This window comes from Lactuca saligna, chromosome 9 (assembly GCF_052625555.1).
Source record: "Lactuca saligna cultivar CGN05327 chromosome 9, ASM5262555v1, whole genome shotgun sequence".
Classification (NCBI taxonomy): Eukaryota; Viridiplantae; Streptophyta; class Magnoliopsida; order Asterales; family Asteraceae; genus Lactuca; species Lactuca saligna.
The window spans coordinates 3,002,324-3,063,271 of record NC_136425.1 but is presented as its reverse complement, the minus strand read 5'-3'; the positions used below and the strand labels follow the sequence as shown (position 1 = coordinate 3,063,271).

At 34.4% G+C, this 60,948-nt stretch overlaps 5 protein-coding genes, 1 long non-coding RNA gene and 1 other non-coding gene across 9 annotated transcripts in view; 4 read left to right on the top strand and 3 right to left on the bottom strand.

Annotated features, from left to right (window-relative positions):
* The first annotated feature begins 7,664 nt into the window (after positions 1–7,664).
* Positions 7,665–8,666, top strand: LOC145014846 (uncharacterized). The gene is made up of 2 exons (XR_013665652.1): positions 7,665–8,036; positions 8,423–8,666. It is a non-coding gene; the product is annotated as an uncharacterized LOC145014846 (long non-coding RNA).
* On the bottom strand, positions 8,525–15,961 carry LOC145014845 (ABC transporter C family member 14-like). The gene is made up of 10 exons (XM_078973280.1): positions 15,854–15,961; positions 11,570–14,042; positions 10,778–11,488; positions 10,534–10,698; positions 10,147–10,441; positions 9,847–10,061; positions 9,455–9,760; positions 9,296–9,359; positions 8,960–9,199; positions 8,525–8,848 (listed from the first exon to the last, which is right to left on the bottom strand). Exons 2-10 carry the CDS (start codon positions 13,970–13,972, stop codon positions 8,748–8,750), a joined length of 4,500 nt encoding a protein of 1,499 aa, XP_078829406.1. The 5' UTR covers positions 13,973–14,042; positions 15,854–15,961; the 3' UTR covers positions 8,525–8,747.
* Positions 15,962–21,448: 5,487 nt separating this feature from the next.
* Positions 21,449–21,883, top strand: LOC145014838 (uncharacterized). Its single transcript, XM_078973270.1, has one exon. It carries the CDS (start codon positions 21,449–21,451, stop codon positions 21,881–21,883), a length of 435 nt encoding a protein of 144 aa, XP_078829396.1.
* A 20,178-nt stretch (positions 21,884–42,061) lies between these two features.
* On the top strand, positions 42,062–44,404 carry LOC145015720 (HSP20-like chaperones superfamily protein). Its single transcript, XM_078974193.1, has 6 exons — positions 42,062–42,187; positions 43,125–43,305; positions 43,381–43,534; positions 43,635–43,675; positions 43,760–43,958; positions 44,049–44,404. The coding sequence occupies exons 1-6, from the start codon at positions 42,183–42,185 to the stop codon at positions 44,129–44,131; spliced, it is 663 nt and encodes a 220-aa protein (XP_078830319.1). The 5' UTR covers positions 42,062–42,182; the 3' UTR covers positions 44,132–44,404.
* A 3,005-nt stretch (positions 44,405–47,409) lies between these two features.
* On the top strand, positions 47,410–47,483 carry TRNAV-AAC (transfer RNA valine (anticodon AAC)). The gene has a single exon. It is a non-coding gene; the product is annotated as a tRNA-Val (tRNA).
* Positions 47,484–48,343: 860 nt separating this feature from the next.
* Positions 48,344–50,454, bottom strand: TPK1 (thiamine pyrophosphokinase1). 3 transcript variants are annotated; one of them, XM_078975927.1, is made up of 6 exons: positions 49,997–50,454; positions 49,814–49,913; positions 49,288–49,360; positions 49,113–49,214; positions 48,783–49,032; positions 48,344–48,645 (listed from the first exon to the last, which is right to left on the bottom strand). In XM_078975927.1, the coding sequence occupies exons 1-6, from the start codon at positions 50,145–50,147 to the stop codon at positions 48,518–48,520; spliced, it is 804 nt and encodes a 267-aa protein (XP_078832053.1). In that variant the 5' UTR covers positions 50,148–50,454; the 3' UTR covers positions 48,344–48,517. The 3 variants fall into 3 exon arrangements, with proteins under 3 accessions (XP_078832053.1, XP_078832054.1, XP_078832055.1); XM_078975928.1 differs by having other exon boundaries at positions 49,814–49,918; positions 49,997–50,136; XM_078975929.1 differs by lacking the exons at positions 49,814–49,913; positions 49,997–50,454 and adding an exon at positions 49,579–49,787.
* Positions 50,455–55,502: 5,048 nt separating this feature from the next.
* The window catches only part of LOC145018167 (uncharacterized), a 9,970-nt gene continuing 4,524 nt past the window's right edge, over positions 55,503–60,948 (bottom strand). Inside the window, exons 10-24 of the mRNA XM_078976073.1 lie at positions 59,192–59,365; positions 59,046–59,117; positions 58,821–58,922; positions 58,654–58,743; positions 58,480–58,555; positions 58,298–58,394; positions 58,134–58,203; positions 57,493–57,672; positions 57,258–57,380; positions 57,093–57,176; positions 56,839–57,023; positions 56,585–56,723; positions 56,417–56,476; positions 56,238–56,342; positions 55,503–56,160 (exon numbers count right to left, since the gene is read on the bottom strand). Coding sequence (XP_078832199.1) covers positions 56,047–56,160; positions 56,238–56,342; positions 56,417–56,476; positions 56,585–56,723; positions 56,839–57,023; positions 57,093–57,176; positions 57,258–57,380; positions 57,493–57,672; positions 58,134–58,203; positions 58,298–58,394; positions 58,480–58,555; positions 58,654–58,743; positions 58,821–58,922; positions 59,046–59,117; positions 59,192–59,365 — 1,671 coding nt within the window. The 3' untranslated portion in view covers positions 55,503–56,046. The remainder of the gene's footprint in view (positions 56,161–56,237; positions 56,343–56,416; positions 56,477–56,584; positions 56,724–56,838; positions 57,024–57,092; positions 57,177–57,257; positions 57,381–57,492; positions 57,673–58,133; positions 58,204–58,297; positions 58,395–58,479; positions 58,556–58,653; positions 58,744–58,820; positions 58,923–59,045; positions 59,118–59,191; positions 59,366–60,948) is intronic.

The window sequence follows — 60,948 nt, the reverse complement described above, 5'->3', positions numbered from 1 at the left end:
GGTCCCGATATTCTCTGGTTGAGTCGAGAATCGGTGAGTCGAGGGATGACTCGGTGAGTTGTGTGCGAGTGGACTCAGAGTTGTTGGACTCGGCGAGTCTCGGGGTGACTCGGCGAGTTAGGTCGCAGATTGAGTGAAGTTCTGATTATGGGAACTCGACGAGTCACAGGGTTGACTCAGCGAGTAGGGTCAGTCAGGGGTTGACTTAGACTGAGGACTTTGATTTTGACCAAGGGTTGGCCGTTGACTTTTAGGGGTTGGTCAGCAATGTGGCCTTTAGGCCAAGAGAGGGGTAAAATAGTCTTTTACCCTTAAGAGGGTGTTATGAGAGGATTGATTCTAGTCTCGAGAGTTATATTCATGAGAGTATTTGCCTTACGTGTCAGGCGGTGGCGAGTTCGAGATTCAAGTGTGGGGATATCTGCTTTCTGCTTGCCAGGTGAGTCTTCTCACTATACTTTACCTTGAGTAGGTAACCAGAGTTATGTGATCAGAGTATTTGTATGCTATATGTACGTGATGTGTTGTACTGCATTACTTCTATGTGATTTATGTTGTGCATGTTTATAGAGTTGGAACCGGAAGGTTCCCAGAGTTAGAACCTGAGGGTTCACAGAGTTTGGGTGCACGGACCCATAGAGTTATAGCCTCGAGTGGCTAATATGTGTTATGTGTGGTATTTTGGGGAACTCACTAAGCTTCGTGCTTACAGTGTTTTGTGTGATGTTTTCAGGTTTCTTTCAGTATCACGAGACGACACCGGCTTGATTGTACACACCAGAGAAAGAGTCATTTTTTGGAGGATCCTGGTTTTCTATGCAAGTGAAAATGGAGTTATGTTTTGTAATTCGACTATGAATGAGATTTTAAACAAGTGCTTCTCTAGAATAAAATGATTATTTTAAATGAAAAATTTGTTTTGAAATTTACGGTGTTACAGTTGCTTTCACCAAAGCCACTGGATAGGATAATTTATGGAGAGAGAGAGAGAGAGAGGTTATTATGGTTTATTAATATATTATATGAATAATATATTAAAGGATAAATCATATAGTTTAATTAATATTACTCAATAATTAATTAAGAATTAATTGTGTGGCTAGAAGAGATTAATTAAACAAAAGGATTAAGGGGGACAAAATTTGGAGTGCAATCCCACTCTAATTTCATCCGAGGAGGCCTTATTCCAGAAGGTTCTCAAGCTGCTTAGGGCCTAAGTCATCTAATTAAGGTTTTGGCTGAAACCCTAGCAGGTCAACTATATAAGGGACCCCAGGGCTTCAGTTTTGGCTACCCTAAGAAACCCTAAGGTTACTATAGCTGAAATTGTGTCTTTCTTCTCCTCTCTCCTAGATCATCTTCTTGCTTGTGGTGTTTGTAAGTCATTAAAGGTGTTACACTTGTGACACTAACCTTCTTGAAGATTAAAGATTCTTGCAACTATTGAAAGGTATCATCTAAACTTGTTTTGTTATAGATTTCGATTTCATAGTATGCTAGATTAGGGTATTCAAGTCTTGGATGAATTGCATGTACAATAGAGAAACCTAGATCCAAGCTTTAGGGTTTTGCATATGCACATATGAATGTTCTTTTGTGTAAAACCCATCAAACTATTCACACAATATGAATAAGAAATTAAAAAAAAAGGTTCAAAGCAGATCATCACCATCATTTTTTACTACTAATTGATAAGAGTAACCAAAATAAGTATAGATTTAGGTTTGTGCTTTTAGCCATAATTAAACCGTTCACATATCTTCAACATAAATTTTTAGGTCTATTAGGATATAACACTTACCTATCTTCGTGCTATGTGATTTTTTTACAAATTATAACAACATATATACTTATCATGAAAAAAAAAAACTTTTTAATTTTAAGCTATAACTTTGTTGTTTACCGATATCAACAATATACAACACTTAATATCAACATCCTTACCTACCGTTTTCTTTAAATATTAATACATGAACCATATTAAAAGTAAGTTAAGAAGTATGAATTTGAATTATGAAATATTTTATTTCCTTGAATATCATATTTACGGTATTATAGACAAATTTTTTATTTGATTCTTAAATTTTCTATATGATCGTATTTATATGATAGAATAAATGGCATAATTACGCTCAATATTTTTTTTATTAAACTTTGTATGTATATATGCAACAACAATACTTTTTTTAAATGAACACTTTTCAAAATATTTAATTTAAATTAACAATTATAAAGTTAGAGACAAATTATCTAACTTTTTAAAAAAACTTAAATCTTATTAAATTAATTAAATTTTAAAAATATTTTTTCCGTTGTTTCCACGGGTTGTAACCTAGTGTGTGTGTGTGTGTGTGTGTGTGTGTGTATATATATATATATATATATATATATATATATATATATATAAAAGTTGAAAATCAAATATTTTTTTGCAAATATAAGGGTTTTCTTACAAATCGTAAAAAATCCTATTATTATTCTTTTATATAGAGTAAAACCGTATATTTTTACAAATGAGAACATTAATAAATGTAAAAACAAATCCCCTCTTCTAATAAAAGAATCTTAAAGTTGACACTTGTACGTGTCGTTTTTCTATACCAATCTTCTCTTAATTTCCCGCTCAAAAACTAAAATTCCAATTTACTAATTAGATTGCATTAAATCATAAACTTTCTAAACTGGCACCTATAGATCAGCAAAATGATTTTATGAAATGTATAACACTACATTGTATCTTCTTCTAAGAAGATTTATACATCGCCTCCCTTTCATAAGCCGAAGCTGCTCCCTAACCCTTGGACCTCACTGATGCCCCCTATCTCGATCCGGAAATCATTTATCATCTGATATTTCACTTGTGCCTCTTTCTCTTCTCAATACTCTATAGACGAACATCCTCTGAAATATACGTGCTTCAAACCTAAGAAGAGAGCATCAGGTTTGAACTTCTCTGATTTTTACACTTTTTTTGTTTAGATTTTGTCTCTTTCAACTTAGTTTTCTTCTATCTCAGTTCCTTCTATCAAACATTGATTTCTGGTGGTGGACAAATAATCTTTTTTATAATATTCATTCTCTTTACATATTCGATTTCCCCCTTTTCAGTTATTTTGGGATTCAAAGTTCTTTTTTGCAATTTTTCATATTCATAACATTATTATAATACTAATACCATTCATGTTTTGAACTTATACACAACATCCATGGATTAGAGAAGATGGAGAAGTGTAACGCCCGTAGATTAGTGCTAGTCAATTTAAGGACAATAAGCGTCAAAAATGACTTTTTTATGGAAGATTATTTTAAAGGAATAATCTTAACTAAGTTATAGTATATGTTATAAGGATTCCGTACATATAAATAACGTCGAAATCCGAGTTATAACGAAGAAGTTATGACCTGTCGAAATTTCGCAACAGAACCGGCACGATGCTGAATGACGTAAAAAGTGAATTTACGTTAGAGCGATATTTAGCTTTACCAGTCTAAACAAAAGTTGTAGAGTTCGTTAAACCGTGAGTGTGCATAAAAAGAACGTCCAAACCTGACTTCGTATGAGAAAATTTATTATTTTTCTAAGTTTTGACTTAGCGGTGTGCAGCCCGAATACTCGATTTGAGATCGAGAGGTTTTTAGCCGAAACAATCTAAATGAGAATCGAATATCTCGACGATAGTAGTCTAACAGTAAAAAGACAGACGAAAACGGACGTCGGATGAAGAAGTTATGAATTTATAACTGAGTTTTCCTATTCCGGCCTACTAAAAATAAATAATAAAAATAAATTTGAAATCAGCCGACGGAGTCTAAACAAAAGTTGTAGAGATGAGTCTCACCTACGCATGGATATAAAAAACATCGAAAACGGAGATCGTATGAAGAAGATATGAATTTCTAAAGTTTTTAAATAATTAAAATATATTAATTTAAATATAAAATCGGATAATATCGGAGGCATTGACGCATCGGTCCTATCCACCCGGTACGCCCCACGTACCTAAATGTACGCCCAGCGTACATGTCGATGGAGGATTACGCCCAGCGTAATTTGGGGTTACGCCCAGCGTATTTCGGGGTTTCAGCCCCTATAAATAGAACATAAGTGCTTCTGAGTTCTTTGCTTATTTTCTTCCTTTCTCTCTCGTTCTTGCATCGTTTTGCGTGCAAGAAATATCCCGAAGCCCCGGTATCATTCCCGAGACCCAAAGCGAGTCCCGAGGCCCCGAAGATCCCAGGAAGTGAAATTCTCGAGTCGAAGCTCTGCCCGCGAGAAGCCCGGTTTTTGCAAAGATCTTCCAGATCTACCGAAGAATACTACTTTTACAAGTCGTAGTGTTGTCCGAGCATCGTCTAATCAAGTGAGTGTGTGGTTACTTTCTTCTAACACATAAATATAAAGTATTAGCTATGAAATACGTGTTATGTGTTATATATTATTTGTCTATTTGAGATGAGCTTGGAATTGATGTTTTTATACGGGTGTTAAATGATTCAAACTATATATGTATTTTATATCTACAAAACATGTTGGGTAGAACATGGGTAGATGAAATAGTGGCAACTATGAGACGTAGTGCCTATTGTATAAACCTTGGTGACTATGGAGTTAGGGTCTATTGTATAAACCTTGGCGACTAGGGAGTTAGCGCATGTTGAGTAAACCTTGGCGACTATGGAGTTAGCGCTTGTGGAGTGAACCTTGGTGACTATGGAGTTAGCCCTGATAACTATGGATTTAGTACCTGATAGATAAACTTTGGCAGCAATGGACTTCGTGCCGATTCCTTAGGTAAATCCTTAGGAACAAGTGAATAAAGGATAGTTGATTCTTAGGGTAAAATCTTAAGAAATAAAGAAGATAATGGGGATGGGTAATTGGGTTGATTGCTTGATGATTAAATATGATAATTATATTATTGTGGGTTGAAAACCCTATATGCTCACCAGGCTCCCAAGTCTGACCCACTCAGTTTTCTTTGCATTATAGGTAATGACACAAGAGTATAAGTTGGTGGACTTGACGAGAGATTTTGGATTATAAATCAATAGTTATAAATAACTGTTGTAAGGTCTATTTTATACTGTTTATGCTTTTGGTCTGTATCGGAACATAACATCCCGGGATTTTGTTATTTAATGAAAATACATTTCTTTAAAGAAATGCTTTGATAAATTCTTATCATATTTTGTTTTGGGGACAAATTCCACAACCATTTTCTTTAAAAGATTTCTCTGATTTTACAAACAAAGCATAAACAAATCGATCTTTTCTAGCCGTGAAATTGGGGATGTCACAAGAAGCATCAGACAAGTCAATCAACAATCGACGGTGCAACCCTTTAGGGTGAAAGCAATTTTGAGTCATCAACGAACTCGAGAAAATCGATCTCTAAGGTTTTCTTAATATTATAACTTCCTCAGATTCCAGTATACATCTTACCCCTAATTGTGCAACGAGCATAATTTTTAATAAATTTCTTTAGGTGATTGCTGGAAATATCAACTTGTGAAATCCAAGGGCTAAAATCAATGTTTATGAACATGGACTGGAAAACAGTGGCATGACCACATGAACTTAAAACTTGCCAATGGGTCAAAACTCACTAAGTCTGAAGCTAGACAACTCATGGATGTTGTATGCTTTTTCTAATTTTCAAGATTTTTAGATTATCATATAATATTGGTTTTGACTTACGTAACTCTTACAGGCCGATGTGCATGGAAATGGATCAATTGAGTTAATCACAACAACAATGCATTGACCTCAACTGGATTGTGAAGAGGATTTATACAAAGCATTTTAGCATTTTGATACAAATGGAAGTGGGTATGCATTTCACATCTTGTGGGTAGAGTGTATTTTTGTAATTTCTCCATCTTAATTCTTGAAAAAAAAAAGAATTCAAATTAGACTGTGGTAATTGATAAATAATCTTAAAGTTGAAAGTTTAAGGGTTGCAAAATGGGAATGTATTTTCTTTATTACAAGTTTTTATGTTATGCCATCATCCATGTAGGATGTCCAAATGTTATTTGAAAGTCTAATGTTTTAATGAATGTACAATGCTATAGTATGGAAAAAAGAGTGGTATATATGTTTTATTTCTTTCATTTAACTTATAGGATAAAGACGTAATGACCCCATAAATCTTCTATAAATTTTAGCTTGAACTTTTTTGGGGGCAAAATGTTTCTTTGAAGAAAATCCAATATTGTTATCAAATATTCATGATATATGGTTTTGGTTTTTTGTCTAGCCATGTAGCATCCGTAAGTATCATTTGTTTTATGTCAGACAAATTATAATTCATTTATTGGATCACAACTAATAATATGGTATTCCGTTCTTTGCTTTTATGTTCCATAAAGATATTTTCAAACGTTATTTTTCTTTCAGATAATTTTTATTTGTTATCAGAGACTCAACAAATATAGGTTGCTATTTCTTTGAGTTTGACTGCATTTCGATTCAGATGTTGTTTTTTGGTTTTTTTCTTCATTTGATATTTTTGTTTGGCCTTTGTATTGAAGCATCTTGAGGATTTGTTTTGGGAGTTGTCTATGTTAGCAACCTCATAATGGAAGTTTTGGTCCACATATGTTGGATTTTTGCTCAGCATATGCTCATGGAAATAGAAAGTGATCATATTTCTAACTACATTAGACAATAAGGGGATTGAAGATTCATTGGTTTAGTCGCACTGATAGAGGATCGAAGCTTCCACCTAAAAAGGATTAGTTCCACCTATACATGATTGAAGTTTCATTGGAGTTTTCACAACTATTGGTCTTGAAGCTCATCTAAGGGACCATTCTCTTGGTCATCTGTTACACGTATTAAGAAGACTGGTAACATTTTTAAACATTGTTTTTTCTTCATTAATCGTTGAATCCAATTAAATATGTATAATTATTTTTTTTTCTTAAATGGTGCTAATATTATATTAACAGCTTTTTGAAGTTGTGAATTGGAAGTATTGAAAAGAATGATCCTTACAAAAATTTAAACAAAATGGTGCTTATAAAATGTGACTGGTATTTCAACTAATGAGTTCAGTTTTGTTGCCAATTTAATTATTGACATCAAGTTTTGTATTATTGATTTAATTGATTAAAAATCTACCATCTTTATTTTACTATTTCAATTTCATTTATATGGAGAAAAGTTTTCATACAAATTGAAAAATACGAATCGATGTCAATAATTGTAATGGTTATGAAATATAATCATTAAGGAAGAAGGTAATTCAAAGTATAATATACATTTAATTTCCCATTAAAAAAATTATTATATATCTTAAACATAAATGATTTCTTTCTAATTTGATAATTTGATAGAACATGCAGTACTATGGTCAACTATAGATATGTATTCTAAATCTAATAAATTAGTGTTATAACTTATAACAATAGTTGCTAAAATATAAAAATTACAAATAGACCATCATTATCTTAGAAAAGGCAATTGAGGGATATATATATATATATATATATATATATATATATATATATATATATATATATATATATATATATATATATATATATATATATATATATATATATATATATATATATATATATATATATATATATATATAATACTCTAATTAATGGTCAATCATTATACTTTTATTTTTATTGTTTTTATTTCTCACCCGTAGTATTACGGGATATAACCTAGTTTAAGATATAATCGAACGTTTTTCACAAATGAAATGATGCTTTTACTTTTAATGCAGTTTCTCCTTCCAAACGGAAGCGTTGTATCAGAGATCGGATAATACACGAGAGCTACCTCATGGTTTGGCAAAGTACCGTGTTCTTATCGGTTTCTACTTTTTATTTTCATTTTTAGCGGTGGCTGAAATGCGAGAGGGGGAGAACAACGCCAATGATTTTCGTGAAGAAGGATCATGGTAAGGAAGGAATATTAACTGCAATCGAGGTCAAGTGAAATGACAAGGTTTAGAGGCAATGTGTTGAAGGAAGTAGTCTCAGAAAAACGTGTCGGAACTGTCTGGGAAATTGAGGTATGTATGCAATCCGATTGAACGATCTTTGGTTAAAATTGATATTTTTATGGATAGTTAAGTGGATTATCACGTTAACAAGCTAATGAAATGAAAGTAAGAATCAGAATTTGATTCGGGACATAAATTTTGACCTAATAATGGTGCTTTGTCAAATCCTTCTGCGATGAGCTGTATTATATATATAATGTGAAACGGAACGATTGATGTGTATTTATATGAGTTTCTGCATGGATTGAAAGAATATAAGTAAAAAATGAGAAGAAATGGGTTTCTGATTATGAATTCGGACGAACTGTGTAGTGATTATGGTTAAGTTTCCTTAATAATTGCAATGCAAATTTTTGATGGACACTAACTGAAATGATATGATTTTTATTATTTAGTTCACAATTACGCCAACTTTATGAAGCTTGTAGAGTTGTCCCGAGTATTGGGCAGAAAGGCTTCAAACTGAGAGAGCAGAAAGGATCATAGACAAAGGAGCATTGGCAATTGCTAGTCCATGTATTCTTGGGGATTTGAATAGCCTCTTTGCCTCTTGTATACATAGAGGTTTTACAATCAAGAAACAAGTTTAAATAAGTGGTTGCTTGCTTTTGCTAATACATATTTCTATTGATTCCTAAATCATGCTTCATTCTTCTAACAAGGGCATGCTCTATGATGATAATTTGTTCGGTTCAATTATATGAGTAACATCAATGTCATTCATAAACCAGATGATCTGTTTGCATATTCCTGAACCAATGCCCCAAAAAGCGAGGGCCTTTCAATCAATTGCGAGGGTTTGTCAAATTCTTTTGCGTACCCTGTCACAACACATTAGATAAGTAAGCATTAAGCAGTTAGTTGACCTCAATTAGTTGAAGAAACTGATGAACATTCCATCAATGTTGGTGAATAAGAAAGTGTATATATACCTGCATCAATGACTAGAACCTGATCACAATCCATGACAGTGGGTATCCTATGAGCAATGCTAACGATTGTACAGTCTGCAAAATCTTCTCTTATGACTTTCTGAATCACAGCATCTGTTTGTGAGTCAACAGAAGCTGTTGCTTCATCCATGAACAACAGCCTGCTGTGCTTCAGCAAAACCCTTCCCAAACAGAGAAGTTGTCTTTGTCCCACACTCCAGTTATCCCCATTATCAACAACTAAAAAAAAAACCCAAAAAGAAGATTACATCTTTTCTTCTATTTTGAGTTTTGACAAAAAAAAAAAAAAAAAAAAAAAAAAAAAAATCCAAGTACCTGCAGAATCAAGTTTCCCAGGTTTTGCAGCTACGACATCATTAAGTTGGCATCGTTCGAGACTCTAAAAAGCATGTTGTTAGGTTAGATGGATTAAATTCAACGGAGGTGAGGTGAGTGAGTAAGATTTAAGAAAGAAAGCTTATATGACATATTTACCCTCCATATCTCCTCATCGGAATGTTTCCCAATAGGGTCAATGTTGCTTCTAACTGTGCCTTCAAAAAGGATGGGTTCTTGAGGAATGATGCCAAATCGAGACCTAAGATCATGAAGCCCAAGTGTGGAGATGTCAATACCATCAATGATGATACTTCCGCCAGATGGCTCCACCAGCCTAAACAGAACCTGGATCAAAGTTGATTTCCCACCACCTGTTCTACCAACAACACCAATCTTCTGCCCCCCTTCAATCTTTAAAGTAATCCCCTTGAGCACAAGAGGCGTGTTTGGGCGATATCTAACCTGTTCACAAGCCAACATTAATCAAGTTCAAGTTGACAGATATGAATTGGAATTGTTGAATCTTGATGATACAATATGTGGGCTACCTGCAAGCTTCTGAGCTCCAAACTGCCATGAGTAGGCCAATTTGGAGGAGGCGGGCCATCTTTCTTCACCCATTCTGCTTCTGATGGTATGTTTGTAAACTGTTTTATTCTTTCAACTGAAACCATTCGGTTTTCAACAAAGCAACTTGTGTATAAAGCCCAAAACAGCAGACCATTGAGCGACAATCCATACGAGAGTGACAATCCAACGTCCTCTGTGTTCAATTCATATAAGTGCCCATTAGATTAGAAATCTCAATGATTGGGTTGGGTTTTGAAAGTGGGAATGTATGTATGCACCTGGTTGAATGACGTTACTAGGTAAGATGATCATGAAAACAGTGGACACACAAAGAAATAAGCTTCCCAGAAACTCCATACGGAACCCTAACCATCCATTTGATCCGTTGTTGTGGAAATCCATTCGAAGATTTCCATCCACACGCTCAACATTCTCTTGAACAAAACTTCCTTGTTTTCCGAAGCACCGAATGGTCATTACCCCAGATATGCTCTCTGAGAAGTGGTGAATCACGGGTGCTTTTGTGATTGAGTCAAGTCGCGTTATTTCACGCGATGTCGCAAGGTAATACCCCTGAAGTAGTTACGCAAAAATATCATTTTTTTTTTTTTTTTTTGGTTTTGTATTATATAATTATGATGATGTGAGATAGACACTACACATACCCGATACCAGAAATTGAGCCACCCCAGTGGAACAAGTAGGAAGACTGTCGGCCAAGCGTATTGGCATGTTATGATGATGACACTAATCACAGACGTATACAAAGCAAGGCTCAAATTCATCATGAATGGAAGCAGAATATCGATGTTAGTTTGATCACTTGATGCCTGAAAAACATCCAACAAATCAAATAAGATTCATGTCGATATTATTAAAAATAATTTGATCCCTAGAAACAAACTATACCCGACTAAGAATTCTTCCGGAAGGCGTGGTGTCAAAAAATGACATTGGAGCATGAAGGATGCTGTGAAGAATCTGTTTAAAGAATTTCTGTGCAGTCTCGAGCCCAAGGAACATAGAGAATAGAGTTCTGCTAAATATCATGACAAATGCAACGCATGCAATAATTGCATAGACTCCAATGAAACGGGAAGGGTTGAAAGAAGCAACCCGGTCCTCTGAAGTTTCATAAGCCAACCAGTAATCACTACCCATCTGTGTGGCTTGCCACAACACCGTCAACAACAGAATTAGAACCACACCAGTCCACCCAAAAGCCTCGGTTGCATACACTTTGTATACATGTAAACTCACCCTTCCTGTTTCTCGCTCTTCATCTTCAATCAGTTTTGATGTTCCTATTATAGAACTCGACTGAGATCGTTCTAAAGCTTTTGGATTTTCTTTGTTTTCTTCCCTGGAGCTATGGCTAAGAGATTTTGTTAGGGTTTCTGGCTCGGTAGTAGACTCCATTTGTACTAGCTGCATTGAGGTCTCATGGGCTGATACTAAAGCTGAAAAATCCAGACCAGAATCAACCAGTTCATCATACTTTCCTGATTGTACGATCATCCCATCACGCATCACCAGGATAAGATCCACATTATGAAGGAAGTCAACTTGGTGAGTCACAAGTAAGACCGTCTTGTCTCTAAGGATACCCCTCACGCATTCCTGCATTCAACTAAATTTATGAGAATTTTTGTGTATGAAGAAGAAGAATGTTATTCGGTTTAACTAAAGAAATTCACGTGCCTTGAATATCTCTGAACCGGTGTGGGCGTCAACAGCACTAAACACATCATCAAGAAGATAAATGTCAGAATCTTGATAAACAGCTCGTGCAAGCTGAATCCGTTGCTTTTGGCCACCACTGAGATTAATCCCACGTTCCCCGATTTCAGTTTGATCTCCAAATCCCATCATTTCCAAGTCTTTCTCCAAACAACATGTTCTTATTACCCTCTTATACTTATGTCTATCCATTGGTGAACCAAACAGAATGTTTTCTTGAATCGTCCCGTTTTGAATCCATGCTGTTTGTGCTACATATGCAGTGCTCCCGGACACTTTGACCTTCCCTGAGATTTTGGGCATCTCACCCAGAACAGATGCAAGCAAAGACGATTTCCCAGAGCCTACAGTCCCTACAATGGCTGCGAGTTCACCTTTCTTGATCTCAAAGTTCAAGTTCTTAATCATATTCATACCCCCTTCTGAAGGCTCATCATTCCAGCTAAACGACCCGTTTTGGACTTCAACAGCAGTTTTAGCATCGCCATCTTGATCATGCCTCTCCACCCAACCCTCATCCAACTCCTTACTCATCATATACTCATCCAATCTCCCCAACGAGATCACCGCCTGAGAGAGCGAAATCATCGACTGTGGAAAACTCCAGAGCGGTTCTTGCAAGTTCTTGAACAGCGATGTGGCCGTGAAAACCGTCCCCGCATCAAACTTTATCCCGAGTAAAATCCCGCTCCCGAATGTAACCGTGGAGATAAACAAAGGCGTGCTCCATAAAATGATCATGTTTGAACCGACTGAATACATGAACTTGCAAAGCCAACCGTATTCAGACTCACGAAACGTCTCAATCCTCTTGTTGAAGTGTTCTTCCCAAGCTTGGAACTTGATCACCCTCATGTAACTAAGCATCTCATTTGTGGCCTTCATTCTCGAGTCACGACTCGTCATTATATTAAACTGGTACCGGTTGTTTCTTTTTGTACCCCAAAATACGAAAAGCAGAAGCACCAAAACCGCAATAAGAGTAACCACAGTTGACAATCCGAGGTACCCATAAAGAATGACTAACAACACCAGAACTTGAACGGGCATGAGCCAAATCGCGTGTAACTGAATCATAATATCGGAGAGCTGTTGAGCATCTACAGCCATGTAATTCACGATCTGGCCCACACCATGAGACTGTCGAGCTGAGCACGAGAGGCGTAAACCTTTCTTGTACAGAGAGGTTATGAGGGTTGACCGGATTGTCATCCCGAGCTTCTGCGAGTGGAAATTGAAATGGTGTGATGATAAAACTTCAATGAATTTAGCAACCAGAAGGATTGTGACAAGGTAATATCCTTCGAATGGAGAGTTGCTTTTCCCCGAGGTGAAGTCCACGAATCTTTGGATGAGTAGCGGCCCCACGTATGCAACACCCAGCTTTATGATTGCTAGGAATCCTGTGAATGTGATGTCTTTCCAGAAACAACGAAGCAGTGTGGTTCGAACCGGATGTTTCGACTTCTCTTCGGGTCTGGGCCAGTTTTGTTCGAAAAGGGACGACATTCTTTCGGCTCGGTGTTCTGGTGAAAGTGAAGGAATGTCTTCGAGTGTTAATGGGGTTTTGTAGCCTTTCTTCAACAATGGATTCAACCATAACCAGAATGTTTTTGATAAGATTGAAGCAGATGCCCATCCACTCACATTCGATGATTTGCTTAGTTCATCGGAAACCTCTGATTCCGTTGTCACTGTAATCCCGGTTGAACCGGTTACTGATGGAATCAAGAAGAAAGCTGTAAAAGGTAAATAGATTGATGCAATTAAGTCGCCGGTTTTCAACAATGGAGTGTTGGATACCAGACGGATGATACTTGAAGATGCGATTAGTGTAATGGCGATGAAGTTTAGCACCCAGAATATACGAAGAGAGACGGGATGAGTTCCTGCTTGAAATCTTTTCTCGTGGATGATCAGAACAAAGATTGTAACAAATGATATGGATTGAAGTAACCAAGAAGTTCCTTCGATCACCTTCCATGGCATCTGGGTGTTGTGGGTGAACCCCAGAAAGGATGAAAAAATGGCTAAAACAGCTAAAATGGCTGAAACAAGCAACGATAGTTTGAACCAAAGACTGGTTTTGACAGAAACTATGGTTTTATGAACTAGAGGTTCATTAATGGCAGAATTGGTGTTATTGTGGAAGGTGAATCTTGAATAGAGCTTTTGAAGTGCAAAAAGAAAGACGGTGAAGAGAAAGAGGGTATCAATGGAAGCTAAGAGTAGCCTTTGGGGGCATGGAGATAGCAAGATGAACTGTAGCCATGGAAGAAGAATGGATGAGTTGTGTGAGGTGTCGATTTCTGGAATGGCAGAGCTTGAAGAACAAGAGAGAGATGTGATCCAAGATGAAGTCATCTTTAATGTTTACAAGATGTCTAATTCTATATAAAATCTCAAAATTTTGCTATGCTTCATCTTCAACAATCTGTAACCAAAAAAAAAAAAAAAGCAGAAACATTCAAGAAATGATGATGGACAAGGAGATCTACGTGCAGGGGAGTTTAATAATTTCGAGGCCGGCAAATTCATTTTATAGTAGAAAGATTCTTTCAAGTAACAAAATTTTAACTTTAGGATGAAATTGCCTTGGTTTTAATGTGGGTATGATTATAATTTGTAAGTGTGTTCTAGTTTGACCAATCTTAACCTGTCATTTTCATTTATTTTTCTATCCTTGCTTTCATACAAATATATAATTTTTATTTACATTTCTTCCTAGTTTATAAAGATAAACTCTCCTATCAAATTATTGTAGAACTTTGTTGATCAAATTAAATAAATGTAGAATAGATATCGTATCAACTACACGTGTTATATTCTATTTTAATACTTTTATTATTTATATATGGGTTAACTTAATTTATTATATAATATGTGAAAAGAAATTATGTTGGTTTTAACAAATTAATTTGTGAAAAAGATCTCGTGAATATATTTAGAATGATCTCTATGTTGAATGTTGTCCACATTACTTTGTTTTTAACTTTATAAAAAAGTTACAAATATCAATATATATATATATATATATATATATATATATATATATATATATATATATATATATATATATAACTGATAAATAGCATGTTATACAACGAATTCAACCTACCTAATTGGTCTTCTTACTATTCTTATTGTATATATGGGCATAAAAAACCATTTATATACTGCACCTTTATTTTGTGTGTATCACTTTCCTAAAGAATAAAAGTGTCGTTTTAAAGGATTACTGAGGAACTATTTGTATACATACTGTTCTCTGCTACTCTGATGCGTGAACGCATCTCTTGTGAAAAGCTAACATTTTACACATTATAAGAAGGTGTTTGGGATTCATGTTTAAAGTGACTTTTTAGATTTTTTTGCTTTTTCAAAAAGCTAAAAGTTTAAAAAGATGTTTGGCAAATCTAAAATTCATTTTAAAATGATTTTTTGGCAAAAAAAAAAAAAAAGAAGAAGAATTTGTTTTAAAAGTTAGAAAATTATGACTTTTGGTAACTTTTGGTTTTTCTCTTTTTCATCCAAACACATTTTAAAACCTCATTTTAGAAAAAGCTATAAATCAAAATGTCTTTTTGTTGAAAATGAGTAATAGGTGTTGGCCTCACTATCCATAATTACAATTATGTCTCAAACATGACTAGAACCCTCAAAAGAGGCTGAAATCGACAACATCGACAACAGAGGTGACTTAGATGCTCTTACTAAACCAAAACTTATTATCTTGGGTAAGTGACTTAAATATCTTACTTATAAGCAAAATAATAGTGGCAAAATTACGATGTCCTTTTTCAGTTCACCTTCTTATCAAACTTATATCTATGATAACATCAGACATCACACTAGTAGTAGTAGTAGTATCCAAATAACCTTAATTTTTATCAATTTCAAAATCATATTTATCAAGATAACTATGTTCGGCCGGTTGGTAGAAAATCATTCAAATGAGAAGATAGAAACATTCTATTTTTCAGAAAGAAATAAATTTACTCAGATACGAATTTTGTATGGTTGATAGTTTGTTTACATCAATTGAATTGTTGAGATCTTCTACTATGAGATCATTACTAAAAGAACTTAACCAGAGTTACATTTAAATTTTGAATTATATATGTCCTTTAGGCATTATCATAGATTTTCTGACTTAATTTACTGAACGTAATTAGGGAATCAAAAAACAATTGTACATCATGATAAAATGATAGTTAGTGAGCATGAAGGAAAGTTGTATGTTACCTTTGTGGTAGAGAGGAAGAAGGACGACTCGAAAAACATTTGCATGGTGCTTAATTGTGAGTTGTCTTGTGGAGCAAATAAACCACACAGACCAAAACAGCACGCACACCCTCTGGGCGTCTTATAACAATTCACAAGCGTCTTAATCGCATAGCACCATGGACTCATGGTCATGGTGCGTGGACCTACCTAACCATGTGGGACTATGTGCTTCATAATTTCCACAAGTCACTTTCCTTTCTTACTTCATCTGTTTGGTATGAATGATGGACTTTTGTTCTTTAAATGAAAATATATGAAAATGTAATTTGTTAAAAAAAATAAACTACACAAATAACCTTTATGGTATGTTATTCTGTTTGGATTGATATATTTATTTATGTTGGTTATTTTAGTGTTCATCATTTATTTAGTGTAATTGGGAGGGTTGTGGTCCCTCCTGATCTTTTAGTTAGAAGTAGCTTCCCAAACCCATTTTTTTTTCACCGTTTATTCATTTAGTGAGTATAAACAAAGGTTATGTTCCAGTTTTTTGGGCTCTCACGAATTTGAACAATTTTTCTACTCTATAAAACGTTGCTTTATGTTTTGTGCCAAAAAAATTAAACAATAATAATAATAATATTGAACCAATCCAATATATCCGGTTAGTTGAGTTCTTATTTGTTGAGCATAGTCAACTAGATTTGATTGTATGACAAAATCCAAAATCCAATAGATAACTAAATCATATCTATTATATAAGAAAATATCAAATATCCAAAGATGAACACTGCCACATGATGTTCAAGATGTATAAATATGATGACATGACTAAATCATTAATCAAATTTGTTGGAGGGTTTATTTTTTAAAATTTTATTTTTATTTTTAAATTAAAAGAAAAGTGTATTAGTATAAATAAATGAGTTTTCGTATCAATGTTGTTCATTAAAGAAAGTATTAAAATTTCTAGCATCCCAACCAATAATTTATCCCAAAAAATCAAGCCGAACCCTAAAACGATGACTATAAAAATAAAACATAAGTCTTGTGACAAAAACAATAAAATATTTTGTCTCTATATGATGATAGTGGGAGTGAGATGGTTGCTTGCCAATTTGGACCCTCTCATCTATAGATTTTCTTGGAACTTGAAAGATTAGTGGGGAATTTTGTTTTTGGTTTGTGTGGACAATGAAAGGCCTATATTTTACATCAACAAACATTTTATTAATACTGCCTTCACTATAACTTTCATATTTGTAAGTTAAAATCAAACTAGTATTTATCTCATCACTCGTATTGTCTCAGAAAACTCGTTTACAATTAAAGAAATTAAAACTTAAAAAAAAAAAAGTTATGTAAGAGATCAAAACCGTAATTTTAATTTGCAGGGTAACTCTTTTGTAATTTGTATATAAAATGTGATTTACAAATAACAACAAATAACAAGAGTTAACATATAGGAGTGTTTAGTTAAGCTTATATAAGCTTCTTTTTAATTTATTATCGGTTCCATATTGGTATAAGCTAAAAATAGTGTTTAGATAGAAATAGTTTATATCGGTGTGATACAGACAATAAATCAAAATTCATAAGACAAAACCGCAAGATTGGTTTATGTGATATTCAAAAAAGTTTTGGATATGATCCAAAAAGTTTTCCACTTGTATAGAAGATCCAAAATCAAAGTTTTTTTATGTTTTTTTGTCCAAAAAAAATTTATAAAAACGGTAATACCATTTACTTTCTTTTTTATACATATATTTTTAAAGTTTTCAAATACTATTTTAATTTAAAAATAAAATAATTATCCCCCAACCTCTCTCTCTCTCCCTCTCTCTCTCTTTCTCTCTCTCTCTGAAATGCAAAGTGGGAGGGGACATGCTTCTTAGTTCTTCATTCATCCTCTATTTTCTTCTTCAACGAACTCACACCTGTATCTTCATATTTCATTCTTAACAAACATCCTTTGAAAATTGATTTCCCAAACCTAATCTTAATATGCATCGATTTCTGATGTGAACCCTAAACCTAAAATCGATTTATTGTATATGTAGGGATAACTAGATGAAATCCCTTTCATATCTTCATCTCAAACCAAAATTATACAGATAGATATAGTGATGATGTATTTAAAACAAATTTCTTTTGATCTGGAAAAAAGAAAAAGATGATCAATATGTAGGAACAACAACAAGAACGAAGACAAAATACATTAAATCCAAACATCGACACCAATCCACATTTAACGAATCCACACATATATGGGTTGCTCCGACGAATGCTTTCAAGATAGTTTGATGCGCGGTAAATGCTCCTCCACCATCGGAATCACTGAAGCTTGGATCTAAAGTTATTGATGTGTCGCCGGTGGTGCTCGTCGATTCTCAAGAGGTTGGAGATCCATAGTGTATGTTCACTAGTAAGAACAATATGTCCAAGTGCTTTAAATCGCTTGATGGACAGATCTGAAGCAGAAAGCCCTAACTGAAGAACGAAGACGAAAACCAAAACCGAAGAATGTAGCTGTCGTCAAGGTTTGAAAAAAAACCCTAACTGAAGAACGACGGCGATGAAAACACCATTGATGCCAAACTTCTTCCTTCTTCGGCATAGCCGTTGCCGGTTGGCGGCGCCGAAGGCTAGGGTTTTGCTAAGTGTTTCGTCGGCGATGAGAGAGATGGAAAAGACCTAGTTCATTACTGGTCTAAGGTTGGTGGCGTCGGATGTAGGGATGTCAACGGGACCAAACGGGAGCGGGAATAGCTGCCCCCGCTCCCGCCCCCGAAATCAATTGTTGCCCCCGCCCCCGGCTTCCCCGTTTACATAGCCCCCGGTCCCGCTCCCGGTTACCTCCATCACCCCCGATCCCGCCCCCGTTCCCCCGGTTCCCCCGCTTAAAATTCGTTTTTTTTGCTAAACGACTACTTTGTGTTAGGCTAAAAAGCTTGTTTTTAATAACTTTAAAAGTTTAAAACATAATCTTTTAGAAACTAAACAATTAAAAATTCAACATTACGAATTCAATATTACAAAACGACAATTCCATCAATCTTAAAGATATAAAATATGACAAATCCAATATTACAAATATAAAATACTTACATATCCAAAAATATATGATCAATTCACTACCTCTTCAATATCTATTAATTGAAAACGGGAAAGTGAAACCTAACCTACATTTAAATTAGAAAATCTATTTTGTATATGTATTTTATATTAAATATATATTTTTTACATAAATGTACAACCGGAGCCCCGCGGGAGTACGGGACGGGAATACCAACTCCCACTCCCGGTCCCGAAAATAAGCGGGGTTTAATTTTGCCCCCGCTCCTGCTCCCGCTCCCGGTTTTTTTCAAAAATTTAGTCCCATACGGGATCGGGATCCCACGGGAGCGGGGTTCCACGGGGGTTTTTGACATCCCTAGTCGGATGTTAGGGTTTTCCCGACGAACACTACAAATCTTCACCCACCTTCACCATGAACACAAATTACAGGTGGAGAAGACCCAAGTCATCGGTTCTTTACTTTTCTTGGATACTAAACTTTGTTATTGGACCTGCGTGAAGGGAGAAGAAAGGGGGCACATCTTGGTTATTAAACAACTTCAAATTGATATCAATTTTGAGATTAAAAAACAATCTCATTCAAGTTTTCCCTTTTTCTTTTCTTGATTGTCGAGTTGAATTTAGAAAGGGAAAAAGAAGTTGAAGAGAGGAAACAATAAACAAAAAAACCATGGTGCAGATATATATATATATATATATATATATATATATATATATATATATATATATATATATATATATATATATATATATATATATATATATATATATAGAGAGAGAGAGAGAGAGAGAGAAAGAGAGATAGAGAGAGAGAGAGGGGTGGGGTTCGGGGATAATTATTTTCTTTTCTTTTTATTTTAAATTAAAATAATATTAGAAAACAAATTAAAATATAAAATAAAGTAAAAGGGTATAACCGTTTTTTCAAGTTTTTTTAGATCAAAAACACAGAAAAACCTTGATTTTGGACATTCTATGCAACTGAAAAACTTTTTTGACCCTATTTAATTTTTTTTGAACACCATAAGGATCAGTCTTGTAGTTTTGTCAATCCATAAATAAGACACCCTTAGCTTATCAACTTATAAACTATAAACTATAAGTTGAAAAGTTCTTATGATTTTTCACAAGCTTAGCCAAACACCCTCATAACACGGTGACGTGACCACAAAGTATTAAAATAAAGTTTCAATTAAAACAATTATATATGGAAGATGCAGATGAAAATAAGGTTTGAAAATATATCTTAAGAAAATTAATAAAAATGAAAACTATAAAAAAAATATGCAATGGACAAAAATCATAACTTAAAAATATAATAAATGACTAAAATCATAACTAACAAAATACGAATAATTTAACTTTATAATTATGAATGATAACAATTATTATATCAAAAAAATTAAATGTGAAAATTTGCTATTATCAGAATCAGAATCTCTATTTTTAGAAAGACTATTCTTTTGCATTTGTATTTGATGCTTCAAACTGTGTAATGTGGTCTATTTTTACTTTTTTTTTTTTTGAAAAAAAAAACAGAAGCAAATGAACATTGAGAATCACCGACATTGAAAAATAATATATATATATATATATATATATATATATATATATATATATATATATATATACACACACACACGTATTTAGCCTTAATTAAACGGATTGGGCATGTCCATCTATATTTATGGTGCTAGGCTTAGGCTATAAATATTGCATGCATATTTTTTATTAGAGTTAATCAATTGAATTGTCCTACATTGCCTTTACAGAGACGTTCACATAGAACTCTTCTAAGGCTTTGATAATATAATCATTCGGCACTTTTTGATCGATTGTTCTTCTTGTTTTGATTCACTTTGATGTTTAAGGATCTATCGATCTTAAGTTTATTGTTTCTTGTTGGGTTATTTATTGTGTTGTGTCAAATTTTCTATGTATGTATTTAGCCTTAATTAAACGGATTGGGTCTGTCTATCCGTGTTTATGGTGCTAGGGTTAGGCTCTAAATATTGCATGCATATTTTGTGTTAGGGTTAATCAGTTGAATTACCCTACATCGCCTTTACAGAAAAGTTGACATAGAACTCTATTCTAAGGCTTTGATAATATAATCATTCGACATTTTTTGATCAATTGTTTTTCTTGTTTTGATTCACTTTTCTATTAATTAAGGATCTATCGATCTTAAGTTTATTGTTTTAACTCTTCGTATCAAAGCAGAAGATTGTGTAATCTATACGTATATCTTCGGTCGAGCTTATTACGGTTTTTAAGTTTCTATAAGATCCATTTTTGTCGTATTCATCGTTCTCATCGATTGTAGACAAAAAATCTGGTGTCTTTCTTAGCCCTAAACTCGATTATTATTTTACACATCTGATTCTTAACAGGTTTTTGTGAATCGACATCATCCAACCAGAAGATCCATACACTATTTCCTTCAATCTATCAAGCAACATCGGATCTACTACTAGGATCCCTATTCTTTTTTCGCAAGATTAAGAAGTATGGGCACTGCACTTCGAATACTACATGCTAGGTCTTGAAGATCATGGTTCATTAATATGGGAGTCAATAACCCAACAGATGTTTGCTCAGACTACTACAAGGAAAGTTATTAAAACTCAAGCAGAATACAACGTTCTTCTCATTGAACAAATGGACATTCCTCAAGATGAAAAGGAGAAGTTAATGAGTAACGTCAAGGCAATGAGGATAATCAGGTTCGCTCTTCCTCCAGACACGTTTCGTCTGGTGAGTTCTTGTGAAACAGCAAAGGATATATGGGACAGGCTGAAAGAACTCTATTCTAGTGATACAAATCTTGAGCATTCAGTTCAAACACTATTTCTTTCGGAGTTTGGTGCTTTTTCTCAAAAGCCAAATGAGAAACTTGATCAAAATTTTAATCGTTTTAATCATCTTTTGAGTAGGATGTTAAAAAACAAGATCAAGCGTGAAACGTAGAGCAAAAGGTGACGTTCATGAACTGTAACGCCTAGATCCCTGGTATGTATTTAAATATTTGTTTAATCAATTTTACAAGGCAACTCAATGAGTTGGTAGCCCCAAACTCGTCGAGTAGAGATAGAGAGGGAAGCGGGGTTTGAAGTCTACTCGACGAGTTGGGAAGCTCCGACTCGACGAGTAGAACTGCTAGAATGAAACCCTAATTTTAAGGATTTGGCAGCCTATTTAAAGAGCATAACACCCCTTTGTGGCCTCCTTCATCATCTCCTATTGTCTAGAAAATCCTAATTAGTGAGCTTGAGCTTTGTGTGAGTGTGTGAACCATTTTTGAGTGATTTGGTGTGATTTGAAGCTTGTGAGAATAATAAGAAGAAACTAGAGGATTCCAAGAGAAGGTTGTAGATCCAGAAGCAAGTTGTAGATCCAGAAGCAACATCACATTTCCTTAACTTTCTAGTAATCAAGTCTATACCTTGGCCATTTGTTTTCTATATCTTCTTATGGGGTAGTTAGGGCATTTTGGAGTACATGTTGGAACTATTCATGAGTGCAAGCATAAGTTGGTGTATCTACTGAAGATCTAGGTCCTTGAGGGACTCCATGGCATAAAGATGCCAACTTTATGGCCATGGCAATCCCATGCACCTTATGAGCCACCTTTTTTTGGACCTTTTGAGCTAAAAACCCCATGCATGTACGTAAATTTGGATCTAGTAATTTTACGTGACATAAGGACCTTAGGGATCCAAATCTATGTTTTGGAGGCAATGAACCTAACTGGAATCGACTGAATGGATTAAGCTCTAGGGAGACTCGACGAGTTGTTCATGCGACTCGGCGCGTCAGGTCGCGGTTCCCCAATTCTTTCTCTTGATGAGTGAACTCGTTGAGTCTAGGAGATGACTCAGCGAGCTGGATATAGTTTTGGACTTGGAGGTTGAAGAACTCGACGAGTCCAAGGAAGGACTCGACGAGTTGACATGGGTTGTCCTAATTATGAGTAAGCAGAACTCGATGAGTTGACTCGCTTAATTATAACTATGGGTGGATAGAGAACCTGGTGAGTCGGGGGAATGACTTGGCGAGTTGGATCATGATTTTAGGGTTCTTGAGTAGCAGAACTCAATGAGTTGATAAACCAAATCGGCGAGTTGAGTCAACCAGAATGTTGACTTTGACCAGGGGTAAAATGGTCTTTTTAACCTGTGAAAGATTATCAGATTTTGACTAAGTGTATTGTGTTGATGATAGTTGGGGAGTCGTTAAAGCAACCATCGAAGATTCCTCACACAAGATTTCAGCAGACAGCTTGAGAGGTGAGTTTTCCTCCAGTAGGAACGGGTCGAAGGCACCAATGACGGCCCGTTTATGTATGTTAGCATATGTCGGACTTAGGTCCGATTCCAGGGTTAGCCCGATGTAGATTATATATTTCCGGACTACGGTTCGATGTCGGACGGTCCCGAGAAACGGTTACGTATGCTAGATGTCTTTGTGATTCTTGCATGTTATGTGTTATGTGTTTTGGGCTTTGGTCCAATTTCGGGGCAAGCCTGATGTATGTTAGCTTATATGTTACGTGTTATGTGTTCCGTACCTTGGTCTGATGTTGGGGCAAGTCTGATGCATGTTAGCTTATATGTTATATGTCATGTGTTCCGGGCTTTGGTTCGATGTCGGGGTAAGCTCAATGAATGTTTATATGCTTATGTTATGTACTTGTGTTATATGATATGTTGTATATTTGTCAGGCGAGGCCCGATGCCAGATGTGGTCTGATGTGTGGGTAAGCCTGATGTCAGGCAAGAGCCCGATGCAGCTAGGCAGAGTCCCAAAGTTATGTTATATGTTATGTGTATGCTATGTGGTAGTTTGGGGAGCTCACTAAGCTTCGTGTTTACGGTTTTTCGTTTTGGTTTCAGGTACTTCCACTAGAAAAGGGAAGGGGTTAGTTTGATCGCATGACACACACCACAGTTTTAGCCTGGGATGATTCACTTTGATATTTTATTTATAATTTTGATACATTTATAGTTTTTATGATATTTTTGAGTTACACGACTTTTGTTTTATATGATGTTGAGATTTATGGGTTTTATTAATGGTTTAAAAACGAAAATTTTGGATTTTATTTTTGAGATGTTACATGAACGATTTGATATTGGAATGGAAAGAAGTAGTGTCAACCGTAAAAGCTCAAGAAAAGTTTAAGAATTATACTTTGGCAAATCCGTTGGGTATTCTGAGATCCCATGAAGATGAAGTGACGAAAGATGTCAAGCTTGTTTCCAATATAGGTTCATTGGCCCTAGTTACGAATGGAAAAAAGGTAGTAGAAAAAGATTCAGAGTCTAATCTCTCTAATTGTGAGCTTACAAAATAAGAATATGCTCTGATGGTGTCGAATCCCAGAAAGTTTGCTAAAAAGAATTTTGGACGCCTCAAACACAGGAACTGGCAAGGGAACTACAGTTCTGACAAAGCAAAGGGTGAGAGCCTCAACAACTCGCAAAAGGATGAGGTGAAGAAAGAAAAGAAGCTGATGATAGATTTCGGCTATGACTGCAACTATTGTTATGGAAAGAATCATTTGGCCAAAGAGTGTATGTTAAGAAGAATGAGTGAGAAGAAGGATGAAGAAGATGACGAAACTTACTATCTTCGAAAGTTAGAAGAGCTTAGAAAGAAAAAGAGTGTTGGCAGTGCTAAGCTTGCTTTGATTGTACATGAGGATGTTGACGAGTTTGGACATGTTGAATTCTGGTCAACAGATTCGGAACATGAGAAAGTTCGGAAGCCCATGCGTGGTGGATGCTTCGTTGTGAAGTTTGGAGTCCCTGAGTACGAGGGAAGATGCTTGATGGTTCGTGGTGATGTTTCGAAGCAGAGAGGATATCCCAATGACAGCACGCATGCATCTGACAACTGTTTAGTTGCAAGACTTGTTTCGAAACAGGTCAATCAATGTGAGAGAGTCATCAGTAAGATACAATCTATTCTCCAGTCTCTTAATATTCCAATTGCTTGTTACGAATTTGAATTAGATGATTTGAATTTTACTGTCTCTAGTTTTAGTGATATCTTAAAAAGAACGCGTCTAAACAGTTCTAACCTAACTGATTAAATCAGCAGGATAGCAAACAAGAGTGAAGAGAGATGGATGTGGATAGAGAAGTTGGAGTTAGATTTGAATAGGTCTAGGGATAATGTCATTTATTTGAAAAGAGACAATTTAACGCTTTTAAAACAAATGAATGTTTTCTATTTGATTGCTAAGAGATTATATTGTAACATCCCCCAACTACATCTTGACTGTGAAATAGGGAAAAAGATACACAAAATGATTTTACCCTTTCTCGAATTGAAAGATGATGAAATCGATACAAAATGTTACAAGTACGAATCCATAGTGTCCTCCGATGATGTTTCTGAATCTTATAAAGTCGTACTTGACAAAATTGAAGCATATATTCAGTCCAAAGAAGATAAAAGCATGCTAAAACAAACGTTGGATGAAAATGATAAAGAGAATATTAAATCTGATACTGTATAGAAATTTCACTCTTTATGCACAAAATTGAGTTCGGAAAACACTTTCGATACTGAGAATGTTTCCGAATTTGACGAAAGTGACATGAGTGAGATCTCCGTAGAGGATGAGATTGATTGATCGACATTTGTACAAAATGAGGATGCACCAAAGGAAAAGTTGATTTTGGAAAACTCGGTTGAATATGTTCGTATAGTTGAAAATAAGGGTTCAGATGTTTTAAAAGCAAAAGCTACAGTGTGTCTGAAAGTTCAAACCGTCCTTAATCAAGTTTTTGTAAAAAACGGACTGGACAAAAATCATATTTCCAAATTAATTTCCTTAGTAGATGATGATAGTGCAGATGGTTGCGATGAATTCTTTTTGCTAGGCCAATTGATAACTCTGATGAAACTAAAGGTCTTTCCAAAATGACCTCTTGGAAAACCAAAGGGAGATATGTCGCAGAACCATTAAATAGTGTCAACCCTTGTAATGATAAAGCAGGCCCGAGTGGAACTAAAAATGTACCGAGTGAAACAGCTTCCGAATAGACTGACTTACCTGTTAGAAAGCTGAAGCCTAGAACCAAAATTCATAAGTCAGCTGAGGAGCATATTACCAAGAAAAGACAGCTAAATGCTAGATATTAGAAAAAATCTAAAAGAAAGAAAGCGATTCCGGAAATCCAAAAATTCCAATTTTGTTAACCTAAAAAGATTCGCAAATCAAAATGTGAAATTCTATCCAAATCTGAAACTTAATTCGTCTTCAAAGCCACAGTCTTCAACTCCACATGTTTTAAAACCAAAAGTTTTTCTAAAACCATTGTTTTCAAAACAAACGAAACCTTTGGAAAAGACTAAACCTTATTTTTCTCCTAAAACCAATTTTTGAAAAACTGTCAATACATCAAAAGATGTTGAAGGCAAGCGAAAACTTGTTTCGGAACCAGAACTTTCCTTCAAGGATTCCGAAACACACTTGAAAAGGGAGGAAAAGAAGATTGCAAAAAGGTCGTCAAGCGACAAATAGCATCTAAACAAACAAAAATTCATTTTAAAAGAAATCTGAATGATGAAAGGGTAATTGTTTTTAAAGCAATGAAAGGAGAGAATTCAACTTTGATAAAAAGATCTTACTTGATTGATGAAGTAATAACTTTTCCTATTCTTAAGAAAACCTCACGAGGACTCAAACAACTTTGGGTTCCTAAATCTCTTTGAAATTTGTATATGATTCATGACAAACAGTATGTCTCGGAATGATATATTGATAGTGGTTGTTCGCGTCACATGACTGGAAGGAAAGAAGAGCCGAGGGAATTCCGATCACTGGAGGATGGAGGAAAATGAAGTATGGAAATAATGTCACGGGAAAATCAAAGGGTATGGCATGATCACGAATGGCAAATTCTCCATTCGCAATGTAGCATATGTGAAAGGCCTGCAACATAACCTGATAAGTGTTTCTCAATTGATTGTAGGTACATGGCTGAAAGTATCATTCAATGATGAGGGATATAAAATTATAGAAAAGAAAACAGAGGCAGTGCTTCTGAAATCCAAAAGAAAGGGAGAGATGTTTCCTTTGGACATAGAGTCGATCACAGGAAAGCCTTCAATATGCCTTCTTACGAAAGCATCTTCAGATGAAAGTTGGTTATGGCACCGAAGGCTCTCGCATCTCAACTCCAAGAACATCAACAAACTTGTACTTGACGATCAGGTGCAAGGACTTCCACTTCTAAAGTTTGAGAAGGAACATCTATATGCTGCTTGCGAGTTGGGATAGCCTTATCTGCTCCTTATGAGTTCGGAACATCCCCAAGTATGATTTTGTTTGAGAAGGTCTTTAAACTTGGAAGTGGTGATGTTTTGAACAGGCTCTCTCATATCAACTTCAATTGCGAACTTGCCACTTTACTTATGGGCTGAGGCTATCGGAACTGCTTGTTTCACTCATAATCGATCTCTCATTAATAAATGATTTTTAATCACTCCTTATGAGATTCAAAATAAATGAAAATCTAATGTCAAGTTCTTTCATGTCTTTGGTTCCAGATATTTTATCTGCAATTCTAAAGAGCAACGAAACAAGTTCGATGTGAAAGCGGATGAAGGGATCTTTTTGGGGTACTCTCTTACTCGAAGGCATATAGAATTCTGAACAAAAATTCAAAAAGGATAGAATAAACCTATTACGTCACATTTGATTATAACTATATGAAGAAGTATCAGAAGGTTGATTGTTAGTCTGAAGAGATTTTTCCTAAGACAAATCCGATGACGATGCGTCTTTCAAATCTCTACGAGGAATTCATGAATCTGTTTGATGATTCAGAAATGGCGATCTCTTTGGAATCAAAAGCAGTAGATAACAAGGAAGATGAACTAAAGAAGATCATTGATGATGCTGCCAAAGACCCTGAAACATAGCCTCAAATTACGAAGACCTGTGAGATTCCACCTTCACCACGAGCTACAAATGCACCTGTTCATGGGGAAGGTTCTACTTCAACCTCAACATCCGATTCACCTGTTCAGGGGTAGAATGCAAACCCCAAAGTCACCCTTGACACTCCATTCCAGGGGGAGAACCTGATTTTAAATATTGAGCCAAATGCATTTTAGGGGGAGAATAAAGGTGAAAATAATGACGCATATGCTCAGTCGGAATTCGAAGATGTAAATGCTAAATTAGATCCATCCTATGATCTGAACTACCCTCCTTTGGTAAAGTGGAGCAGAGATCATCCCATATTGCAAGTGACTGGTTCAACTTATTCCAGTGTTCTCACTAGAGACATTGAGTTTCACCAACGTGAATCTATTGTAATATGCATGTATCGAATCTCTTTCTTTTTTCTTGCATGCCATTATTGAGTTTGCATCTCCATTCCCCTTCCTCGATTACATGAAATTTTTGAGGAAAAGTTATCTTAGTTGTTCGAAACTCGCGATGCTGCATGGTCGCAACTCCTTGAACCACTTTTCAGCATTTCCAGATAACGTAACAGGGAAATACGTGCACATGAACCTCTTGTCCATATTTAGTGATGTCATTGTCCACTCGTATGTGTCGATGTGCTCGTTGGGGTTGGTTGTTCCATTATACTTGGGGATATTTGGTGTCATCACCGAGTATGGGATCTCATACTGTAAGAGCTCCTGACAAAAGGTAGAACTGGTACTTCTCACTGGGTTTACCATGCGAGAGTATGGAAAACCGCCGTACATCGTAAGCTATTGGGTGTAATACGAGTTTCCGTATGCTTGACTATTCATTGTTTCCTGAGAGATGTATGGTTGTTGTTGGTAGCTTGATTGTGTGCTTTACTGCAATTGTGAGAATTTTCCTGGCTGCTGGAGCATGTTTGGAATTGACCCCTGAGGCTGTTGAGCGGAGGTGTTGAGTTGTTGTGTCGATGACAAGTGAGGGTTAGGCTCTCGCGACAGCAGTTTTTGGTGGTTGGATTTGTATGACCGCAGGAAATAGGGGTTGAAGATCGGAGGTTGTTGAGCGAAAAGTGGGATATGCGACTGATGCGACCTTGGCTCCGACCACTTGCTCTAAGGATGAGCTCTTACGCCAGAGGGAATCTGCGAGGTTACAATAAGCAAGGCCGTTAGCCGTTCTCCGAGAGGAGATTCCGGGAAAACGCTCTGACGGTCAAGTTAGTGAAGAATATTTGAGAATGAGTAGTGAAATTCGGGATAGACAGCTTACCTCTCAAAGCAAGGTAGAGGTCCTTTTATATACTGAGGATCCTAGTTGATCTATATGAGGAACAGAGACTGCAGCTCCGATAGGATCCGCTATCCTGATTGGTTAGTTGTGTTCCGCATTATGTCAGAGCCAATGATTGGTTCAGGCGGTAATTCTCTGAGCATACTCCTTGTCACCCGGAGTCATTATGATTGTCGTGTAGTAGAAAGTGTCCTTGATGGGGCCGAACCTTTATTTTGTCCCACTCTCAGGGAACGATGTGGGGGGGTGGAGGTCTGCTGGGGCGACTATACTAGGCTTGGCCAAGCCAGCTGATAGATCATCCAGCCTGGGGGACCTTGTCACACCCCCAAACAGGGCCAACCCAATACATGGGTGAGCTGGGTTGAAGCCCAGGGCAACAAAATTTTAGGGGCATAAATTTAGTCCATTCATCTATAGTATATATAATATTGGTCCAAAAAAATTAGCCTAGTAAACTTTGAGTCCAATTTTCTGTGGTGAGAAGGGCAGCGTCACAGCGTGTGTGAAGCAATTGAAGAGACCAATGATTATCAACGTCGCATAGAAAAAGGAAACATCAATCAATATTTGACACCTAGAACCACGCCCATTTGGTGTTCGATCGGAGAACTCAACGCCTTGAAGCACACCCATTGATTTCGAATGCCGATACTACTTTTCTTAATCGTCGATTGCATCTAAAGTATAAGAAGTAAAAAGCAATTTCTCTCTAAATCTGATATTTAGCTTTCAAATTTATCATTCATCGGTCTCCAAAGTGTTTGTGAGTCGATTTCTGACTCGGTAGCTAAATCTATACCTTCATCGTTTTTGTGATTGGGGCTTTTGTTACCATCTATCATCTCCCTTATATTCTTTAATTTTTGGAGATGGAATTGCTTTTTTTGGAAGAACGTTGGTAGTCACTCTAACTCAAGAATTTCTCATTTTAAAACATCCTCTTTGTGTTTTCATTACCTAGTTGTAACTATATAAAAACATTGGTAGTCACTTTAACTCAAGAATTTCTCGATCTAAGCTTTTATATTCGAAATGAACTATAAATTTCTCTCCCTTAATGATAGCAAAACAACTTTTCAACCTCTGCAACTTTGCAAATTGAAACTTTTGTTTTCTATAATTAATATTGCTAACTCGCAACACTTAACATAATAATCATGTTCCCACTAACATGATAGTTTTATCCTTACCAGCATAACACTTATGCTCCCACTAGCTTTGACATGTACTTAGAAATCAACCGAACTTCTAGAAATCAATAATTATTGACTTTCATTACCAAGGTTCATATTTCTAATATGTAATGTTTCAATAAGACTTTATCTAAGATCATACACCTTTTATTAGAAAGCTCATATGTGTGTCTAAACTATTTCAGAATGTATATGAATAAGTCCCAAATGTTCAGACTAATTGACAAATTTCACAATTCGAACTATGAAGAGGGATGCCGTAATCATAATCGAATTTGAGAATGCAAATATCACAATTGCTATTTCCTTAAAATATTCTTAGTGAAAGCGTTTCCTCACAATAATTTTTCATGAAGTGAAGAGAAACCTTACCACTTAGATTTTATTGTGTATGCATTCCTATCCATGTGAATTTGTCATAACCATTATCACATGACAATTTTTGTGACAAATCCAAACTCATATGGATTGAACTTGTTCAATCTTTATTTCTTGTCATATGGAAGCACAAGGGCCTACCATGTGTTCCAAGTAGTTGAGCAGCTCACCCATACACATCAATGAACTTTCATTTATTAAGGTGTTTTGCCTTTATGCATTCAAATGATAACTCACAGAACTCACATGCATAATCAACTCAACTGGAATGGCACAAAAAAAAAGAATATGTCAACACGATAGGTTATTAAACCTCAAGTCGTGTGCTAGTGATTAACAATAGGTTTACTCTTGATTAGTTCCTGAAGCTATTCAATACCATTAAGACTCCCACTGACCTCTTGACATATAATATTCTATTGTCAAGAAACATTCATTGACAAACAAACATTCAAGAGTTAGTGCAGATTCTTATCAAGACAAACACTTCACACAATTGGTCTTAGTTAGTATTTGTCTTATCTAACTTACCAATTTCAAACGTGCAAGAGTAATAAAGTTTTCTACTCCACATTTGATGAGTGTTATAAACCTTCTTAAGATGTGTCACTCAACGTGTAATCTTTGAGTACGACTCTAAGACTCGATTTTGGAATGAATTATGATTCACCTTTTGATTTAACCATTTCATCAATTTCCGATTCCTCTTCTTAGTCATACTAATGCACTAAGATGTATTTAGATGATCAATTGTCATATGGTCCTACAATCATTAAGATGACCATAAAACATGATACAAAAGTACTTTCCCTTATTTTCATATTGGAGAAACTTTTATCTTTCTGCCTAATTGATTCTTCTTATTCGTTTTGCTATACATTGAAACCTTTTCAATAATTCAAAAGTACACTTAATATTGTAAGCATAACCATGTTTACTAAACTTTTAGTAAATCATGACGAATAGTCATATCGTTCTTTGTGGTGGACCTAACCAATGCACAATAATGTGTACTAGATCTTCCATTCCTTTACTTGACTCACATCCATATGCGAACAATGAATTAGTCTTGATTTCCCAAATACAAAGGTTCTTATTCATCATATAATACCAGTTGCATGATTCCAAGTTTCTATCCAATTGAAACTTGGGTGATGTGAATCTTCCTTTATTTGGTAAAATTTTGACACTACCACAAATAACATAACTAGGAATCACATCCATTTAATATTGCTAACAATAGAAACATACAAACATAAATTTTCACAAAATGTCATTGCAAGGAAATATAAATAAGACAAAAATCAAAACTTATTTTATTTATAAAGACGCGGAAAAGGTTGTCCTTTCAACGCAATTACAAATTAAAACTATGTTACTAAATATTTCTAAGCAATCTATCCTAACTCTTAAACAGCATGTCAAAAAATCCAATATTCGAACCATGCGATCGAAGCCCATTTCTTTGTGATCAGACTCAACTCACTCTTCCTTTAAGCTTCCTTTCTTTTCTTCGATCCTATAAGACATCAAAATGCAATATTATCACATCATGTATTAAGAATCAACAAATAGGAACTTAATAGAGTTAGACAGTGGATTTTACTTGAAGCAAAGTCATACATCTAACTCTCCCATCCTTGTGATCCTTCAGATAGATATGGTAGCTTCGTAACCAATGCCACTTCTCTTGGTGGTAGAAGCAAGTATACTCTTTTAGAACAACACATGGGACAATCTCATATTCAGCCTTTCTCTTTTCCATCCAGTCAAACAGTTTGACCTTGGTCAATCCCTTTCCATTAGGAAGAACAAACTTTTTGGACTTCCAATGTTGCCATTGTTAATATCCATGGAAGTTTGGGAGGTTGATCTACCAGACAAATTTGCTTTACCAGTGCGCCAAGTAATTACTGATTTAGCAGCAATAAGCAAATAGGTAAGATCAATGAGGGTCACATCATGGTCCATCATATAGTAATCTTTAATGAACTCATTATATGATTCAGGAAGTGATTGAAGAACCAAGTTAACAACCAACTTCCTCGGGAAAATGACACCTAACATCCATAATCTATCAATATGTAACTTCATATCCAAGACATGAGCACATATAGACTTTCCATCTTCGTGTTTGCTTGCGAATAAGGCTTGAGTGACCTTGAAATTTTCAAGTCTTCGAACACGTGGGTTAGGGAGAATTATTGGAGGAGGTGGATGAAGTGAAGCATGATTTCTATTTCCACAGTCCAATCATGGAATATCATCTTCATGTGGAAAGCTTTTTCCAAAGGATTGGGGAAGACCATAGTTGTTAGAATTTGACATCTACAAAAAGGGAGAAATTCAAGTTAGTTAATTTAAGTCCTTAATATAACACCCAAATAAAATATCCAGGCTAGGACCCAACACAATATTCTACAATTCGGAAGACGGATGTCGTAATCCAATTTCAGAATATCTGAAGGTGGGTAAATAACGATTTACCAACTTCCACCATGAAAAACGAAAAAGAAAAATTGGGTTTTAAATGAATTGAACTTCCTAGATCTTTTGAGATTCATTGAACTTTTCAATGGCATGTTTAATCTCGATTATGCCCTCAAGTTTGTGACTGAGATACCGAGGATCACAAACAATATGTAAATGACCATGCAAATTAGCTTGGTACTCTCGAAGACGTTTATCACCTAATCAATGTGTTAGTTAACCACACACGCTCCATTGATCTATGATAACCTACGAGCTACCCATTGCCATCCTTCATTAGTTGCATATTAATGTGTCGGTTAACCACACATGCTCCACTAACGACCAACAAGGTGCAATGTGCAATTTCATGGATTAGCACCAAATTCACATTTTTCCTAAAGTAACTAAGATTTGTGAATTTTTTAAAAGTGTTTAGTTACTTCGTATTTCATTATACTTATAATGGAAGTTTGTGTTCTATCCTACTCGTTCAACTAACGACCCTCCACTAGTCAAGGGTGCGGTGGGTAAGAGTGGATACCCAATGATGGTTATTTTACATGACACTTTCTTAAACACCCCTTATAGACCAGCTTCGTGAATGATGAATACCAACAGAAAGACTGACCTTTTACTTATACATATATAATATATTAGACCTTTAATTTTATATAGTATAAGGGTGTATTTTATACATTTAAAATACCAATTGGTTTAATCTATTAATAAATTAGACTTTTAATTTGATTAGACTTAAACCATATTATTATGAATTTATTAATTCTCTCTTTTAATTAAACACTTAATTAACTTAATAAAATCCATAAGGGTGTAATTTGAACTTTTCAAAACACTAGTGTTTTAGAATTTAATATTTCAAAATTAATACCTTTTAATTAAATTTTAAATTCCAAAACTTGAGGACAAATTTTGAAACTTTTCAAAATATTAGGGTTTAACTATTCAAATTTCAAAAACTAAAACTTTTAAGTTCAAATTTAAACTATGAAACCTAAAGGGTGTGATTTGAAACTTTTCAAAATTTACTAGGTAAAATATTTCAATCATAATAATCTTATAATATCCATATTTAACCAAATCCATCAATTTTGATAAGGATATCCATACCAATCTCAAAAAATCGAATTTAGGCAAGAAAAATTAGTGTTGGTAATTATCCTGATAAAAAACTGGCCAGAAAATCGAAAATCCTAGCACCAGAACACTCAACTCGTCGAGTCCATACATGGACTCGGCGAGTCAGCCAGTCAGACAACAAGTTTTTCGATTTCCTGATCTTTGGCAATTCACTTTAGCATTTATTAAATAGAAAAACGACCTAGGCTCTGATACCACTATTAGGTTCTGAGCATAACATCATTCATATGGTGTACATGCAACCCTAATGGCTTTAGATCTAGGTTTTTCTAATTTGAAACATACAACTATGAATACCAAAGAAATAACCCTATGACTAGCATACATATATCGAAATTCACATGTGATTAGGGTTAGAATCTTTACCTCTCTTGTTATGTAGCAATAACAAGATTAATCCTTCTTGATTTTGACTTCTGAAAGCCTAGTACCCCAAGTGGTGCACCTCTAATGGAGTCATAAACACCCAATGCAAAGGAAGACTTGGAGAGGGAATGATTTCAGCTAGGGTTCTTCACAAAAAACTCATAGGGCCGAAAATCTTGTGTAGAGGATGTATTTATAGTTGAGGCTTATTAGGGTTTTAAGATGGAAACCCTAATTTCCTTGCTTAGGCCTTAAGCAATCCATGGAGCCCTTCTAGAAGACCCCCTTGGACGAAATCTTTATGGGATTCCATGGATTTCGTTCAATCCCTTCTATTAGGAGTCCATAGCCCAAATAGCAACTAAAGTTAGTTGCAATATTAGTCCCCTTAATTTAATCAGTCTCTTTTGATCAGCAAATTAATTCCAAATTAATTTCTTATCAATACTAATTAAATAATATGATTTCTAAATAATATATTAATAAAACCATTTTGAGTACCAATTTATTATTCATATAATAAATTCTACTCTCTCTCCTCCTGTCATCCTATCAAGTTGCATGAGTGAAGGCAACCCAAAAGGACCATGCTCATAATTAAATCAAGTACATATCAAAAATAGTTATAGGCTTAGACACCTAATCCAACAATATCATCATCCATTAACCAGGATAACCATCCAAAAAGGACCGACATTGGTGCCTTCGACCCTGTTAGTATAGTGAGGACAACTCACCTCACAAGTAGTGTTGAAATCAAGAAGATCAAACTCCAACTCTCGGCTCTAAACTCAGCTGCCTGTAACCATCACATAACTGATTCCATTAAAATATTAAATTTCCAAAATACCCTCAGAAGTCAACCCTTGGTCAAAGTCAAAGTCAACACTTAAGGTCAACAGTCCATGTTGACCCATCTCGTCGAGTTCCCTCAGAACTCAGAAACCGAAAACTAGGGCCAACTCATCGAGTTACCTGAGTAACTCATCTTGTTCCTTCAGAACTTCAATACCAAAAACTCTAGTCGGCTCGCCGAGTTACCTGAGTAACTCGTCGAGTTCTTCCGTGTCCAGTAGATCGGGAAAACCCTCATCAACTTGACGAGTCATGTCGCCCACTCGCCGAGTTCACTCAGAATCCAGAAAGCGGGTAACCCTACCCAACTCGTTGAGTTGGCTTATGCAACTCGTCAAGTTCCTTCAACCCTTTTCTCATTCAGGCGCGTTTAAGAAAAACCAAGGCTCCAAACTGTATATTTATCCTCCTAAGGTGTAGTTATCACGTAAAGTTGCCAACTTTACGTGCATGCAAGGCTTCAAGAGACTAAAACACCCAAACTAGTCTTAGGAAACGGTTTAGGGCATCGAGAAGGGCCAAAGCTTGCTAAAGTCGAGAACTTTATGTCCATAAGATCCTAGAAGAGTCCATATATGAACTCCTCACTTCAAAACGTGCTCAATACTAGAAAATCCTCAAGAATAAGTTAGAAATGACCCTAAACTCTTGAGTGGAGAGATCTAACAAGAAAATGAGCAAGGTAATGACTTTTTACCTTCAAATGAATGCCAAAACGAAGTAGATGTTCGATATACAAGCTCCTTCTCGTTCCAGTCTTCTAAATCTTCAAGTCTCTTAAAAAAATGCACTAAACACACACTCTTTAGCCTCATATACACTCAAAATAAGAGGTTAGCTCAATTAGGGTTTGATTTTGGACGTGAAGGTGGTAAAGGAGGTTGGAGGGAGGACTTAAGGTCCTTTAAATAGGGTGAAAACCCTAAAAATTAGGGTTTTCATGCACAACCTCAACTCGTCGACTTGGGTCCTCCAACTTGTCAAGTTGCTTCCATAAACCACGTGGCCTAATCAGTTTCTACACAACGAGATGGGGCAGTCAACTCGCTGAGTAAGTCCACAAATATGAATAATGATTTAAATTTATACCTGGGAGTCGAGCTGTTACAAAAGGTTGACCATTGACTTTTTGACCATTTTGACATTTAGTCAACTGAGAGGGGTTGAGGACTTAAAAGGAAAAAATGGTCTTTTGCCCAAATGAGGGTTTATTGTGGTATTTGGGCTTATTGAGTTGGGGATTTGTCCTGATAGCTAATTAGGATTTGGTTTTAGTTAGGGATGGCAAAAAAACTCGAACCCGACTGGGAAACCCGAAACCCGATCATTTCGGGTCGGGTGGTCATTATCGGGTTTGCGGCAGGGAGTGGGTTATCCTCGACCCGCCCGCCCCGATTATATATATATATATATATATATATATATATATATATATATAATTTGTTCGAATCCTTTTATGAGGATAATTTTTTTTAGTTATTAACAATCTATTGTGAATCATCAGTTTTATATTTTGACATATTACATTAAACTTAAATCAAATAATTTTTAACATAACGTCCGATTTATTTTATTAAAGTGATGCATTGTATTTGAATTTAAAAGGAGGTTAGAATATGTATTTTTTATAAGACATCGAGATACCCTAAAACGGAATAAAGATTTCGTTATGAATTGTTGTAAACCCGATAAGATACCCGAAACCCGAAGGAGCGCCCTGATAAGATACCCGGAAGATATCGTGACGGGTTTGGGAAACCATGCCCCGCCCGAACCCGCCCTGTTGCCATTCCTAGTTTTAGTTATGTTTAGTGGGAGAGACTTCAACACCAACAACTCATGTGTGAGATCTATTCGCTGATTGATTGAGGCGAGTCTCTTCACTGTACTCGTGGGTTGAAGGCACAAATGTTGACCCACTGGATTATGTTTGTAGGATGCTAGCTGTATTTGTGACTCTTGTATGTGTTTGTATGTTTTATTTAGGATGGGTCTGATTTTATGAGTTGGGCCCGATTATGTATGATATGGGTTGGGACTGATTATTTATGTTATGGGTTGGGTCCGAACTACATGGGTTGGGCCCGAAGCAATGTATGTTGGGTTGGGCTTACGGTTTTATGTTTATGTTTCAGATTTTGGAGAAATCACTAAGCTTGGTGCTTACGGTTTTATGTTTATGTTTCAGGTACTTTCGGTTCCAAATGGAAGAGCTTGACTTGATTGCATCGCATTCACCAGTGTTCTGCACTCCATGATTTGTTTTGTACTCTGATGATTTTTGATACATTTTCCTTATACCTTGTTTGAATTTTTGGAATGAATGAATGGTTGTTTTGGTTGACTTAAAGAAAATTTTTACTTAGCATTTTTGGGACGTTACAACAACACCTGAAACTGCTGAGCTATAAGCCCTTTGATATTTTTTTATTTCAATTAATAAAATTTTTAATTTTTTATTTAAATTAAATTAAAAAACAATATGTGACTAGGGTCGGCCTAAGCCTAGGGCAACAAATCCTAATAAGGCATCAATTTTTCATGGACTATAATAGGCATTATAATACTTGGGCCACATAGTAGTAGGTCAGTCCATGTCAAAGAGGGACAACTGGAAGAGCTTAATATCAACCTAATTAGGCGCCAACTGAAAATTCAATTTAGCACGCTTCTGATTTCTCGATCTGAGCAGCAACCACGCCTAATAATTGAAGGTGAAGAAGACTAAGCATCTGGTTTTGGAAAAAGATGTTGATGATTAAAATTAAAAATCTTGATCTAGTATGAGGTAAACTAATGATTCTCTTCTCTGACTCTCGCTCAGCTGTTCCTCCGAAATTCCTTCGTTATGAATAGGTTCATCTAGTATCCTATTATTCTCCTGAATCGTTTCCCTGTAATTTATTTATCTCATATTAATCGGTTCAAATCATAAGAATTTTGTGAATTGTTGAAGTTTCAGACGGTCCTCCACTGCTCTAAATCTCTAACCGAGCATGTTAAAGTGAAGCTTTAAAGGGGTCATTTAATGAATTGGTCTTCCTAAAGTCTTAATCCGGTAAGTTTTTGTCTAGTGTTTGAAATTTCTTTCATTACCTACCCGAGGTTGCGAAAATACGATAATGATTATTGATGATTTTTTTTTTAATTTCGGTTTTGCTTATATAGCTTGTTGATGAAGTGAAGTTATCGATTGTAGTCTTGTTGATCGAGAACTATTATAGGTTTCATTGATTTTTGAGGTAATGGTTTTCTTCGATTTCTTTTGACATTTATAAGGTTTTCTCCAATAAGATTTTCTTAAATTTCTGATGTAATTTTTTTTTTGAATTGTATGATGTGTTTTTGATATTTAAATTCTTATATATTCTGATTTTGAAAAACTGATGTGTTTTTTTGAATAATATGATATAGTTTCTCTAAATAATTTGATGCATATGAAAATCTGATGTGTATCGAAATTTGATAAGTTATTTTAGTTTCTTAAAATATGATGTTTCAGATTTCTGAAAATCTGATGTCATATGTGAATTATGTTTTTTGAAAAAATGATGCCTTTTTTACTTATGAATAATGTGATATGAGTTTTTCTAAATAATTTGATGTATATGAAATTCTGATGTATCTCAAAATCTGATAAGTTATTTTATTTTTTGAAACGTTGATGTATCAAATTTTAGAAAACATAATGTTAATTCTCAATTTCCGAAAGACCATTTTATGTTTTTGTATAGGTTGTGGTTCTATATAGCAAACTTCTATGGAAAGAAGTTTTTTGAAATTGTAGTTATTGAAATAATGAAATCTTATTTTCACAGTACCGTGACTCAAGAAATACTTGGATTAGCAATTGAGTATTGAAAGTCAATGTGTATGAAGTCTTAATTATCATAAAACAAAAGATGTTTTTGCTTCAAAAAATACACAATGGCACCGTTTGTATATTTTTGTTTGTACAACCATGAATTTGTTTAACTATAATATATATATATATATATATGGAAAAGTGATACCCTTAAGGGTATATAAGCTTAGGTACCCAAACTCATTATAATATGTCATTTTGTTTAATATATTCATTATAATGTTCTTAAACTTCAACCCTTGACTTGATTTACTTTCAAAATTTTCAAAATTTCATTATTATCTTCCTATCACATCACATCTTTTTGCCGAACACCTACTAGGTTATATATATTATAGTTGAAAATGAAAATTATGTAAGAGGAATATAAATGTAAAATTGATAAAAATCTTGGAAATAAATCAAGTTAGAAGTTGAATTATAAGAACATTGGATAATTACAGTGTATATATATATATATATATATATATATATATATATATATATATATATATATATATATATATATATATATATATGATACAAAACGATATAGTATAGCGAGTTTGGGTACCTAAACTTATATACACTTAAGGGTATATTCACTTTTCCCATATATATATATATATATATGTAAAGTAAATATACCTAAGAACCTTATATAAGCTTAACTACCTAACCTCATCAAACTACGTTATTTTGCATTAAATTTTCATTGCAATCATCCAAGGTTCTTAAACTTCATCCCTAAACTTGATTTACTTAAAAAAAAAAAATTAGAAATTCATCATTATATTTCTTCTACATCTTTTCATTTGTAGCGGTAAGATATGAAGCCCATAAGGTGGTATTCGATAGAAAGACGTGATGTAAAAGAAATATATTGGTGAAAGTCGAAAGATTTTGGAAGTAATCAAGTTATGAGGTTGAAGTTTAAGAACCTTAGGCAATTACAATGTAAATATGATACAAACTGATGTAGTATTATGGAGTTAGGTACCTAAGCTTATATAAGGTTGTTAGATATATTCACTTTACCCTATATATATATATATATATATATATATATATATATATATATATATATATATATATATATATATATATATATATATTACAATATTAATTTAATTTCTTGCCCCAGGCATTAAAATTCAATGAACCGGCCCTATATATGACATGTCATGGTTCTCAATCCTAGTACGTGGTAAAGAACCTTAATTTGGTGGTAAAAATAAAATGATAGTTAGACGACACTTATATGACAGAGTAAAAAGTACGTAAAAGTGATACCACACCTTTCAACCTGAAAGTTAGTCATTATTATTGATTTTTTTTCGTTGGTATCCTTGTTTTTCGGTTGATTTGATTTGCTTTGTATTTCTTTACCTGTTTTTTTTTTTAAGAATATTTTTTTGTCTTACACTTCTTTGTTGCATATCGGCGTGCACATATTCAAGTATGCTTTTCCCGAATTCCTTTTCACACAAACGACATTTACATGAATAAGCATGTGTTAGTGTGATACTTTTGAAAATCGGAATAACAAATTAATAATTACTTCAAATGTCAAAAACAATGTTTACAATATATTATACAAAAGTTTTCACGGTTTCACTCTTTTAGTATGATGGTAACATTTAACATAATATTAGTAAAATACATATAGTGAACTAAGGTCTATTAACAAAAAAAAATTATTTCATGTAATGTAGTCGTTCATGATACAAAAGATTTCGACCATGTTATGTAGGGTTATTATCACCATCTAATTTGTGTATATGATAGATCCTATTTCCTCTTTTTCGTATATAATCAAAATTTAGGTCAATTTAATAACATCTTCAATGGTTACACTATAAATATATGTCACATCATAATTTCATTAATATTGATCTGTATATAAAACACTACTCCAATGATAAACTTAATTAATAGATTTTTTTTATAAATTTAACTAATTTAACTTTATCTTTTTAAAATATTTTGTAAAACCTTATCATTTAATTAGTCTATTTTTAAACAAAATTAATTATCTAATACCGATTTATAAATACTAATATATTGATTCCTTATTTATGTAAATAAAATAAGAAAAATTATTATGTTATAATTACAAAATAAAATAAAAACATTAAAAATATTATATCATCATCATAAAAACTATATTTTATAAATGAGATGTTATTAAATATTTAATAAAATAATTAATTAATACAAAATAAACAATATTTAAAACTAAATTATAGGGAAAATGCTAAATCGAAATATTATTAAATAGAAGGGGTTACTTACATGTTTAAGTTGTGAAAATATACTACCGTTCATATAATTATATATATTAAAAAAAAATAATAAAAAAAAAAAAAAAAAAAAAAAAAAGCTTTCATCTATAATGATATGATGCTCATTTAAAAAAAAAATAATAATAAAAAATAAAAATACATAGTAAACCAACCTCTAAGGTCTAAGGTCTAAGTGACCTGAAGTGAAGTCCAATAAAATTAAATAATGATGACTTTTGGAGGCCCAAAACAGAATTGCCTAAAAGGATTGGGCCTAATTTTTCAATATGGTTTTGACCAAAGCCCAACGTACACAGTACTTTCCCGGTTTACGCCCACACACGTTAGGAATTTCTCAAGGGTTTAAGAGTGAAGTAATCACGATACTCTTTATCAGTACTCATAACTCAACAGCGTTTCTAGGGTTTTCTTTACTTTCTTCTTTCCTCTTCCGGATACAAAGATGAGGTAACCTTCTGTTCCTCCTACTTTTTTGCAGGTTTCAATCTAATTTTTCTTCGATCTTGAGTTGTCCTTTTTGTACTTCGTTGTTTGATGCTGTATTGTGTCGTATTTTACCTTTTTATGAAATCTCATATGATTCCTAAGTAATCATGTTCTTGGTTTTTGTAAGTTTAGTACATGTATTATCATCTGTGTCTCCCCTAAAAGGATTAGCAGAATAGCGGCTTGGATTTCTTTTTGGGAGTTGAAACATTGACTTGGACCGGATAATTTTGTTTATTTGTTAATTTGTTTGATGGTCGTAATTTATTTGTACTTCACCGTTGCTGCGATGTCGCTTATCTGACTTGCTCTCCTGTAATCATGTTTTAGGGCCTGGAAAAGTGAAGTACTTGATTAGTATATATGTCTCTCGCTTTTAGATTATCATTGTCAACTGGGAGTCAAATTTAGGGGTTGACTCATGAGTTCACACGACAACTAGTTGTTTTTGGACAATTTGTTCCATGGTTGTGAATTTTTTTTGCATTTTGTTAGTTACAGATTAGTTTTCTTTTATTTAATTTGTTAGTTGTGATAATATTTTTGCAATTATTCTGTGTTCATGCTTTGGCCTTTGAAAGTTACATGTTCGATTAGCATGGGTCTCTCACTCTCTCCTGATTATCAAGATCCTTTGGTGGAAAATGTTTATGTGGTTTTGTTTCCTTTCTGTGTGGTATACTGTAAAGATTCATGTGGACCTTTTGACCAATAATTGGACCATAATAGAATTTTGGTACAACGAAATCCTGATGTATAAATAGAACATAGTATTCCTTCTTTTAGAGAGGTTCATTTTGTGTCTTATTTATCATGTTTGGCTTATCTTTTGCTTCCTTGTGCTTGCTTCAATTATTGGTATATCCTAATAAACTCAAAAATATCTTGAGCTTTGTAGTCGTCATCCAGAAGTTAAGTGGGCTCAGAGAGAGGATAAAGTTTATATCACAGTTTTATTGGCGGATACAAAAGATGCAAAAGTGAATCTTGCTCCAGAAGGTGTTTTTACATTCTCTGCTTCAGCTGGTCAGCATGAGTATGATCTTAAGCTTGAGCTTTTTGACAAAGTTAATGTAGAGGTAAGCAGCCATCTTTGTATCTAATATCATTTTGACCTTTGTTTTTAAACTAATCATGATATTGTGGATACGTAGGAGAGCAAAATCAATATAGGGGAGAGAAGTGTGTTTTGCATTTTGGAGAAAGCAGAGGCGAAATGGTGGAACAAACTTCTGTCTGGAGATGGCAAGACTCCACATTATGTGAAAGTTGATTGGGACAAATGGGTTGATGAAGATGATGATGCAGGTATGGTGATTGTTACTAATTGTGTCATCCACCGTTTTCATATATAATCATGTTATGTATATTTGTATGCTCACAATTTTTAATTAAATATGTTTCTTAGGTCCTGCTGCTGACCTTGACATGGGAGGAATGGATTTCTCAGTAAGAAAATAGTTTCTTAAAATATTATTATTATTATTAAAGTTTCTTTCTTTTATATATCACTAATGACTCATCCTCATACAGAAATTCGGTGACATGGGAGGCATGGGAGGTATGCCTGGCATGGGTGGCATGGGTATGCCTGGTATGGGCGGCATGGGGATGCCTGGAATGGGTGGCATGGGGATGCCCGGCATGGGGATGCCTGGTATGGGCGGCATGGGCATGCCTGACATGGGTGATTTCTCTATGGGTGATGACCTTGAAGACAGTGATGATGAAGGTAAAACCTAACCTACCTGTTAACATATTTTTTTTCTTCTTCTTCTCATTAAGTGATGTATGGATTTACTTAACTGTGACTGCTGTGTAGGTCAAGAAGCTGAAACAAAGACGGGTGTAACCAGCAAGGAAGCAGGAGAGGAGAAGAAGGAAGCTGCTGCAACAAGCTCATAGATACAGTCGATGCTCTTTGGAGTTGTTGTTGAATTTGGATGATTTAGGAAAAAGACCATTTATGGACATGGTTATGGTGTGTGCTCCAAAGACTTTGGATGTTGACTAGAAAAACATGAAAAATATGGTTTCTGCTTCTTCTTAGTTGTTAGGAAGGTGGAAACCATACTACTATCCCTTTACTATTGAACTTTTGAGTGTTGTAATTTTGTAGCGGTTTCATATCATACTCTTTCTTCTTCTTATATCTAATTGTTTCTCCTTCGGTTGCCATGTTAAGTTTTACACCTTTTTTAATTCAACTCATTTACTGAATCAGTTTGCAACAAAGATTCACATGCCCAAACCCCAATTAGTTGACCATGTCTTTTTAGAAACTCGTTTGGCAGATGATACATGTTTAGGTGTGGGACGAAACAGGCTATAAACATTTAATGTATTGAATCAAAATATAATAACAATATCGTTGTGGCAAAACTTTAATATGTTTTGTGTGGTTTTATAAATGTGTGCACGTTTTAGATGTTTTTCTTCATCATTCACTAAAAATGTAAATATTATTATTGTATGAATTTGCTGAGATTGCCACCTTGAATTAAGGTTTTCAATAAGTTTGTGCTATCATAATAGATTTTAGTTATGTATTGTCATAACAACTTTTACTAACATGATCCATTAACTTTCATGTGTATTTTAAATACATTTCAAATGTTCTTTGTTATCATTTGCATTTAAAGTTTGGTACTTTGATAACTTTGTTTAGTCATGGAAACCTGTTTTTTTTTTTTTTTTTTTTTTTTTCTGTAGAGATTTTGAAAACGCGTTTTGCCACTTTATGTTATTTCAAATAATAAACACATACACACATCCCAGCCGTACTAACCCAACGCTACCTACCCTAACACACCGATCTCCACCCTCATCCATCCTACACTATCGACAATCATACCCACAACACCTACCCTACCCACCTACACACACCACCACGCACCCCACCCAACCAACCCTTAACCCTTCAATGCCCACCACACCCCACTTTAGGGTGAGGTACAATAGGTGTGGGTGTGGGTAGGTAAAGATGGGTGAGTGGGTGTAGTGTTGGGTGAGTTGGTGGGGTAGGGTAGTATGGGTAGATGGGTGGGAACGAGTGATAAGGGTGGGGTCGGATAAGGTAGGTAGCGAGTAAATTGTGAAAGTTTGTTGGTGTAGGGTATGGTAGGTAGGTAGGTGGGTTAAAATGGTGTGGTATGGTAAGATATAATGGGTTAAGAGTTGAGGGATAAGGTTGGGTGATAGTTTGGATAGGATGGGATGTGTGTATGGGGTGGGTGTGAGATGGGTGGGAGTGAGGTAAAGGTGGAGTGGGTGAAGATTAGTATATGTGTGGTTTAATAAAAATTAGAGTTAGAAAATTATGGTAAACAATGTTTATTTGTTTTTCAAAATTTTCCAAGTTATTTGTAATTTTGGAAAATGAAATATTTTCATTTTCTAGGAAAAATTTTGAAAAAAACATGTCAACTACATAAGTTTTTAGAATTTTCATTTTTCTTAGGTGTTTTTTTTTTTTTTTTTTTTCGGAATACACCTTATTTTTCCATGACTAAACGGTGGTTAAGTATTGGTATATACATCTAAAATATTCGGTGGATATACAATTAAATGAGTCAAAAATAGGCGGTTAGTCCATGTGGTTTGATAAAAAAGAAGGACAACTATGATAGCCCATACATGCTTTATCTATGTGGTTTCATTTCTTGTGTGGTTAGTCATGTGGTTTCATTTTCTTTCAAAATTGGTGTAAAAGTACTATTATACCATTTGATTTAGTATCTTGTGTGGTTAGTCATTGTGTGTTGATTTCCAGGTTTGTGGGTATGTGTGTGTGTCAATTTCTAAGTGTGTGTGTTAATTTTCAGATCTATGTGTCGATTTTCATGTGTTTGTCCATTTCACGATCTGCATTTGTTTATGCGTGTGTTGATTTCTAGATGTGGTGATGTTGACGGTGGCGATAAATACAAGTGACAAAGGGTGGTGTGTGAGTATGTGTCTTCATGGAGATGTTCATGTCTGTGTTCATCAAAAACATTCTTGAGTGTGTGTGTTCATGAAGAACAAACCAATATGGGTGGTAAAACCTTGGAGAGAGAGAGAGAGAGAGAGAGAGAGAGAGAGAGAGAGAGAGAGAGGTTTCTTTTGATTTTATTCTTTTAATCGACAAATAACTTTAAAAAATATTCAAAAAATGTAAGAAGAATAAAAAAGGGGTAGAAAATTCATTATATATACAATAAGGACCAATCACACAATAAATGAAAGCATAAGGATTAAACACATAGCGGTTATAGTTGTCCTCATTATGTATGTTTTGGCGAACCACAAGACCAATCAGATAATTATTTTTTGGATGATTATATAAGAGGTTTGGTTCCCTGATCAATGGTAAAGCTAAGCATTGGTATGTATATGAAACGTAGAAAACCATAACATTTGTCTTGTTTAGTCCCTTTTTTTTTTCCGTATAGTTGTACTTACAGAATGTGTTCTACATAATTTATTTGTAAAAAGTTAGCTTGACTTTTCCAAGTCATCTCATCAGCATGTATGTTTTGACACAACAATACTAAACTATACATACAAATATATATTAGTTAAAAATCAATATAACACAACAATAATCCTTTGGACACTGATGATTATATACTTTACACATGATTGGATTTTGTTGTATTTTTTTGGCATTTAAGTAGTTAATTTTGCAAATGGTTTGATATTGTTGTTTAAAACCAAAATATTGATGGATGACTTCAAAATTTACATCGCTTTAAGAAAGTGATGTAAGTGAATCACTTTTTGAAAGTGTATGGTGACGAGTTATGTACACAGAATATTTCTATATATTGACATTATTATCCATATAAGAAACAAATGTAGGGAAATGTACATTATATTTTCAAAATTGTTGCAACATTGGTTTCCTTTCCGGTCAACAATTCATTCAAAACAATAACAATAACACACAGTTACAGAGTAAGTAAGTATTGGACTGAATTTGTTCATCCTATAGTGATTATTTGAAAAAAGATATTAATCACTTATAGAAGATGCTGTTATTTGACGATCTTTAAATAAAAATACACTCACATAGACTGTTTTATTGTCTCCATCCGGCCATCACAAAAAATATAACTAGCTATTCTATGCATATTAGTTAGTTGCTATGTTTAACTCTGATAAATATATAATATATAAAACGTTAGAAAGATGTACAAAGAGGTTTCGTGGTGTAGTTGGTTATCACGTCAGTCTAACACACTGAAGGTCTCCGGTTCGAACCCGGGCGAAGCCATAGTATTAATTTTTCAGTTACGACTTCTAAGCACCAGTTCTATTCATCTAATCTAAAGCATAGTGTTATTTTATGTAAAATGAGGAAGCCTTGATACCTAAAATAATGGGACATTAAAGACTACAAGTATATATTTTTTTTTCTCCATACAAGAATAAGACATTGTCGAACTTTATCCTAATTAAAATGATTCGCTCGCACATAAAATAAAAATGAAGTCACTTGAAGGAATCATACTGTACATAATATAAATCGATCTTTAAGTATTCTCATATATCTAATTATTAGTAATTATCTTTGTACTTTCCTCTAGTTGCATTATACTTTCCTTATATATATAGGGCTGATGATGTGTATATATATTAAACCAAGCAGGTGTGGTTAAGGAGCTTATTGCCCTTGAACTAGTCACGACCCTATTAGAAAAATCAACTCGATGAAGATGGCATTGGATGTTGGTGACAGAATGAGAATTAATGTGGATTAATACTTGAGGATCTGTGTCCTTGAAGCTTGCATGCATGGTATTTTTGAGAGTTTCGGTAGGAATCTTCACTAAATCACTAGGTTTTTTTTTTTTTTTTTTACTGAAGGTCTCAAGAATAGCAAGTTTCAGAGGCATCCAGCGTTGGACTTTGTTGAGCTGGAAGATTAGTTGTCACATCACTCTTAATAAAATTGATCCAGACATATTTTTTCAAGGTGGATCCAGGCGTTATCTTTGTATATTTCTTATTTTCCTTATAGATAGGGATCTTATGTGTGTATATATTAAACCCAATGGGAGAAGAGAATATTTAATAAAGGCAAGGAAGATTACTGAATCTTACATTAAGCAATAACAATACCATCTCTATCAATTTCAATGAATTCATTTGCATTTTGCATACCAAACATAAAATGTGTACAATTTAAGTAATTCTAATTGTTGTAATCACAAAAAAGAAATTTAGAATACCACAAAAGATTTATTCCTAGTTAGCAAGAAGGAAGGAAGATGATGATGATGATGGAGCTTGGCTTGAATTTCAATTTCAATTTGATGACTGGTTTTTAATAGTTATCGTCCATAGAAGATCAGAATCAGATCGCACGCTTACAATCTCCCCTTTAACAATGTTTGATGTGCTGACTAACCCCCCAAATCTCATTTCCGTGTTATCTGTAGTGTGTAAATAATACCCCATCAATTCATGTATTTTAGATATTTTTCACATAATCAAATAATATTTACAGTTAGTAAGTAGATTTGTTTTTGTTTTGTTTCCAAATGATAAATTAGGGATGTCTGCCTCTTACCAAGATTCCATTGAAGCCCCGTGGTTGTAGAACTTGCGCAAGGGGCGCCAATGGGAATAAGACCACAATGTGGGCCCTCCACAGAAGAGTGGATATGAATCTGGTGATGTCGGTTGCTTGGAAGAAGTTGAATAAGACAGTCATCAGACAAGAGAACAATCCGTGTTGTTGAGAAACGGCACAAACTGTTGATGTTTCCCATTTCATGGTCAAACCTTCCACCAAGTGCACCAGCAACAAGTATGCACAGCTGTAACAACACAAAAATCTATTACAAATTTTCCTTTTTCCAACTACATCCACATAAAAACATTCCTTATTTCTACTTACATTTGACTTATCATCATCAGACACAAAATCAAGTACATACGCAATGCATTTATGTAAATCCGTGGTGTCCTGATCATCAGAATTATCCACAATCATTGTGCCCTGCATTTTGAGGTAGTTTAAACCATGTAAGATTCCTAGAAAACTGTTTACATTAACATTATAGACAGCTTACCAGATTTTTGTAGAAACTTAGAACATCTGGTCGGATAGAATCCATGTCTCCTTTAATCACATCCGGCTTGTACCTAAAAGTAGATGCAGATCCAGATTATTACAAATTGAACATTTTCATGGTGGGCCTATAAATCAAACAGTTTTAAAACAATAATTCACAAGTTAAAAGCTCATTTTATTTCTTTAGGATGACCCCCCCTCTTTCTTCATAGGACTACATAGATGATGACTTTAATGGTCCCAAAACTGACTGTTTACTTTCTATAGGAAAAGATATGCAGGTTAATACATTTTCTTTCTTTATGAAGACCCTCTGGCTCTTTCTTCATAAAATTAAAGAGTTGCTGACTTTAATGGTGTGACAAAAGTGATAGTGGGACATACGATTAGAAGATTAGAACTGTGAAGCCCACTTCCACTTTTCCTTTAGTAAAAAGCAAATCCAAGTCTCAGAAGCATAAAAACAAACAGCTTACAGGCAATTAGTAATTACACAACAACTTGGGGAAAGAAATATGTAAAACCTTTCTTGGATTACAGAAACGTTTTGTTCATCGGAGCATAGTTCGGGCATGTCATCGAATAAACGGTTAGCTCCACCATCAGCACAAAGACGAATTTTTGCTGCTCTACAACAACAGCAACAATCATAAAAACCCTATAATCACTATGACCATTCGATCGAACAGGAACGAGTATAGACTTACCGTGTTGCCAGAGTAAGGGTGAAAACCGGGGGAGACGTTGGTTAAGGATGATAAGTGCGTACGTGGTCGGAGAAGAGCCGTTTACGGCGTCGGTCATCGTCGGTGGCAATAAGAAGCTTGAAGAATGAGTCATGCGTAACTTTTCTGCCATCGGATGAAGAAAAACGCAATCTCACAGAATCACAGAGGAAAGATAAGGTGGGAATCAAGAAAAAAGATCACTTCTGACGATACATGTCGGCGCGGTGATTGTTTATTGGAAGAAACTTGGAGTTTCTTGGTCATTTATTCTGATTTCTGGGGTGGCTGGTGGTTGAAATCTTTGATGTTGGTACTTTGTACAGCGAACATGGAAATTGAATACTAATTGGGAACTTGGGATCCACAATTTTCAATCACGAAACGTGGAGACTATTATAATAAGACAGAGCTGCACAAACTGTATTTAGCTTAGCAGAAAATTGTTTATTTTGCTCGTAAATGTTTAGACCGGTTAAAAGAATTTGGACCGGAACATTTTATTTTGCTGTGAGTTTTCAGTCTTATATAAACTTTTTCATAATAATTATTTTACCCATATTTTTTTTCGGTTTTTTATTATTTAAATACTTTTTTTATTAAAAGAAAAAGAAAATTTGTATTTTCTATTTTATTTTTATAATTTTTTATAACAAAATAAAATAAATAAAAATGAAATATCTCTCTACTTTGTTGTGTTGTTACAAACACTCAAACCTAATTTGTGATTATACCATAGATCTGGAGGATCATTGATGATCTCCTTTTGATGCTCCCGGATCCCGATTATCTCTTTTAAAAGATTTAAAGATTTTATCAGAAAACTTCACCGGAATTTATTCAATCTCACCGGAAATACCATTATTTTTTGATTTTTCTCTCTGATCTCTTTCTCGTTAAATAAAACGTCGATGTGTGAGTTCACACAGATATTGCCGGAATAGGTTGTCGGAGAGGTTCATTTGACAAAGACCTGGAAACGACTTCTCGCCTCTTCAATTTCATCTTCAAGTGTTTAGCTCTCGGCAACAACACTCTTCTGGCGAAAGGAACTGCAGTCGAGGAACACAAAGCTACTAAGCTTCTAGCTGAAAAGTCAAATGATATCCGAGTTCAAATTAAGTCACCCCGAAGCGCTAACCGTTTGTATTTCTCAGTCGATCGAACTAAAGTTCCAGTACCCGACCCAGTTTTGTTCATCAACGGGTCCAATCATGTCATCGTTCTCCACCATCATCTTCGTTGTTCTCGTCCTCAAACACATACAACAACAACGAAACATCATAACAATGAATTCAATCAAACCCACCTCCGATGACCACACTCAAACATCATAACAGCCCCCAAGCAACCCTCCAACTTGTTGCCTTACCTCTTACCTTTTCCCCTCCAATGACCATTGCCACCTGTTTAATATCTTCTGCAAAAGTGGTTTTAAACACATATAATGGTGATGTGCTTAAATCTCCATAAACAACACACAAACTTTAATACGCCAATGTCAAAACTGCCCTCCATGACTGTTTCTGTAAAAATCAGAAGAACAAAACACTACAAAAACTCAATTGGGTGTATTCGAAGAACCCCTAAATCAACAAATTGTAGCATATAAACATACTGATCTTACCCTTAGATGATTTTGACGAGACCCATTTCCAGATCCATGATAAGTAGTTTTAAATCTCCAATGATCCTGGTTTTAATTTGATAAGACGAAGACCCATTTAGGAAAAAGTAATCAAATTTGATAAGACGAAGACCCAATCGAAGAAAAGCAGCAGCAGTCATCGATCTCGGCTGTCTCTCTTCTGTCCAGCAGAAAACACGAAGAACAGGGAGGGTGAAGCAGATCGAAAATAGCATAGCAGGTCGGGTGTTTGGTTTTTGGGCCTCGACAAAAATAAGAGAAGAAAAGGATCGTGGTGATTATCTCTAAATAGTCAAAGGCTTTTTTGCGCAACAAAATGAAAAGTTTGGACCTCTGGTACTATTACAAACCTTTTTTTGACTAAAATGACAATTTTCAACTAATCCCAAGGACCATTTGTGCAGTTTTGTCTTATAATAACAAATTTTCAATCTTTTATATTTTCTACGCTATTCGTTTTCTCTTAATATATTAAAAATCATAATGACCTTTGCAAAGTACCAATTTTAGTTTTTATATATATTTAGTTATTAAAGTTATTTTTATACTCAATATACTATTAAATTTATTGAAAACAAAGTTGTCTAGATCGGGATCTTGATTGTAAGATTGTAAGATCCTATGATCCTACCTATAAAAACCTTGCCTGATCACAATAGAATCATTTTATATGTAAGATCGCAGACAAAATCATAGGATCGGGATCAAAATCCGATCTGATCTACCATTCCATGAAAATTGTCAAATTTAGATTCTTTTTTTAATCGTAAATGGCCAAATAGTTTGTTATACATTTATAAAATTACCCATAAATATCAAAATCATTATGATATTTATTTTCTCTACGTAATTGAAGCATAATTGTCCATACTAATGTGTTAAAAGGTTGTCCATGACAATCATAGGTTTTTTTATATGAAAAGATATAAGGTTGCTTGAAAATCGCTTACATTACTATAATTAGTGTTGGTACGCCAACACATATCATTGTTAAATAAAATACTTCAAAGGTAAGCAAATTGTACATGTTGCTCACAACATAGTTTTAGCTAAATTGCTTTTTGTGAACAAAATATTCTAGTTTTTTATGATATATGTTTTTTAAGATAATGAAATTTTTTTTACATCTCAAGTAGTTTGTTATCAAATTATAACATTAACCATAAATATCAAAATCATTATGATATTTATTTTCTCAACATGAAATAAGTATGCATGTCCATACCACTATGATAAAAAGTTTTCCATTACAAACACGTTTTTTTTTCTTGCGAATAAAAGACACATTTCGACATCAAGTGAAAAAAAAAAAAAAAAACATTGAAAGGATTCAAAGCCTATGAATTGCATATATGGTCTATGGAGGTTGATATGATCATATTTAGTTATATATTTCGTGCATATTTCTAATACTTCTAAATACTATAATGCTTATTTTGGAACATAAGGTATTTATTATGGTTGAAATTTGTTTTATAGTAGCAAAGACATGCTCAGGATGAAAATGAAGGAAATGATGAGCTGGAAGCAGGAAAATGCAAGCTAAGTGAAAAAGAAGATAAATAATGCTTGAAGACAGAAGACCAAGTGTCGTGATCATCCACCACGACATGACAAATGGAAGATTCACGATCATTAATGCTAACTTGGAAAATACGATATATCTATGAAGACTACCACGTGGTTCCTATTCATCACGATGTTGTGATCAGATATATGACAACCAATGTTCTAAATAACGTAAGTGATTTGTAAGCAAAGTAAAAGTTAAGTCATTGCAAGCTTTGGCGAGCCATAACGTTTTTCAATGCGTGGCTATATTATATACATTAAAAGATATAAAGCACATAATTATTGAATTTTATCAAATATATGAAGTTTTTAGAAGTGTTATATTAATATCTAATAGAAAAAAAAAAAGTTAATAAAAACTCATTTATTTTAGGCCCGATAAAAAAAGAAAAGAAAAAAAAAAACAAAAAAACTTGCGCCTTGAAAAAAACTCGTGTCATAACGCGATAAAGCTCATCTTGACACGTTATTTGGACGTCACGCTTAACAAACCCGCCTTGGACGTTTTCGTAACGGCAACACCACACCTTGCACCTTGAGGCGCTTTTTAGAACCATGATGACACGCCTTGGACGTTTTCAACATTAGATCGAATGGGGGGATTTCTGGCCGGTTTTCTAAGGAGGATTGCAACTAAAACCTTATGGAAAACCCTTTGACGATCAGAATTCAATTGGAGCTCAAGAATTGAAGAGGTCTAAAAGAAATCTACATGTCTATTCGGTTTGCTAAACATTACTTATGTCTAATCTTATTTGCATGGATTTTGTGTGTTTTTCTGTTAGTATGAGAGGCTAAAAACCTTATATTTTTATTTGGTGAAGATGAATCTAACCTTATTGTGTTGATTTCGACTTTTGGATGTTATAAATTGATTTTACTTGTGTTTGATAATTAAAATTTTATCATGTTGAAGTTCTAGTTTATATTGTCTATTAATCAAGTTCTTTGTGGTAGATGATCAATCTAGTTGCATGAATTTGTTACCTAATTGTTTATGATCGTTAAATATTAGTGCTAGTGTTAATTACATCTTAGACCAGATAATTAAAGCTAGTAACTTTAACTATGTTAAAGAGCATAATTAATCTTAATTTGTGATTGGTTGCTTAACTTGATTATATAAAAGTAGTTATTATATTTATCATTCATAGTCCAATTTGTGTTTATATTATTTTAGTGTTTAGATTGTGCTTGATCATTGCAATGTAATTCATAAATTGATACATCTAATCTAATTTATGCTTATATCAATTTTAGTGTTTAGCTTGTGCTTGACCATTACAAGGTAATTCATAAATTGATACATCTAGATGTTTGATCATAATAACTAGTTAATGAATTTATAATCAATATATTCTATCTATTATAAATCAACCTTAGGAGAAGAGAAAATCGGAATTTGCTTATTTAGTCGTTAATTTGGTAGAAAATCGGAATTTGCTTATTTAGTCGTTACTTTGGTAGTAATTTGAATTAATTTCTTCTGATCTTGCAAAATCAGTAAAAACCCCACTTTAAGTTTGTTTTCTTAGTTTAATTAGTAGTTATATTAATTAATTAAAATTTGATCCATGTGTATGTGTTCTACACCGTCTTATCTAAGTTATTCTATAATCTAACTAGGCACATAACAATGTGCATAAATTAATTTAGTTAGTAATTTGAATTAATTTCTTCTGATTTTGTAAAAACCCCACTTTAAGTTTGTTTTCTTAGTTTAATTAGTAGTTATATTAATTAATTAAAATTTGATCCATGTGTATGTGTTTCTACACCGTCTTATCTAAGTTATTCTATAATCTAACTAGGCACATAACAATGTGCATAAATTAATTTAGTTAGTAATTTGAATTAATTTCTTCTGATCTTGCAAAATCAGTAAAAACCCCACTTTAAGTTTGTTTTCTTAGTTTAATTAGTAGTTATATTAATTAATTAAAATTTGATCCATGTGTATGTGTTCTACACCGTCTTATCTAAGTTATTCTATAATCTAACTAGGCACATAACAATGTGCATAAATTAATTTAGTTAGGTTATAAATTTAAAACTAATAGATACTTACGCGCATTGTGTTATGAAGAGCTTGGGTACTTTTGTATTGTTTTTAACATTTATTATGATACTTTGATTTGGCAGGCTGTCAAATAAAAATAGAACTTTTAAGGATTTGAGACCTGAAAGAATTAAGCAATTGATCAGCAGTAAATGAAATGGAAATAATAAGCATACCGAGGGTAATAAAAGTAACTTTAACAAAAAATAAAAAGGCAAAAACTGAAGTCCATTAGTTGATAGAGTTTTAGGCAATTCAATCCCATACTCATTTGCAAACTAAAACAAGTTTGGAATGGCACTGAATGTAAAAATAAAACAAGCAAATTAGTTATTAGTGTCTAAATGGATAGATACATACAGGAGGCATAAAAAAATTTTAAGAATAGCAAGGCAAATGAAATAAATATGGATTTGAAAGCAAGGGAGGGAGGCAACAACTAAAGTAGTATATAATACACATACGAGAGTGAGAGCGGCTCAACTCAGCGCAAGGAAAAAAAATCTCTTGGTTGGCAAACCTGCAAAGGAATTTCCATTGATACAGGTCGTTGTTTTGTATACGAGGGTGGGATGGGGTGGGGTGGGCATTTTATGATAGAAATGTAAACCAACAAGTCTCTGTCTGTCTGTCTGTCTTTTTTTTTTTTTTTTATCCCAAACTAATTTGTAAAAAAGTAAACAAAGGGAGGACTGCTATACACTTGATAGTTGCTGATTCATACACTCGTGTGGGTGTTGTGTGGTGTGGTGTCTACATGAAGTAACTGAGAAGCTTTTTCTTCCTGGATCCACCTTCACCGTATAGCTCATTCCATTGCAGAAGCTCGTTCATATTTGCTGACTCAGACGACACACTCGCACATACCTGATACATAATATAAATATCACCATTCTTTTCACTTTTACTAAATAAATGAATAAATAAGAGTTTGAATAGATTACCTGGTCATGTGCATACTTAAAATCATCCAAATTTAGTGGGCGAACGTCCACACTGCTTCGTAAAGCAGGTACCGGCTTATTTTCTGCCAATGCCAAAGCTTTCTCCTGCATAATAACAATGCACCAAATATTAATAAAAATAAATTAATAATAAAAAGTTGTAAATATAGAAAACAAACCTTCTTTTCCTTCTCTAATATCTCTCTAATTGGACAGTGGGCAGCTGTCACGCAAAGATTCTGAAAAACAAAAATAATTATAAAAAAAAAAAAAAAAAAAAAAAAAAAAAAAAAAAAAAGAGTAAAAAAGGTAAACAAACAAGTGTAGCATGGAAGTGGAAGGAAGACCTTCAAATCACTTCCTGAGTAGCCATCTGTCATACTAGCGACTGCTTGAAGATCCATATCAGGTGCCAGCTCCTCTTTTGCCAATATGACTCTTAAAATTTTCTCCCTGTTGGTGGCATCCGGTAGATTTACCATCAGCCTGAAAAGAAAATGAAAATGCATTTTGTTAAATATTATTATATGAAAAGATTTATATATATATATATATATATATATATATATATATATATATATATATGAAATTTATGTTGTACCTGCGAGGCAGTCTGCGGATGACAGCTTCATCGAGGTCGAAAGGCCTATTGGTTGCACCGAGTACAAGCACCCGTTCTCTATCTTTTGTACGGAGGCCATCCCAATTCACCATAAACTCGTTTTTCATTTTACGCATTGCTTCATGCTCCCCCGGGTTTTCACGTCTTCCCAGCATGCTGTCCACCTATCAATCAATCACCAATCATCATCACTCGTACATCTAATGTCACTACCACCTACACCTACGACCTACCTCATCAACAAAAACAACGCTCGGTGCGATTTTACTAGCAAGGCTGAAAACAGCTTTCACATACTTCTCTCCTTCACCAAACCACTTCACACACACATCATCATCATCATCAGTTATGTTATCTACCAAAAAAACAATATTTTTTATATTTTAAATTAACAATACCTTGGAAGTTATGCTCGACATCGATATGTTGATGAAATTTGCACCAGCCTCGGTTGCAATAGCTTTTGCAAGCATTGTTTTACCAGTACCCGGGGGTCCAAACAGCAAGATTCCTTTACAAGGCTACACAAAACATAATCATAAACACAACAGATTATTATTATTATTATTATTATTATTAATGAAAACACATCCATATACTACTATTAACAGCTTCAACTTGTGTTGTGGTTACCTTTGTTAGCTGCCCTTTGCAGAACAACTCAGGCCTCTGAAGAGGTAGCATCACCAACTCTTTCAAGGTATCCTTCACAGATTCAAGAGCTCCAATGTCATCAAAGCTAACACCAATATCACCAGGAGGAATAACTTCACCTAGCAGTCTCTTCTCAAATTCGTTTTCAGTAACCACATCCTGGAATTGGAATAATAAAAATTGTTTATGTCATCCATCACACATTATTCAATTTAAAAAAATAAAAAATAAAAACTTCAATTATTACATGCATAAAATCTACTCTAATAAACCAAAGTTTTTTTTGCCACTTGTCACACTCTCAATCAATTTGCCAAATGTTATTTTGTGGTTATTTTGAATTAATTCTTTCTCAAATGTCATTTTATGATATCAATTTCATTAATCAGCTTACCTTTTAATTTCAAGAGTCCCAAAATTAAAACTCATTATTCTTCTTTTGTTTATTTATTTGTTTAAATTTAAAAGATAAAAACATTTCCATTATAATAATTCATTATTTTTTTTAAGTTGTCAAATATTTTGACATTTATATTTAATTTTTTTTTTTTGAAATTAACCCATGTAATACATGGGTCTCACAACTAGTGCATGTATAACTGTAATTAACCATAACCTACCTTCAGTGTCTTTTTAGAACTTTTGCTCTCGTTTTGAGTTCCTTGCAGTATGTTGATCCCATACTCGAGACTGCAAACCACAACATAAAAGATGAAAAATGTATGAATTATAAACATATATCACAAAATAAGCATGCATGCTATTGGCTATTGCTAGTTAGTACCTTTCATTGGAAATCACAGGTTTAGCATCTTTAGCAGAAGCTTCACAACTCTGCATAAAGTGATGACTCAAAGCCCATCCAATTACTTTCTCCACGCCTATCAACATCCAAAAGAGTGAAAATTAATCAAAAACCCAAATTAAAAAACTTGGTAAGAATCAGAGATGTACTACTCTACTCACTTTCGTTAGTCAAGGTTTGATCTTTTACACATAGTTCATCAAGGTTAGAGCACTCAAGACCGACTCGACTCAGAACCTAAACATCATGACATCAGAAATAATATAATTATTAGAATGAAATATATATATATATATATATATATATATATATATATGTGAGTTTTGAATACTTACTGCACGGATGCTGACAATGTTTGACTGTGATTTTAAGGTCTCTATGTCACGATCCAGTTGTTGCTTCCAGTCTGAAAGCAGCACTTCATCCTACCATCATTATCACAAGGTTAACTGAGGTCCACCAACATTTATGAAAGAACAAAAAAAATAAAATAAATAATTACCTGAGGCATCTGTATGGCGACTTTGTTTGGGAAAAGTCGGGTGAGCTGCTTCATTGTTTTGGGAGTTTCCTTGCTTCTATCATGAAGTCTACTAAAACTATCCTGAATGATATATATAGGAAATATTTTTATTACATTGAAATATATATATATATATATACATGTGATGTGATGTGATGTGATTGATTTATCAGAATTCAGAGCATCTTATAGCAGTAATAGTACCGGGAAAGCCAAGTCAAGCAGTGTGGTCTGATTGCTCCCAAACTTTGTGAAGAGTAATCCACCAGGATGAGACTGCAAAATTAAAATGTTAATATGAATAGGAATATGATGGAATGGAATGGAAGAGACTCTAAAGGAAGACTTACTTTCTCCTTGCGGCTGTCCATTTGAGTATGTGAAGCAATAACAACCACATTAGCAGGTGCATTTTCAAGCTTGCTCTTGAAGGAAGCATACGCCTCTGGATTTCCCAGCATTGATTTCTCTATATCTTTCACAAACAAAAGCAATGAACTGCTTTTACTTTCTTTTACAGCAACCTGCATACAAATACACTTTTCAACTCACTCAACCATCAACCATCTGAGTTTCAAAGCTTCTTATGCAGTTTTAGCTTAGCATAACAGATATGTCAGGCACCTACAGTTTCTTTTTCACTTAATTAATGGACAGGACTTAATCTTATCTGATGCCTATGTATATATAAAGTATAAACAACTCGGGATAAGGTAGCATTTTACAAATTTGCCCTCATTGATTTTTTTTCCTTCTCATGTTGCCCTTTTTTCAACTGCTTGCTTCATTACCTACAAGCATTTGAGTTGGCATGGCAGTGCTAATGCAAAGTTCCATTATATAATCCATTTGCAGCACACATTTCTCATCAACCACTCCACTCCATATTCACTTCGTATCAACTCATGATTTTACATATTATATAATATCAACTGTAGTAGTTATGGAAGTGCTTACCACTACCAGCATCAATCAACTGTGGTAGTTAGACTACATTTTTGCAAAATGGAGTTTTTATTATTAAACAAGTCGCTTTCCTGATTCGGTTTATGTGAGCCCAAGGTGTTAGTTTCAGCCCAATTGTCAATTTTAGGCCCATTTTTGCAAAACCCTAAAAACGCTTCTTCCTGTCTATTCTCCAGTTTTTCTACTTCTGCTAATTGATAATCTACAAATCTTCTCTCTGCCTCAAGAACCCAGCCATTCGAATTATTTCCATTAAATAGTGGTATCTCCAGCTTCTTGATTCTCCAGTTGGTTCCTCCGTTGTATTCGCCTCCGGTTGTATGGCCACCGCCACCGCCGTCGGAACCACCTCCTGTTCCATTTCTTGAACCTCCACTGAATCCCGTAGGGTTTGTCCCTTTCGTTGTCTCCACCCGCGAAAAAACAGGGTCGCTGCTGTGCTCTTCTCCCACTGATTTCTTTCCATTTGGTTCTTCTGGATGGCTCTTGGCTATTGCCATCAAAACCTCTTCGAACTTCTGCTCCATCTTCAGCTGAAGAGAGGCTATGGAGTCAGCAGTATGTTGGATCAGATGCCCTGGATTCTCCCTTCGATCGTACACATGCCCTAATTCTGTCTCTAGCAACTCAACCCTCTTGAGTTGAGCTCCTCCAGCCTCCTTCCTTCCTTTATCTCCAGCCCTAATCCCAGATGAATGCTCTGATACCATTTGTTATGAACTGGATTCTAAGACCAGATTCAATAACATAAAACAATCAAGGATTCTAATATTGATTGAAAAACACTCGATAATACCAAATGATTACAAGAATGAAGATAGTTTAGCTGATTCGAGATAGCCAATCTCCCAGAGGAATAAATTCAGATTTCACAAAAAGATTGATATCCCACTCCCTGCCCACTACCCTCTTCTTATACTATCTGTCATAACAAATTAACTAATATAAAATGCCCCTGCACTAATAAGATTATCTTTATTTAATGATTTTCCCATATTGCCCTTATCTAACATATGGGACCGAAGTTGATGCATAACATCTATGCTCAAGTCTTTCACATCCTTTCAACATCTCATTCTAGGGCAAACCCCAGACCAGACTAGTGTTCTTGTTGAAATTAAAGTGCAAGGCCTTACTTTTT

Excerpts from the sequence above, each read along its gene's own strand:
- TPK1 (XM_078975927.1), bottom strand. The coding sequence starts at position 50,147 with ATGGCAGAAAAGTTACGCATGACTCATTCTTCAAGCTTCTTATTGCCA. Across the intron at positions 49,361-49,813 it reads GTTTCTGTAATCCAAGAAAG|GTACAAGCCGGATGTGATTA; the intron begins GTTTTACATATT and ends ATCTACTTTTAG. Across the intron at positions 49,033-49,112 it reads CTGATGATGATAAGTCAAAT|CTGTGCATACTTGTTGCTGG; the intron begins GTAAGTAGAAAT and ends GTGTTGTTACAG.
- LOC145014838 (XM_078973270.1), top strand. The coding sequence starts at position 21,449 with ATGCTAGGTCTTGAAGATCATGGTTCATTAATATGGGAGTCAATAACC.
- LOC145014845 (XM_078973280.1), bottom strand. The coding sequence starts at position 13,972 with ATGACTTCATCTTGGATCACATCTCTCTCTTGTTCTTCAAGCTCTGCC. Across the intron at positions 11,489-11,569 it reads CCGGTTCAGAGATATTCAAG|GAATGCGTGAGGGGTATCCT; the intron begins GCACGTGAATTT and ends AGTTGAATGCAG. Across the intron at positions 8,849-8,959 it reads GGTTCTAGTCATTGATGCAG|GGTACGCAAAAGAATTTGAC; the intron begins GTATATATACAC and ends GTGTTGTGACAG.
- LOC145015720 (XM_078974193.1), top strand. Across the intron at positions 43,306-43,380 it reads TTGACAAAGTTAATGTAGAG|GAGAGCAAAATCAATATAGG; the intron begins GTAAGCAGCCAT and ends GTGGATACGTAG. Across the intron at positions 43,676-43,759 it reads TGGGAGGAATGGATTTCTCA|AAATTCGGTGACATGGGAGG; the intron begins GTAAGAAAATAG and ends ATCCTCATACAG.